This window comes from Ambystoma mexicanum, chromosome 8, assembly GCF_040938575.1.
Source record: "Ambystoma mexicanum isolate Mex_15411 chromosome 8, UKY_AmexF1_1, whole genome shotgun sequence".
NCBI lineage: Eukaryota > Metazoa > Chordata > Amphibia > Caudata > Ambystomatidae > Ambystoma > Ambystoma mexicanum.
In genome coordinates, this window is record NC_090929.1 from 1569018925 (window position 1) to 1569091013 (window position 72089).

The following is a 72089-nucleotide window of genomic DNA, read 5'->3' on the forward strand; positions in this document are numbered from 1 at the left end:
GAAGCGGGCTGAGAGCCTCCTCTCTGGGGGATGCTCTTGAGATTCCATGGCACAACATGAGGACTTATGCTTTCCCGCCTCTGCCTCTAGTTCACCGGACGATTTGCAAATTGAAGAACTCGGTGAACTGTTCTCTTCTACTCATAGCCCCATGGTGGCCGGCCAGGTTTTGGTTCTCAGAACTTCAACACCTGTCGGTGTATCCGCCGATCATGTTACCGGTGACCCCCAATCTTCTTCACCAGGGGGAACAGCAGATGTGACACCCCACCCCACAATCGCTCAGCTTGGCGGCATGGTGCCTGAGTTCAAGTCTTTAGAGTATCTTGGCCTGTCTGCGGATAACATGCGTATTATCCAGGCAGCCAGAAAACCCTCGACTAGGTCCCAGTACAGAAGCAAATGGCTCAGGTTCTGTCATTGGTGTTTGAGCAAGCAGCAGGACCCAAGTGGGGCTACAATTGACACGGTACTGTCCTTTGTATCCTACTTAGCAGAGTTGGGCGTTCACGTTCTGTCATGCAGAACTTATCTTTCGGCGGTTTCCGCTTACCTATCTACGGACCAATGCTCTTACTCTCTTTCTAACCCAGTGGTTAAGAGGAATTTTGCAGGCTTAACTGTCTTTATCCTCCGATTCGTAGTCCACACCCGACGTGGGATCTAAATGTGGTCCTGACGGCGCTGTGCCATAAACCTTTCGAACCAATGGCCACGGTGGACCTCAAGCACCTGTCGTGGAAGGTGTCCTTTTTGGTCGCCGTTACTTCAGCAAGGCGTGTGAGTGAGCTCCAGGCTTTGTCGGTGGAGCATCCCTTCTTTGTCTTTCACAAGGATAAGGTGGGTCCTACGGACAAATCCTACTTTCCTGCCGAAGGTGGTATCTGAGTTCCATCTGAACCAGTCAATCTCCCTGCCGGTCTTTTTTCCGAACCCTGCCTCAGAGGCAGAGAGGGTTCTGCATTGCCTCGATGTTAGAGGGGCTCTTAAGTTCTACCTGGACAGAACATCCGAGCTTAGGAGTTCTTCTCAACTGTTTGTGACCTTTGGTAACCCACAAGGTAAGCAGGCCTCTAAGGCGACTATTTCTCGATGGATCGCTGCCTGCATTACGGAGTCTTACACCGTCCAAGGGCTGAAGCCTCCTAAAGATATTCACGCACACCTGGAGCGGGGCAAGGCAGCCGCGGTTGCCTTTCAGAAATATGTCCCCTGGGAGACCATCGCAAAGGCGGCTAATTGGGCCTCCCCATCTGCTTTTTGTAAGCATTATTGTCTAGACATGAGCTCAAGATCTGATGCTCAGTTTGGTCAGGCTGTGCTGAAGAACCTTTTTCAGTAAGGGGTTTTCCATCCACCCATAGTTCCTGTAAGGAGTGCTTGGGATTCTCCCATAAGTATGGAGGAAAAGGGACGGGACGTAGGAGTATAACCAGGTTATTCACCGTAGTGACCACCTTACTCCTAGTCCATAGTCCCCTTTCCTCCATATGCCTGTCCGCCTTCCCTTCTAATAACGTTCCTCTGTTATTGCTAAGAGGTCTTGGACCTAGCTATAGAAAATGACTGATGGGCGATGCGCGGGGCGGAGCCGAGATGGGCGGGGTTAAGGCTGCATGCAACATTTTTGGATGCTTTTTACAAAGTGCTCCGGTCCCGTCCCACAGGACAGAGGAATGTCACATAAGTATGGAGGAAAGGGGACTATAGACTAGGAGTAAGGTGGTCACTACGGTGAGTAACCTGGTTAGTATTCGTCCTCAATTCCTTGGTTAATGTTTTTGAATCACTAAAGGAAGAGGTCCATACTTACTCCGGCATTGTCATGGAGCTGACTAAAGAGGTCAGCAGTTGTGAGTCCACCCTTGTCGGTCTGAACACTGCAATCCATGCTCAATTTAAAGAAATTACAACGCAACTATCCCAGAATGAGAACAATCACACAGATACTTTAACTGTCCTTAATAATGACCTCAATCAGTTAAAAAACCATAACGACACCACATGGTCGAAAATTAAAACAATATCAGCCTTAAATACAGATGTGGCTTTTATAGGTGTACAGAAGCCAGCTTATACCACAAACTCTTATGGTAAAGATGATACTCTCTTATCAGCATCAACTTTAGAAGAATATTTGAGCTTAGCACAGATTGCAGAAGATCAAGAGTTAAACTGCCCATCTGTGCAAGGTAGTCTAGATCTGAATTGTTCAAGACAGCCTCAAAAAGAAATACCCTCTTCTAATTGCATTGACAATGCTCAGCTAAAGATACAAGTCCAATTCCCAATAACAAACTCGTGGATGTTCAAAATTCGACAAAGTACACACAACGAAAAAGCTCATAGAAAGCCAACTTAAGCAAATCCCTGAGATCACCCCACAGGAAGCTCCCAAAGCAGAAAGCAAAAAAAAGTGGTGTAAAAGGAACTTTTTCAAAGCCTTGGACAATGTCACAAATGCGAATGGAAAAAAGTAGAAAAACCTGAAGGAACCAACAGCTGAAGTACTAATCAAGTAGTAAGTCAATCCTCCAAGTTCTCTACAACCATCAATTGCAGTAGTACCAATCAAAATACTTATTGGATGCCTAACAGAGGATTTACTCAAGAAACAACATACTCCTGTGAAAGTCTTGAAATGAGTACCAATTTTTTGCAAGAAGATTCAAACAAAGTCTTTGGTAACAAACGCAAAGCTCAGTTCAAATAATATGCCATCTTCACAATCTGTTGAGTCTATAGTAATATTTGAAACTGTCATGATGCCCGCTCCCGGGGAGCCGGTTCAAGCCCTGCGTCCCCGAAAGCAGACATCCAGTCCCCAAGGAAGGACCCAGCAACGCCATATAGGGGCCCTTTGGACAGTGTCCTGGTGCCTATGGCGCCAGGCTCATAAAAGACATCTGTCCTGGCGCCATAGGCGCCAGGCTCATTATGGAAGTGCTTGGGTGCACTTACCTAATGCAGACCATGCTCAGGATCCCGGCCTCCTTGAGGCCTAAAAGGAACTACTTTACCTGTGGGACTAATTTACCATCCGGGCGTGGTCGGGGAAGGATACATACCTGATTGGAGGAAGGATACATACCTGGAACTTCTTCCAAGGCTATTTAAACCCCACCCGAACAGCCACACGTGCTTTGCGTTGTTCTGCATCTAGCAGCTGGACGCGCTCACCGTGTCTGCTCCTGCATCCTGACTTCTGCCACGCCTGCCAGCATCCTGGATCACCTGCAAAGGAAGAGAAGAAGAGAACAGAAGAAGGAAAAGTCCTTACCTGCTAAATCCGCATCCCAGAGACATCTCACCGACAATCCTGAAAAGGAAGACTTTTATTTAAAAGCTCATCGCGTCGATCGCTGCAGCGCTGCATTCCACTCACCTTTACTGGGCGCCTCCATGTTCAGCAGCGATCATCCGGATTCGCAGTCACGCCCCAGCGCCTAGGGAGAAAAAGACCAGAACAAAAGGTGAGAGAGAGAAGGGAATAAGGAAAGCTAAATCTCCATGTTAAGACTTACCTGTTGATTCATTCCCTCTTCATTTCGGGTCCGCGCCGCATCCTGGCATTTCCGGACCCCGGCCCCTAAGGGGAAAAAGAGACATCAGCGTTAATGAGCGAATGAAAAGACATTACCAAAAAAACGCTCATTAAAGACTTACCTGATTTCTACAAGGATTTCACCTCTCATCTCGGGTCGGTGCCTGTTCCCCGGCATTCCGCACCCCGGCCCCTATGGGGAAAAAACACTAGCATTAGTACATTAATGCATGGACACAAGGGGAACCTCTTATCAAAAAACTTACCTGGAAGCCGAACAAGTTTGGTTCTCACCAATCCGAAAATTCAGTGAAGTAACTGGATACCAACGCGCCCCTGCATCAGAAGCAGGATGGAGAGCTCGTCCTTCCAGACCCTAAGGTGAGACGCTACGAGGAATCACAGAAGGGTTTCGAGGAGGGTGAGAGGGGAAAGTGGGAGGCTGATTGCATTACCCCGCAGACAGTTAATCCCCTATTTTCGCCTACAGAAGGATACTTCTGCGAGCCAGACAAGCCAGATTTGGGGGCCCGGTCCAGTCCGTCTTCCGAACCCTGCGCATCACCTTAGAAGAGGTCACAGCAGCGCGAACCAGGCCAGCGCCTCCGTGGGAATCAGGTGAGCGGTACAGAACGCGAAGCCTTCCTACAAATTCCCACCCAGGCGCTATGGAAAGTTCTGAGACTGATCAGTTGGCCCAATTACTGGGGGAATTACGGGCCGAAGTACATGCCGCTCGTCAAGAGACTAATGCCCTCAGGAGGGAATTAATAATATCAAATGAAAGAACTGATGACCTGGCCATACAGCTTTTGCAAGGTCAAGCTGGGCAAACTCCTCTACCCGGTTCCGGAGGGAACCCCGCTCCTGTGGTTTCCAGTAACCCTGTGCAGATTAATCTACCTGGAAACATGCAGCTGGCCCCACCCGAACGCTTTGCTGGGGACCCCAAACGATTTGCCGTATTCATGAATCAGTGTCGTTTGCACTTCCTATGCAGACCTGGGGCCTTCCCTACTGATCAGACCAAGGTAGCCTTTGCATTGTCATATCTCAGCGGCTGCGCTGCCGATTGGTCAGTTCCACTGGTTACTCAAGATGACCCGATTCTCTGTGATTTTCAAAGGTTTCAAGCAAGCATGGAAAGGTTATTTGCTCGACACTCTCAGGGGCAGGCTCTGGATGATGAACTTCTATCCCTGCGACAGGGCAATCAGGACCTCCTATCCTATATTGCAACCTTTAATAGACTAATTGTGGAAACGGGATGGCCAGAGGATAAAAGAGTCACGTTGTTTTATCGAGGCCTACGCGGAGAACTTAAAGATGTCTTGGTCCAAGTTGTAAATCCGCCCCAAGAATGCACAGAGTATATAGACTTAGTGGTCCAATTGGATCACAGACTTCAAAACAGAAAAGCAGATCGGTCCAGGTTTGAGACCCGGGTGTTGGTCAAGACCCATGCTAATCCCAATGGAGTTGACGTCTCTGAGCCTATGCAAATTGGAGAGGTTAAAGGACCCTTAACTCAAAAGGAACGTGAAAGGAGGCGGTAGTTAAAATTATGTCTTTATTGTGGGAATTCTGGACACTTTCTACGAGATTGCCCGGCAGAACCTCCCCGAAAGGCGGTAGGAGCCGCTGATAAAAACCATGAAGACTCTGTTTCGGGAAACGACTCCGCCCGACAAGTGTTGGGGTCCGCTTGCCGAGCTTGAAAACTAACTCTCAGACCTTGCATTTCATTGTGCCAATGGTTCTCGTAGATCCAGAACAGCCTAAGCGGTTGCATGCAATAAAGGCATACATCGATAGTGGGGCTATTGGAAACTATGTGGATCGTGAATTGGTCTCTAGGATTAACCTCCCTCTCCGTCCTAAAACCAGCAAAGATGTCATCACCACAGTCGATGGAACTGAAATTGCCTCTGGACCGGTAACACATTCCACTACTGAGGTGACTCTTATTGGTCCTGACGGCCATCGGGAGGGTGTTGTGTTTGATGTAATCAAGGCTCCACAGTTTCAGGTTATTCTTGGAATCCCTTGGTTAGAGACACATAATCCTCGAATTGATTGGCGAGCTAAGAGAATAACCTTCCCGGATTGTACACAAACCTGCTACCCAGAAAACCTGAAGATTAATCTAGCATCTGTAACCTCTGCCTCCATGCAACTACCTCCGGAATACCAACACTTTCAGGACGTCTTCCAAAAGGAACAGGCCAACACGTTACCTCCTCACAGATCGTACGATTGCCAAATCGATCTGGTGCACGGTGCACAACCCCCTTGTAGCAGGATTTATGCCCTTACCGAACCTGAGAATCTGCATTTGAGACAATATTTGGATCAATACCTAGCTAATGGTTTTATTCGCCCGTCAAAGTCCCCGGCATCCTCGGCTTTGTTCTTCGTGCCCAAAAAAGAAGGCGACCTTAGAACTTGTATCGATTACCGCGCATTGAACCAGATAACGGTTAAAAACTGTTATCCTCTGCCTCTGATCCCTGAACTCCTTGACCAGGTGAAGGACGCTTGCATATACACCAAGTTAGATCTCCGGGGGGCTTATCATCTGGTACGAGTTAAAGAAGGCGACGAATGGAAAACTGCCTTCCGTACTAAATACGGATTATTCGAGTACCAGGTGATGCCTTTCGGATTGTGTAACGCGCCGGCTGCCTTCCAATACTTCATGAATGATGTCCTTCGGGAACTCATCGATGTTTGTGTTGTCGTATATATCGATGACATTCTGGTGTACTCCTCTTCGGAATCTGATCACAGAAAACACGTCAGGGCAGTACTTGAAAAACTGCACAAACACAAACTATTTGCTAAATTGGAGAAATGTGTTTTCCATACCACAGAAGTCGAGTTTCTAGGTTTCATCCTGACACCCAAAGGAGTCCGAATGGACTCAAGAAAAGTGGATGCCATCCTCAAATGGCCATCACCTAGCTCTGTAAAAGGGGTTCAAAGCATGCTCGGCTTTGCCAATTTCTATCGCAGGTTTATCCCGGAATTTTCACGCGTGGTACAGCCCATTTCTGCACTCTTGAGGAAAAATAAACGTTTTGAATGGTCTGAAGAAGCCGAGCCGGCCTTTCAGGATTTAAAAGCTAAGTTTACCTCCGCACCTATATTGAAACACCCGCGTCCAGATCTCCCTTATGTCGTCGAGACTGACGCATCCAGCCTAGCCATGGGAGCTGTCCTGTCCCAAAGAGATCCCGAAACCAACCAACTGCATCCCGTAGCATTTTGGTCCAGAAAATTCTCGGCACCCGAGGTTAATTATGCAATCACGGACAAAGAACTGTTAGCCATTAAGTCCGCTTTTAAAGCCTGGCGGCATTATCTGCTTGGCGCTCGACATACCATCACAGTGATCACTGATCACCGGAATTTACAGTATTTGAAAACCGCCAAGGCTCAGTCATCACGGCAGCTCCGATGGGCTTTGTTTTTCGCTGAATTTGATTTCGTGATTACCTATCGACCTGGCTGCAAGAATGGCAAAGCAGACGCCTTATCCCGAATTGGAATGGGAGAGTCTGATACAAACTCAGAACCAGTACCAATAATTCCCGAACAGAGGATTCTAGGCACGACTTCGTTACAGACGCTTGAAGACATTCAAGCCAGAGTGAAACAACTCCTGGACCCTACAACCTTACAGGATTGGATACAAAAGGGATCAGACTTTACCATAGACAATGGTTTACCTTATTTTCAAGGACGCTTATTCCTGCCACATAAGGAATTACATGAACTAGTTATTTCCGGTTATCATGATGCATTAATAGAGGGACACCCCGGTATTGCCAAGACAGAGGAAAAGGTGAAACGACAATTTTGGTGGCCCTCTTGGCGAAAAGATGTTAAATCTTTTGTGATGTCCTGTGGTGTTTGTGCCCAAAATAAAAGTCAAAAGAAAAGACCAGCCGGTCTCCTTCAACCTCTAGACATACCGTCAGCACCCTGACACACCCTATCAATGGATTTTATTACGGACCTGCCTCCTTGTTCGGGGTACAATGCTATTCTGGTAATTGTGGATTTGTTTTCCAAAATGGCCCACTTTATTCCTTTGAAGGTTTACCTTCAGCTTCTGTCGTAGCCAAAGAATTCCTCGAAAATATTGTTCGGCTACATGGATTCCCATCTATACTAATCTCTGACCGGGGAAGCCAATTCATTTCCCACTTCTGGCGCAAATGTTGTCAAATGGCGCAGATCGACGTAAGATTATCGACCAGTCACCACCCTCAGACCGATGGTCAGACCGAGAGGACAAATCAGACCCTTGAGCAATACTTACGGTGTATGTTACAGCAATCTGAAAGCAACTGGAAAGACATTCTTTGGATAGCCGAATACGCATATAATCATTCGGTACACTCTGGAAATGGCCACAGTCCTTTTTATACTTTGTTTGGGCATCACCCTCGAACCTCAAACCTTGACTCACCTCAGAACCTCGGAATGCCTGAAGTAGAACATCTGCATTCTACAATTACCCAAGCCTTCAAAGAGGCACCTACGCATTTACAACAAGCCAAGAGAAAATACAAGGAGAATGCTGAGATCGACATCGGAGTGAAGCACCGCCGTATCAGATTGGGGATCAAGTGTGGTTAGCTACCAGACATTTACCACTCAAAGGGCCTCGAACTTTTAACCAAAAATATCTGGGACCTTATTCTATTACGGCAATAATTAACCCAGTGGCTGTTAAACTTGATTTACCAGCTAGTATGCAAATTCACCCTGTTTTTCATGTGTCACTTCTGAAACCAGTGGTACCCGGAACCCGACTACTCAAACCTCCAGAACCTATTCTAATAGATGGGAGCCCGAATTCGAAGTGAAGAACATTTTAGACTCAAAAATGTTTAGGTCAAAACTGTTCTACCTAATTGATTGGAAGGGGTACGGACCTCAGGAGAGGTCGTGGGAACCCAGCGACCATGTGCATGCACCTCGATTAGTCAGGAAATTCCACCGACTCTTCCCAGACAAATCAAAACCCCCGGAGGGAACAACCTTGGGAGGGGCCTTGGGGGGGAGTGCTGTCATGATGCCCGCTCCCGGGGAGCCGGTTCAAGCCCTGCGTCCCCGAAAGCGGACATCCAGTCCCCAAGGAAGGACCCAGCAACCCCATATAGGGGCCCTTTGGACAGTGTCCTGGCGCCTATGGCGCCAGGCTCATAAAAGACATCAGTCCTGGCGGCATAGGCGCCAGGCTCATTATGGAAGTGCTTGGGTGCACTTACCTAATGCAGACCATGCTGCAGGATCCCGGCCTCCTTGAGGCCTGAAAGGAACTACTTTACCTGTGGGACTAATTTACCATCCGGGCGTGGTCGGGGAAGGATACATACCTGATTGGAGGAAGGATACATACCTGAAACATCTTCCAAGGCTATTTAAACCCCACCCGAACAGCCACACGTGCTTCGCGTTGTTCTGCATCTAGCAGCTGGACGCTCACCGTGTCTGCTCCTGCATCCTAACTTCTGCCACGCCTGCCAGCATCCTGGATCACCTGCAAAGGAAGAGAAGAAGAGAACAGAAGAAGGAAAAGTCCTTACCTGTTAAATCCGCATCCCGGAGACATCTCGCCGACAATCCTGAAAAGGAAGACTTTTATTTAAAAGCTCATCGCGTCGATTTCTGCAGCGCCGCATTCCACTCACCTTTACTGGGCGCCTCCATGTTCAGCAGCGATCATCCGGATTCGCAGTCACGCCCCAGCGCCTAGGGAGAAAAAGACCAGAACAAAAGGTGAGAGAGAGAAGGGAATAAGGAAAGCTAAATCTCTATGTTAAGACTTACCTGTTGATTCATTCCCTCTTCATTTCGGGTCTGCGCCGCATCCTGGCATTTCCGGACCCCGGCCCCTAAGGGGAAAAAGAGACATCAGCGTTAATGAGCGAATGAAAAGACATTACCAAAAAACGCTCATTAAAGACTTACCTGATTTCTACAAGGATTTCACCTCTCATCTCGGGTCGGTGCCTGTTCCCCGGCATTCCGTACCCCGGCCCCTATGGGGAAAAAACACTAGCATTAATACATTAATGCATGGACACAAGGGGAACCTCTTATCAAAAAACGTACCTGGAAGCCAAGCAAGTTTGGTTCTCACCAATCCGAAAATCCAGTGAAGTAACTGGATACCAACGCGCCCCTGCACCAGAAGTAGGATGGAGAGCTCGTCCTTCCAGACCTTAAGGTGAGACGCTACGAGGAATCACAGAAGGTTTTCGAGGAGGGTGAGAGGGGAAAGTGGGAGGCTGATTGCATTACCCCGCAGACAGTTAATCCCCTATTTTCGCCTACAGAAGGATACTTCTGCGAGCCAGACAAGCCAGATTTGGGGGCCCGGTCCAGTCCGTCTTCCGAACCCTGCGCATCACCTTAGAAGAGGTCACAGCAGCGCGAACCAGGCCGGCGCCTCCGTGGGAGTCAGGTGAGCGTTACAGAAACAGACCCACCAATTCCTTCCTCTGCACTTGATTTCGAGATCCTCGCCGATATCAGTCCTGTCAACAATCCCTTTGAGGTACCAAAAATGTGGCTTCAACTGATTAATCAAAGAAAAGGACAACATGCGCTGCACCGAATTATTATTTTGTCTTACTCAAAAAGAATACCGGATCTCTATCTTTTTTGATCTAATGATATAGACCGCCTTTCTTTTCCATATGACAAGATTACACACACTGTTGAATTAATCTTGAAATCAACCGAAGGCGCCCACGTACTCCTTTAATGTGCCACAGACTTTAAGAACATCGGTGTAGAGATCTTTACTCACAAACCACAGTTGTATGAAACTATGCCACAGGGTCCGACTTTCAACCATTCTATTACTACTAAAACAACAACTACATTGGGCCAACACCAAATTGAACTGGAAGCAATCCGAGCCCAAGGAATTAGCGAAGTCCATGCGCATAAAGATAATGCCAAACTACTGACTTTACTCCCACATATCATAACCCAAGGGTTTCTGCGTTTGAACATCACAAACCACAATCTTTAGACTGATGATACTATCAAGGTGGTGAGTTGGAACACATAGGGTCCGCTATCATTTCAATACAAAGAGAAGAGTGACATCATTTTTAGAGAATTTGACGTAGCACTCTTACAGGAAACCTGGCTTACTTCCCCATTTTGCTTGGATGCTTTCACTGTGATTTCGCAAAATGCATTTTGTTTAAATCGAGGACGCCCATCCGGCGGACTTGTCACAGCAGTCCATAATTCGATATTTCGTAATTTACAATGCATAAGTAATGACATCCAAGGAATTCTAGTGACTAGATGCAATATATTATGGGGTGGTACGACAAGAGGCCTACAGTTAATTAATGTATATTGGAATCCAGTCATGCGTGTTCTATCTATGTTTCTTGACGAGCTATCTGTCATTCTTAATGATTGCAATGCACAATTTCAAATGATCTCATATTAATTGGTGGAGATTTTAATGCTACGTGCTCTTTAGAAGCCAAGCTCCTATCTAAATCTATGTCTAGCAATACTAATGGTGAACTGTGGGAACAGTTGTTTACATCCCGGAATCTTAACACCTTGAATGGTAATATAGATACCAACTGCCCTCCGGCTGTGACTTGGTCAAATGGGAAAAGCTAATCTGTTATAGATTATATAATAGTCTTATCTGATCTATTTCAGCAATGTAAGAACTTTGTAGGCACCCCTTTGACTCATAGTGATCATAAGTCGCTACAGGTGTCTTTCTCTTTAGAGAAATATGAAACTGAAAACACATATTATCATAATGTGCAGTTTTTTTTTTTTTTTTTTTTAAACTTTTATTTTTAGTTGCACACGGTCAATACATCACTTTGTTGCAGTATCTATGTGGTCGTATATAACATTTTTGAATTACATTTAAATTTACAATCACAATGCAGTATCAGACTGTTCTTGTTCAATCTTTTCGGTCAAGTATTGCTTGTATCCGTCCCATATGTTCTTTGGACGCGAGGCAGGGAGTACAGTGTCCAGGTATAGTTCCTCCATGTCATTTGCCCAGGCCATGTCTCTGTCCCAGTCTGCTTTGGTTGGGGGATTTGCACTTTTCCACTTGAGTAGGATCGCCCTCTTGGCTAAGAGCAGACCTACATTCAATAGTTTCCGACATGTCGGGTTCATTTTCTCTATTGCTCCCAACAAACACATTAGAGGGGTCCACTCCATTGGGTGATCTACCATCTCGTCCAGAGCCTGACACACTGCATCCCAGTATCCCCTTAATTCGACGCACGCCCATAACATATGGTAGATGTCTGCGTTGTCAGTGTGGCATCTCGGGCATTCCCCAGTCATGGTCGGGTATATGTGCTTGAGTTTCTTAGGGGTATAATGTGTTCTCTGTAGTATTTTATACTGAATTAACCTGTATTTAGAGTTGCAGGAGATCTGTTTTACCAGTGCACAACGTTGGGCCCAGTCCTTATCTTCTATCTCTACCCCCAGATCTTGTTCCCATTTGGTCTTAGCTGTGCGCTGCTCTAACGGGCGTGTTTGGAGTATGGTTTTATATAGTGTGGATGCTGTTATTTTCTGAAATCCCCCCGTGAACATGTACCCCAGGCCCATATTAAGTGGGGGTTCTTTGGGGAAGGTCGGCCATATATTCCGTATGGCAGCTAGCATGCAAGCATATTGTTGTCTAGTCCTTGAAGTGTCTCCCACAACCTCCCTGATACCTTCCCATTGTATGAATTGGCCGTCCACAAACATTTGACCCCATTGTGATATTCCCTTGGAGGACCAATGGCGTGCTATTTCCCCCTCAATGTTGAAAGGAGCTTGAGGCGTACCCCAGAGTGGCATACTAGGGTGGTATATCTTTTCAGTGTCATATATTTCTACTATCCTGGCCCATGCAGTAATCACCACTTTGGAAGGTTTTATGGAGTTGTAATGCTTGCGATTAGACCTCGTGAGTTGATGGAGTGCTAGCATGGCATCTCTTTCAGACTGATTCGGTACAGGGCCCTCCGGGTTAATGAATGTCGTGGCCCATTGGGAAGCATATTGGGCCTGTGCAGCTAGATAATAAAGTTCGAAGTCTGGCGCCATTAAGCCCCCTGTCGAGTAGTCGTTTGTTAGTGTCTTCCAGCTCACCCTGGGGTGCCCGCCCCACACAAATGATGCGCACACCCCCGTCATTTTAGTGAATAGAACCCGCCCCGGCCAGACCGGCACCGTGGTAAACAAATAAAACAGCTTTGGGAGAATTATCATTTTCACTAATGCGATCCTACCCATCATGGAAATAGGGAGGGCACCCCACCTCTTTAATTTCAAACATATTGAGTCCGCCAATATGCTATAATTTAGTGTCCGAGATAGTTGGGCATTCCGGGCTATGCATGCTCCCAGATACTGGATATGTGTTGGGCACCATTGTAGACCGTGGAGGTCCCGTGGTTTACCAGTGGTTTCGGTGATGGGGAACACCTCAGATTTGTTAGGGTTAAGTCTTAGTCCTGAGAATCTACCAAATTCCTTTACTATAGCTAAGACCCTCCCCAATGTCCGGTCTGGTTCTCTCAGATATAGCAAGATATCATCAGCGTATAGGTTTATGATGTGTAGTGCAGCCCCAATTCTTAGCCCATATGCGTTGGCGTGAGCCCTTAATATATCTGCCAATGGTTCTATTATTAGAGCGAACAATAGTGGTGACAGTGGGCAGCCTTGTCTGGTGCCTCCACGGAGTTCTAACATTTCCGTCAGGGCATTGTTAATTCTAATTCTAGCCTTTGGACTTGAATATAGCAATTTTATCCATTTCACAAAATTCGGCCCGAACCCGTAATTTCGCAAAACCCCAAACAGGAAGGGCCATGACACTGTATCGAAAGCTTTGCGCATGTCCAGTGACACCGCTACTGCCTGTCTGCCCGGGGGAGTCGTGGATAGGACCTCATAACATCTCCTTATATTAGTAGCCGTGGACCTGCCGGGGATGAATCCAGCCTGATCCTCATGGACCATATAAGGCATCCAAGGTGTCAACCTTGTTGCTAGTATTTTTGCTAATAATTTTGCATCTGTATTGATTAGTGAGAGAGGTCTGTAGGATCCACAGTCCTCCGGGGGTTTGCCTGTCTTAAGTAGCAGTGTAATCACTGCTTCTCTTGTGTTCTCAGGGAGTTCTCCCTTCTCCAGAGCTTCCATCCACATTGCAAGCAACCGGGGCGCTAGTAGGAGCTTATATTCTTTATAGAATTCTGCGCTTAGGCCATCGATGCCCGGAGCCTTCCCATTCGGGAGAGCCTCGATTGCTCTGATCACTTCCGCTTCGGTTATAGGGGCCTCTAACACCTCTCTTGTACTGTCAGCCAGAAGTGTCGTCGGTATCCGGGAGAGATATTGCTCAATATCAGCTTCCGTGGCATCAGATTGGGGCGAGTACAGGTCTTCATAAAATGCATGAAACGTGTTGCGTATCATGCCCTGATCGGTAGTGACCGTCCCTCCTGGGAGTAGTAGGCATGGGATATCTGTCGAACCTCTCTCCCCCTTTACTGCTCTAGCCAGCAGCCTTCCCGGACGTTCGCTTTCACCGTAGCGGCGTGCTGCCGCTGGTCTGTCAAGGTAGCGGATTTCTTGATCCGCTGCTTCTTTAAATTCGTCTAGTTTATTTCTTATGTCTAATGTGGTTTGTGATGATGGTTGGAGTGCATATTGGGTTTGCATCAATTCTATTTGCTTTTCGAGACGTTGTATCCTATTCCTAATGTCTCTGAGAATGCCGCTTTCTTTAGATATGGATGCGCCTCTAATATATACCTTGAAAGCTTGCCATAATGTCGCAAGAGTGGGTACTGAGTTATCATTAAATTCAAAGTATTCCTGTATGTGCTGACCCATTGCGTCCCTGTATACCTGATCCCTCAGTGCGGCTGATTTGAATCTCCATGGGGGTCTACTCACTGTTTCACCGGGTATTCGTAACTCTAGTAGGATTGGGGAGTGGTCTGAGTATGTCCTAGGGAGCATCTGCGTGTCTATAACCCAGGATAACACCACTTTATCCACTAACCACAGGTCTATCCTAGAGTGCATATCATGTACCGTGGAATAATACGAGTATCCCCGGTCTGTAGGGTGCAGTGTCCTCCAGGCGTCTTTCAGCCCTAGATCAGCCATGTATGCAATGATTGCCTGAGCGGCTTTAGACAGCGATCTCGCTTTTGTTGAGGTACGATCAATGTCTGTGTCCAAGATGGTGTTGAAATCCCCCCCGCATATAAGGTGGGCTGTTGGATAAAATGCCAATTTCCCAAAGATTTCAGCATAAAACTCTGGGTCGTCCATATTGGGGCCATAAACATTGAGTAAAACTACCTCTTTGTCCCGCAGTGTGCCATGAACCAAGACATATCTGCCCCCAGGGTCACAAACCGCCTCCTTACATACAAACCGGAGGGTTCTGTGCACCAATATTGCCGTACCTCTAGCTTTTTTCGAATAGGTTGTAAAGTATTGGTGGGTTCCCCAGTGCGGTATCAGGTGTCCCGCCTGTTGTGGGCCCATATGTGTTTCCTGGAGGAAAAGAATCTGTGGATTATGTCTATTAATGTATGCCATAATTTTCCTCTTCTTGACCCTGGCGCCCAGACCTCGAACATTCCAGCACATGATTTTAATGTTGTCTGTGCCCGTGCCCGCCATCCCCTCCGTGGTGATAACAATGTGTATCTACAACCGTTTGCTTCTCAGTGTTTTCAATTCTGTTAATATGCTTCAACCGTGTGCTTTGAACTTTCTTCCCATATGGAACATAACTGTTTCCCAATTCCCTCATTTCCCCCCCCTCCCCCACCCTCACAGTACCCCAAACTTCTACTGTGCTTATTGGATCCCCATCCCTCCCTCCAACTTGTGGCATATGCACCTGCAATAGGGGGGGCTGCGGTGACACCCAGGGCCTATGCTATTTTTCATTTTCTCTTATTCTAAAACCTCAAGTGTAATCAACAGGATCCGACATTGCTCTCTCGAATGTAAGTGGCAGCGGGAGCTTTGCAGTGCAGCTCATCGTATTCACGATAGTTTCCCGCCTCCGTGCGGAGCTCCCGAAGGGGAGCGTTGGTGGTAATGGGGGAGATAGCCCAGCATTTGAGCTTTCTATTGATCTGCTTCCAGAAATATCACTCCTGATCGTTGATCTCAGCGTTCCCCGCGGGTGCAGGAATATGCCCTTCTACAAAATTGGCGGCTTCCTCAGGAAATGTAAAGAAGTGAACTTTATTTTTGTAAAGGATCTTAAGCCTTGCCGGGTACAGCATGGCATATTGGACTTGTCGGTCTCTCAGTAGCTTCTTGACGCCAATAAATTGTTTCCTCTCCTGCTGTACCGCTAATGTAAAGTCGGGGAAGATCCGTATCACACTTGTCTCCCATCTCAGCTCCTGCTTCTCCCTTGCCGCCCTCAGTATCAGGTCCCTGTCTCTGTAATTCAGCACACGAGCAATTATAGGTCTTGGGTATGCTCCAGGTTTCGGCTTTGGAGCCATGGATCTGTGTGCGCGCTCAATAATGAACATGGGTGACCACCCGGGGTCCCCCAACAGTGTACGGAGGAGGGTCTCGACACCTTTCTCCATGGAGCCCTTCATTGCTTCCTCGGGCACCCCTAAGATGCGGATGTTATTACGTCTTGACCTTGCTTCTAAGTCCTCACATTTGGATTTTACTGTTCCTAATTCAATCGCCATTGTTGAGACCGTACTTTTCAGGGCTTCAAGCGCGTCTTCAGTGCCAGATATTCTAGTCTCCGCCTCTGTTATACGTGTCGTTGTTTTATCTAATTTTGTTTTGATGGAGGCCACATTTGCTGTAATCCCGTCTAATTTCTCATTCAGGGCTGTGAACGCTTGTTGCATTGCCAGAAAGACAGCTTGTGGGTCCATCTGTGTAGGGGGTGGCGTATGCTGATCAGGCGGGGTCGCTGGATCCTCCATCTGTGGTACTGTGACTTTCTGAATAGCCGTGGTATATTTTTCAATGGCCCCCTTGTTCTTCTTGGGCCCAAAATTCTTGGGCATTATTCCCCTCGGCTCCCTCTGTTTAGGCTTGGATATTGTCTCGGGGGGGGGGGGATCAGATTAGTGGGCCGGCCCCCCGTTGCTGCGTGGGGGGTCTGCAGCCCAGTTGTGGCCCCCAACCCCTTCAATCCTCTGTATTGTGCAGGGCCCTAGGGTTGGCCCTGCGTTAAGCGTGGCACAGCCAAAGTTGTGAAGGGGGTGTCCGAATGGCGCCGCAGTGTCTATCGGTTCTGAGGGAGGGACGGCAGGAGTATCCAACGTGGCCCGGGGATCCCAAGCCTCTCGGTCCACAACGTCCACTAGTACTGGTTACGCGTCGCTCCGCAGTTGATTGTCTCTGGGCAGGGGGCCTGTGTTGTTCCTATCCGCTCTCAGCGTGATCGTGATTACACTGGCCTCATGTTTGGGGCTCGCGTATCGCTTCCAGATCCCCCCACAGCCCCACTTATCTGCGTCTTGTCGCCTTCTCCGCCGCCGCGCCGACGGCGCCTCGACAGGTTCGTTCCGCCAGGTGGTGGCCAGGATCCCCCTCTCTGCAGTGTCCGTCGAGGTATGGGGGGGGGTGGGGGGGGGACGGGCGCTCAACGCGGAGCGGAGCACCCTCAACAAGGATCGGTGGCCGTGCCTCCTCCGCGTCTAGGCGCGGCTCGCGCTGGTGTTCCCCAGGCTCCTCCTCCTCAGCTCCGGCCCGTTCCGAGGCCCCGCCAGCGGTCCCTCCGCACGTCACTGTATCTTCGGATCGCAGACACCTTTAGCTTCCAGATTTCACTCCAGTGTGGAGAAAGCACTGTCCTGCAATCCCTGCTGTATTTTTGGCAAAAATCGGATCCTTTATGCGAATATTTCTGCAATTCGGCCCTGGGTCTCTCCGGAGCTTACACAGGAGCGGCCATTTTCTCCTGTGGGCAACAGCGCCCCCCCATCATAATGTGCAGTTTAATTCAAAAGGAAACCGCATTATGTGTTTTCCGAGTAGAGGTCGTATGTTGAATAAAAATGGTTCTGACAATGAATTTGGAAGGCTAAGTACACCTGGCTGTTTCATAGAATTCATCTGGGGTTTAAATCCACCTCAAAGTAAGAGAAATGTGCCTAGAAAGTCTCACATACATACCTTTGATCAAATAAGCCATATTCACAAAAAAAAAGTAAACAAAAGACTTTGTGAATTAAAAAACATGCATGTAGAGCCATGTACTTATATTACTGAGAAATACAAAATACAAAATCAATACAAATTTTGGTCCCGTGGGCATCGACAATTACGTCACATCAAAGACGGGCAAAATATATTAGAGAAACTCTTACCTCCACAAACAAAAACTTTCTGGGGCTTAATAAATAACCAACACGCTTCTCAAACTGTCTGTCAAACATGTATTTTGTCTCCAACAATGTGGCAAGACTACTTCAAAGAACAACAGGTTACACTTGATACATCTGAGTCCCACATAAATACCTCTGTGAAATGGACCCTGCAGGTGGAGGAAGATGATGTTTTGAGTTTGATTCTTCTCTCCTCTAAATCACAAGCTGCAGGCACAAATGGCTTAACCAACAAGATGTTTAGATCTGACCATCCCACTTGGGCAATACTTCTCACTTCTCTATTTAGGAAAATCGTGCAAACCAAAGAAATATCTACGTCCTGCATAAGAGCTATAATAATCCCAATTTATAAAAAAAAGAGATAAATTAGATCCAGCAAATTATTGGCTAATTAGTCTAATGGATTGCGATAGTATGATCTTTACACGACTGGTCCAACAAGACTTAGAAAAATGGGCCGTTAGTCAACAGATCTTGTCCAGATATCAGGTAGGATTTCTAAAAGGTCTGTCAACGATCCTCAATGGATTGACTCTTAGTACTGTGCAAACTCAAAGTCAGAAAAAACATTCCCTTCCTACATTTATAACCTTAAGAGATCTATCCAAGGCTTTTGATTATGTACATAGATCAAAATTATGGAAAAAATTGCATATCATGGAACATCCCTCCCAGTCTTCTACAAATAATTATTGCTCTTCATCATAACACCTCTATACAAGTAAGACTGAACCTACTAGGCGAATTCTCTATAGCCATACCTACTAATAATGGTGTTAAGCAAGGATGTATACTGGCAGCGCTCCTTTTTAATTTATATCTTGCCAACCTGGTTCCTACTCTATTGAAACACACTTTTGTCTCGCCAAAGATTAGAAAATCTAAGATCCACATATTGGGATACGCAGACGATTTAGCCCCCATAGAAAACTCTCCATTAGGGCTAACCCATCTAATTTCATCTTTGGAAGCATATGCAAAGACCAATGATCTGATAATCAATCCCTCAAAATCAAACATCATTATTTACAGGAAACCACTAAACTTAAATCAAAGTGGAGAATAGATAAACAGGAAATACAAACAGTGAAAAAAGTAAAATATTTAGGTTTCACGCTTAGAAAGAAGATGGCAAGTGTGAAACCGACAGAGGGATGCCGAAAGAAAGCTAGGGAAAGGGAAATCCCTGCTTTCTGACGAGTTGAGACGAACTATGGTAAAGATGGCTATGTGAACCCGACAAAGGGATGCCAAAGGGAAAACCAATGAAAGTGAATCCTGCATTGGGATAAAATAAAGTGAACTGTATATAACATAAAGTGAACTGTATATTTGGCAAACGTGAACCCGGTTTGAGGGATGCCTTTGAGTTGGGCTGGAAAGTAATCTACCCGTGAACCCTGTGTAGACAAGAGTGAACCTGGTCGAGGGTTGTCCGCAGTGGGAAGTTGTAAGCTGCATTCGAGAGGCCGTAGTGAACCCGAACAAGGGAGGTCCAAGTTGCAAGAAGGATCCGAGCCCGGGAGAGGGAGATCCAAGGGGCAAGGAGCAATCGCCCGAGGTACAAGATTACAGAAGGAACTCTTGGTTTGTTTGTTGTTTTAATTGATCTGGCCTTCCAAGGCAAGAGATTTTGAATAGAAGAGACTGGTCCCCAGGAGGTTCTGCTATCGTTGAACTGGAATTACGAGCCTCATGCTGGAGAGGCGTAGGAGTGTGCTGTGCTCAGAAGTCCTGCATTATCCCGTGCTAAAAACGTGGGAAGGGAGACCAAGCCATACCATGCTGACTTATCATTTTGTGAACACTTCTTTCTTTTCTGTGAACATTATTTGACACTGTTTTTGTAACTTAGTGGTAAGGATTGGCAATCGTTTTTCTTTTAGTATAGGCCCTTTTTATTTGACAAGACGCCACTAGGACTGCCTTATTATTATTTGATGGTCGTAGCTTGTACCCATCTTAAATTTAGGTTAGATTTGGTGTTTATCTCACCCATTATAAAGTTCAATAAACACCCTTGAACTGTGATCACTTGTGAATGTCTTTACCGTTGCCACCATGAATTCCTTACATGGAGTGTCAGGAGTGGGATATGATTCCACTGATAAAATTTGAAGCCCATGCTAATAATTGTGGTACCGACAGAAGGGCAAAATAAAATAGTTGATCTCCTTGATTCTAACCGCTTATCCACGTTGAAAGAGGTGTAGTTCTCTCAATTACGTGTCCCACCTGGTCAACAGGATCTGTTCTTTAAAACTCAAGTTTTGGTAGATACCCTTCCTCTCTCCCTTTGTAACATACAACTGTGGGACCGGATAATCTGAAAAGTTGAACCTGTCTTTTCCTTTTTTTTTTTTTAATTTGTTTATTTATAAATCCACACACAGGAGAAATTATACAAGAGCAGTACATGTAGCATCTCATGTCATGTAACCCAGAGTCCCCATCTCCCACCCCTTACGTTCCCCGGCAAGCATAGTTCTCAGGCCTTAGTCAGGCTGACTTGGCGGCCCTGGTGGGTCCTCCATAGCGTGAAGGGCCCTTGCGATCAGGCGTGGTTTGTGGGTCAGGGCCGGATAGTTCCGGTCATAGTCTAGCACTGGCTCCCAGATATCCCGAAATCGATGAAGCAGTCCCGTCCTGGCTGCCGTGACTTTCTCGGCTATTAAAATATCCCAAAGTTTGACCCAACAAAGGGCCATCAAGGGCCCGTCCGTGGACTTCCAGGTGCGGGCCACCGTAATCTTAGCCGCTAACGAGAACTGGGATACCAGGGCTGCTCTTCTCCCCGACCGCGGGTATGAGTCTGACAGTAGGATCCCTAAAAGGACCTGTTCGGGCGCGAGCAGAATGGTCGTCTGAGTGATGTCTTTTATGGTAGCTAAACAGAGAGACCAAAACTCTTGCACCCGGGGGCAAGTCCACCACATGTGAAAGTAGGATCCTGGGAGGCCGCAAAGTCGCCAACAGTGAGGGTTTAGTGCTGGTTGGAAGTGATGAAGGCATAGAGGGGGGTAATACTAGTGCAGGAGTAGTTTATGGGCACACTCCTGGTTGGTAATACAGCGGGAGGTCGTCCGCGTTCTTGTCCAAATGTCCACCCATGTATGATCCTCAATGGCGTGTCCGAGGTCCATTTCCCATTGGGACATATAGGAAGGCCTGGACTGGAGGGGGTCCTCCTGCAGCAGCCTATACAGGGCCAATATCTTCCCCCGGGCCGGTAGGTCGCTCACCGTCAGTTCCAGTGAGGTAAGGGGCATTGTGGCCGCCACTCGGTTCTGTGGGTGGGAGCACCAATGTCTGAGCTGAGCGTAGGAGTACCTATCCGTTTCCGCTAACTGAAAAGTCATCTTGCAGTGTTCAAAGGTTAGGGGGGAGTCCCTTTCAAAAAGTTGCCCTAAAGTGGCGAGGCCCCCTGCGACCCAGTTTCTAAAGTTTTGGGGACGGGCCCCGGGGGAGAAAGCTGGGTTGAGGAAGATTGGGTAGAGCGCACTCAGGTCTCCTGGGACGCCCCGGTGTCTGTGAGCCCACTCCCAGGCCTTAATCGTTTGTTTTGTAGCTGTGAGAGTGCCCGGCCAGCTGCGGCGTAAAGCTGTGGGTAAGAACGGCAGGAAGCGAAGGGGGAGGGAAAGGCAGGATTGTTCGATCTCCACCCATTTTGGTCGACCCGTAGCAAGCCCCCATGCCTGGAGGTGGGCCAGATGTGCCGCCATATGGTATTTACGGAGGTCGGGAACTCCCAGGCCTCCCAATCTCGTGCTGGCCATCATTGTTTTCCGCGGGATGCGCGCTTTCTTCCCCTTCCAGATAAAGTCCACCATCTTCCTTTGGAGCCGCTGCAAAGGGGGAAGCGGAATGGTGATCGGGAGGGTGGCACAGGCATAGAGGAAGTCCGGCCTAGGAGGGAGATCTCTTGGGGTTGCCAGCGGGTCAGATCCTTTTCTAGTTCCTCGAAGAGTGACGGGAAGTTAGCTCGGTAAACTTCTGTTGGGTGTGCAGGGATCTGAACCCCCAAATAGGGGCTCGATTTGATGCTCCATTCGAACTGACCTTTCTTCACCAAGGCCTCCCGTTCAGCTGGCGTCATGCCCACTCCCAGCGCCGCCGACTTTTGAAAGTTAATCGCGAATCCCGAGACCGTCTCAAAGTTGTGGATTTCAGTTAAAGCCTCACTCATGGATCTTTCAATGTTTGTGATGGTAAGCAGAACATCATCCGCGTAGAGGGCCACTTCATGTAGCGCAGAGCCGGTGCTCAAGCCACTGATTCAGGGTTTTTTCCGGACTCATTGAGCCAGTGGCTCCATGGCCAGAGCGAAGAGCAGAGGGGATAGAGGACATCCCTGCCGCGTTCCGCACGTGAGGGAGATTGGGTCCGACAAGTGGCCGTTGACTCTCAGCCTCGTCCTGGGGGACTGGTAGTTCGCCAGGATCATCTTCTGAAAGGTCGGACCGTAGCCAAAGGCCCCCAGAGTGAGGCGCAGATAAGACCAGTCCACCTTGTCGAACGCTTTAGTTGTGTCCAGTGCCAATAAAGCTAGCTGTTGGGAATCCCGAGTGGCGATTTCAATGAGGTCCAGGGCCCTGCGGATGTTGTCTTTCGTCGACCTGTGGTTTATGAAGCCTGTTTGATCCGGGTCTATAATATTAGGGAGGATAGGTGCCAGACGGTTGGCCAAGACTTTAGAGTATATGTTGGCGTCCAGATTCAGCAACGCAACGGGTCTATATGAGCTAATATCATGAGGGTCTTTCCCGGGCTTGGGGATAAGGACTGTAATAGATTCTTGCATCGTTGGGGTGAGCGTACCAGTGGCCACGAATGAGTTGAAGAGGCGGGCCAGGGGGGGCCACTAGTTGGGGCCGGAAGATTTTGTAGAAGCGGGTGGAAAATCCATCCGGGCCCGGGGCTCTAGATTTTAAGCTCTTAATGGCCGCCTCCACCTCCTAAAATTGTATGGTCTTCCCTGGCCGCCGGGGTCAGGTGTGGTAGGGCCGCCTCTTGGATGTATGAGTGCTGCTTGATCGGATCCCTTGGGGCCGCCGTCATTATTTCCAGGTGGTGGGCGGTTACCAAGCGTACTTTCTCATGGTCAGCGTAGTGGATCACCCCCTGCGGATCACGGAGGCCTAAAATAGTATTCCTGCTCTTCGCCTTTGCCAGTTTGTTAACCAGGAGCTTGTTGGCCTTATTGTTGTGGGCATAGTACCATTGCTTAGACTTGATTAGCAGGTTCGCCGTAGCCTCAGCGTAGTGGGCTTCTAGCCGTTTCCTGGCCATTTGCAGGATCCTGTAAGATTTAGGGGCCCAGCCCTTCCTTTTATGTGTAGCCTCAGCCTGGCGGACTGCAGCTTCCGAAGCAGCGCGCAACGCCTTCTTTCTTTTGTGAAATGCGGCACCCTGGGCAATCAGCTCGCCTCTGAGGACCGCCTTCATGGCGTCCCAGGTGTTGGCCGGGGAAGTGTCCTCGTCCAGGTTTTCAGCGAAAAAGTTCTTAATGGAGTTGGCGATTGAGTCCCTCACTGCCATGTCTCCTAGGATAGGGTCATAGAGGCACCACCGGCAGCGCGGACGGGGGTCTGGGTCATGAGACCGCAGGGTCAGAGTAACTGGGGCATGGTCAGAAAGGATCCGGGGGCCAATTATCACATCATCAGTGAAGGACAGGATCTGTGGGGAGGTCAAGATCAGGTCAATTCTGGAAAAGGTACGATGCACATATGAATAGAAGGTAAAGTCCCGTTCGCCTGGGGACAGAACCCTCCAAGAGTCCACAATGTTTAGTGTGCGAAACAGGCGGAGCAAGCCGGCGGCCAGCTTCAAGTCTCTAGAAGACGGGGGTGAGATCTGTCCTTGAGCGGGTCCGGAGCCCCGTTAAAGTCTCCTCCCATGACGACATGCCCCTCGATGAATGGGAGGAGAGAGTCCTCCAGGTCCTGGTAGAAGCTCTCCTGATACTCATTTGGGGCATACACCGAGATGAGGGTGTCTAGCTGGCCATGGATGGAGCATTTGACTGCAATAAAGCGACCCTCCTGGCACCGTAGTGAGTCAAGGATCTGAGGCCTCAGGTCTTTTGTGAATAAAATAGCGGTGCCACCCTTCTTAGTGCCGTTAGAGGCGAGGAATTGTAGCAGAAAGAGTCTGCTTCGCAGGCGTGGAAATTCCGCCGGAATCAGGTGCGTCTCTTGCAAAAAAGCGATCGACGACCCGTCGTCTTGTAGCCTCTGTAGGATCGATTTCCGCTTCGGGGGGGGAGTTCAGGCCCCTAACGTTCAAGGAGGTGAACTTGAGTTTCAGGTGAGGGGGTTGCTCCGGGCGATCCTCTTGCTGAGGGGAAGGGGGTCGTGGGGGGGTTAGGTCAGCCATGGACGTGAGAGCATGATTGAATTGCAGTCTCCTGTGGTCGAGGGTTTTTGAACTGGTCTAACTGGTCTCCAACGGGAGAAAGCACATTCAAAAACGACCTCCAACGGGAGGACCAAAGTGCGGCCAGGGGGGTCGATTTAGAACTATCGACATGGCCCCTAGGCGACAGGGCTGTCCTTTGACAGCACAAACATATTTGAAAGTCTCTCCAAGGGTAAAGTGATGACATCCGCCTTGGAGGGGGTTATGGACCACGTCAGATCCGCGGCAAAATGTGAGGCTTAAGGTCGTTCCAGAGTCATGGCTCCAGTGCAGGCGTTAAGGCATGTCATTTAGGTTTGCGATTTCTCTGGACCATGGGGCCCGTTTTGGCTTTGGGGAGGTTGCGTCTGAGGCCAGGCTTGATCGGCCCTGAGCAGAGAGGTCTGAGGTCTCTGGGGAGTCTGGCCAAAGGATCGACGCTGCATCGTCGAGGTGGCTGATGGTACGCTGAGTGCCCTTGTACGAAAACTGTACAGCCGTAGGAAAGAGCCATCGTTAACGGATCTGCTGATCCAGAAGAAAGAGTGACAAAGGCCGGAGCAAGAGTCAGCGGGGAGAGATCTTGGAAGATCTGTATCGGGATTCCCTGAAATGAGAGCTCATCCTTAGAACGGCCAATCGTTGCTATGGCCTCCTTGGTGGAGTAGAAGTGGACCCTAGTAATCACGTCCGGGGGGGGGTCCGTATCAACCTCTCGGCGAGGGCGCAGCCTGTGGGTCCGATCCAGCAGCAGTTGAGTCTCGTCCAAGTCTGGCAGGAGGGACTGGAAGAAGGTGCTAACGTATTCCGGGAGCTCCCGGTCGGAGATTGAGTCGGGCACCCCGCGAAGGCGTAAGCTGTTGCAGCGGGAGCGGTTCTCCAAGTCCTCCTGTTTATGTTCGAGGATTTCGGTTCTTGCCACCAACGCTTGGACGGTGCGTTGAATTTCCGTCAATGAAGTGGAGTGGTCCGTGGTCAGGTCCTCGACCTCGCCAACCCTATGTTTGATGCCGGCGACTCTTTGCTCGGTCTGCTCCAGTTTGGCGGTGAGTACCGACATGCAGGCTGTGAACTCCGATTTGATATTGCTCATGAAGGCTTGAAGATCCTCCTTAGTTGCAAGCGTTCTGCTGCCATCGGACGTTTTCTGGGGGGTGAGCTTGGGGGGGTCCGCTTTCCCACCCTTCCCCGAGGCCTGTAGCATAGTAGAGATGTCGGCTGATTTAGGAGGCTTCAGTGCTTTGGCCATCGCTCCGCAGGGAGGGGATGTCACTCGAGGGTGACTCCCAGTTCACGTTTTGCAAGGGGCTGAAGAGGGCGGCCAAATAGATGTGCGGGGTGGGCAGAGCCCGGGGATCCCAGGAAGTGGAGCGGACAGGTTAAGAATCCAGCTTCGCGCAAAGCAGAACAGTTCCTCAAAGTTGGGCAGTCCAGCAAGAAGACATGGGCAGGGGCGCCCCAGGAAGTCGCAGGGGGGGGATGTTGCGGTAGGCCTCAGGGCAGCCCCGGGGGGCGGGGCAGAGAGCAGGTAGCAGAGGTTTATCCCTTAGCTGAGGGGCCAGAAGACACGGAGTCGTCCCAGGGCGGTATGTGTGGCTCCACGCAAATCAGGGCCACGCTGTAGCTGGAGGGCATCCGGGGTGAAGGCTGGTAGGGCCCCCTCAGGGGTCGGGGGGGGTGCTGGGGCAGGGCCGAGGGGCAGCCCACCTCACCTGTGCGTGGTCGACCCCCGAGCTAGGGCCACGCTGCAACAAGTAGGTCTTCGATGGTAGCCGGAGGAGGCAGGGCCCTACCCCCGAGAGCAGCAGGCCGAAGATGGGCAGGGGCGCCCCAGGAATCGGAGAGCGTGTTGAGGTAGAGCTGAAGGGCTGCCAATCTCAGCCAGGTGACGTGTGTGGCTCTCACTTGAGCCGGGACCACGGGGGGCCTCCGGTGGTGGCTGGGGGAGGCAGCAGGCAGAAAATGGGCAGGGGCGCCCCAGGAATCGGAGGTGGGGGGTCCGCAGAGAGAGCCGGGATCCCAACGAGGCGGCATGCCGGGAGCCGCCGAGTCGGATGATCACGGGGCACCGGTAGCAGGCGTCACACCGTCCAGGACCAGGCACAGGGGGGGGGACGCTCCGGTGCAGGGTGTCGGGCGGGACAAGCCTCATGCGTGGGCCGGCGCGTCTCAGGGGCAGATGATGGCAGCCAGCCGCCAGCCTGGAGCGGGTCGCGAAGATGCGGCGGCCATTTTAGGCCGTGTTACGGGAGCGGACCCTCAAGCTCCCTGTCGCATTTACGCCATCAGCGAAGGCGTTATTCCCACAAAACGCTGCTAGCCATAGCCCAGGACCTCAGCAGCTGACAGCTTCCCATCACGACCAACGAACTCAACTGGACACAGGTAAAATTATCGCTGAACCGCGGATCCGAGCGGAGGCCATTAGAGGAGCTGCCTCATCGCTGGCGCTCCAGCCTGTCTTTTCCTTTATCAGACCCAGTTCTCTGAGGCCCCCCCCTCCTTCCGAACCTTTTTTTTTTTCCCATGGCCCCCAATCATTATCTGTTGTGGGTTCATTAGGCTTACTTTAATTCATTTATTTATGCTTTGTAATCGATATATGTATGGAGAAAAGGGAACATGGCATAGGAGTGAGGAAATGTTACTCACCTAAATGACTCTTACTCCATAGTACCCTTTTCTCCATATGGCTCGCCGTCATCACCTGGAATGGGCATCGTGCATCCTTATGCTACAAAAGGGCTAACAGGAGGTGCACACATCCGCAAGGGGAATCCCTATACATGATGTGGCACATGTGCGCTGGTGCCCTACCCTAAGGGAAAAAACGGCTTATAAATATGTAGGAAAGGGGACTATGGACTAGAAGAACAGTGGTCTTATTTAACATTTATTTTCTGCACCATACTCCTACGTCCCATCCCCTTTCCTCCATCTTGTATGGGCGTTTCTCGATAGGGACGGGAACTGAACCTTTTTGACCCGAGAAAATGGTCTTTCCCTTTAAACATATGTGCGTGTGGGAGCGCAGTCCCAGGAGCATGCGCTCACTTGACCACCGGCGCCACACCCCAGTCCTTTTTTCCACGAGAGCGGACCGACTTCACCAGCGCTGGTGGTTGAGTGCTTACGACACGTAATTCCATGTGTTTTTCCCTATTTTCATAACCTTTTAGTCTTACTAACTCCTAATTCTTACAGGACACTGTCCACAGATGCCCCATCTGTCCCCGGCACATGTTGGCCATAGCGGGCCACAGCAGATGCCCGTCTTGCAACGGTTCATTTCCCACATCAGACCCACATGCCCTCTGACTCTGGTGCCTTGGCAAGGACCATGAATGGGACGGCTGCTCGGCATGTTCCACGGTCCCTGAAGAATCGGTTGGCGCGTTGGAGGGAGCTGTTTGCGAGCTCTCCACCAGACCATATAAAGGAGTATGTGAAAAGGAAAACCAAGAAGGCAAGTATCTTATTTTCTAAAGCACACCGCAAGGGTGACTCCTTCCCAGTGAAGCACACCAGCGGGAGGCGACAATCAGGCTCTGTTGCAGGCAAGAAGGGTACTAAGGCTCATGTAACTACCAGCCTAACAGCTGAGGGATCTAAAGATCCTCCCGGTCCCATTGTCAAGGAGCCAAGCGTCTTAAACACTGGGACACGTCTCGAGGGGCACTGCTCTATTATCAGGCCTAGGCCTGAGGGGGCACCTCTACGCACCGTAGACAGCGGTACCGGCTCTATGGCCGAGGGCCAACAGCCTGCCAGGCATGTGCCTGAGGTACAGGGAGGGGACAAGCCTACGCGTCCAAGCAAACAAGCCGACCCCAGGCCCAGTACAACCACAGAAACACGTGGAGCATGGTCGGACATAATGGCGGTCCACGCGGACAAAATGGTGCCCCGACTAGATGCGCTTATCCACGTCTAAGGTCACATGGTGTACCACCTATCTGACCACAGTGGGGAGATTGCGTTACACAGAGGCTTTTTACACTGCATGGGCACATTACAAGTGCATGACTCCCCTAAGGAGGTGCTGAGGCAGGAACGTGCTAGCCTGTGAGGAGCGCTTCTTCAATACATTCCTGACACTCATGCTGTTCCCACAAATGAGAAGCATTCTTAAAGGTATCATCCGGGACATGATCCCTCCCATGCCCCCTCCCTGCAACCAGCACCAGTACAGCCACGATCTCCAAGCGGAAGCGCATCGTTCCCTCAACTGACTCTCCTGACCACACCGGTTGGCACTGCATTGCCTCCGCCTCCGGTCGCCACTCCTCTGTACATTAGCACACCGCCAGCGGACCACGCAGACCCCGTAGACACTGGGGATCAACAGGACACAGAGGAAGAGGAATTTTCAACATGCCTTCCTCAGCGAGAGCATTTCACGGCAGGATTGCCGGCCCGGCTGAATACCTTGGCATTGCCCAGCCCCATAAGGAGCAGCCAGAAGCAGGGGTCTTGGTGGAGGTCGTCACCATCCACGCAGACGCTAGATCCGGTATACCTCTGCAGAAGGACGTGGAGACCCTGGCTAGAAAGGGATGGCCCAAGCCACACTCCACACGATCAGTCAACAAAAAGCTGGATGCTAAGTATAGGCAAGTGGAGGGCAACTCGCGTGCACCCTCAGCTTCTATCATCAGTCATAGCAGCAGTGTCCATGTATGCCAATCCCAGGCATCGTCGACCAACACATTCACATCGGTGTTGTTGGGCAAGGAGGAGAAGGTCTTCTCCAACTCTGGGCTTCACCTCAGGCAGGCCAATGCCAACACCATTTTGGTCGCAGCAAATCAAAGGTTATAGTGGAAAATCGCTGACTTCCTCCCAGACCTACAATCTCACAAGCAAGCCTCATTTAAGGCTCGCTTGGCAGAGGCCAAGATAGTGGCACAAGACCTCATGGAAGCCAGAGTTGCACACATCGATACGGCAGGTAGAGCCATATGTGTGGCAACGGCATGATTAAGCCCTGATGTCCAGGAAAGAATTCTTGATCTTCCATTTGAAGGGGGTGACTTGTTCCACTCCACCACTGATGAGGAGCTGGACAAAAAGAAAAGCAGCTCTGAGACAGCCAAATTACTGGCCATTCTTACGAAGCCAGCAGCTAAAAGCTTTGGGCAGGTGCAGGCTCGAACAGATAGGGGTCGAATGTTTGGCGGCTTTTGGGGTTTCCAGGCAACCAGACTGATCTTCCAGTCAGCATCGGCGAAAGCAACATAAAGCATCCCATAAAGTGTTCTTCCAGTCCCCCTCCCAAGCCCAAGCCTCTAAGCAAAAGAAACAATGATGGGTTGCGTCATATCCACAGCACACCAGTGGGAGGCAGGTTAGCTCCCCACAGTTAGTCCTGACAGACTCTGTTTGCAGACCTGTGGGTGATATCGGTAGTCTCTCAGGGCTTCCATTTTCCCATTCTGTACCCTCCCTGTTGTCCCCCTCACACCCAGATTGGGACACCATCACTCCTAGCAGAGATATGGTCACTTATCACGAGCAAGGCAGTGGAGGAAGTTCCAATCCCGCAACAAGGGTTGGGATTGTATTCTTGTATCTTCACTGTTCAAAAGAAGAACCAGGAAGGCCTGTGATTGGTCCTAGATCTATCCTTTAGAAACATGTACCTGCCCTTGCAAAAGTTCAAAATAGTTATGCAGGCTCTGATAGCGAAGTCGCTGTGTGGGGGAGACTGGGCGTGCTCCCTGGATCTGAAGGACGCTTACTTACATGCCCCGATTTGGCAGTATCATTGTGAGTTCCTCATATTTTAGATCATGGGACTGCATTTTCAATACAAAGTACTACCGTTCGACCTCTACTCTGCCCCAGGGGTCTTCACGAGGCTCATGAACACGGTGGCCGCACTGCTCCAGACAGACGGCCACCATGCAAATCCATACCTCGACGACTGGCTAATCATAGCGCAGTCGCCAGAGCAGGTCAGGAGCACAACCTGCAAATTAATGAGCACACTATAGGACCTGGGCTTCTCAATCAACTTTCAGAAATCACAACTTCAGCGTACACAAACTCTAGTGCTCTTAGCACTCTTGTGGGACATGCAGAGACAGAGGATATTCCCCACAAGGGAAAAAGTAGCAGCAATCAAGGCCGCAGAGGAATACTTCCTCAGCAGAGCGGTAACCACGGCATGGTTTTCTTTTCAGGGGGATTTCTTTCAGAAATACTTTCTCAGTGTTGTGGTGTGCCACAGGGATCGGCTCTCTCCCCACTTTTGTTTAATATGTATCTCCGTGCCTTGATGAACATCCTGGAAAAATATAATCTCAGGTTTCATTCTTATGCTGATGATACTCAGTTGTACATCAGACTTGATGATGTAGAGGATGCTCTTACTGTGGTTACTAGTTGCCTAGACGAGATAAGCACTTGGATGGAGGAAAATTGGCTGCAATTGAACCCAGAAAAAACGGAGGTGATTTTGTTTGGGCCTGAAACATCTCCTTGTAGGAGGAAAATGTCCCCCTCCTCCTCAGTTTTTGGGAGCTAGCCTTAAATATTCCACCAAGGTCAAGAATCTGGGCTGTATTTGGCAGAATGACCTGGGATGTAATGCCCAGGTCTCAGCCAAGGTACAGTCTGTATTCTATAACATCCGCCCTTTGCGCCAAGCTCTACCCTACGTGCCTAAAGTAGATTGTGCTGTAGTGGTGGGAGAACTGGTCATTTCAAATCTTGATTACTGCAATGGTCTTCTGGCCGTAGCACCAAGCAATCAAATCCATTGTCTCCAGAAAGCACAAAATGCCGGAGTCAGACTGGTCTTTGGTGTACCTAAAAATACTCATACAACCGGTCTTCGCCGATCACTACATTGGCTGACAGTCGAAGATCGGATTAAATTTAAGACCGGTTGTCTGGTTTATCAATGCTTGCATGACATGGCACCAGCATATCTAACAGACAAATTGAAACAATAACAACCCACTCGCACTCTTAGGTCGGAGGACCACCTCCTCCTTGTAATTCCTAGGATGAGGTACAGGTCTAGGGGAGATCAGTGTTTTTCAGTGACCGAGCCCAGATTGTGGAACAGTCTTCCGCTATATCTGAGACAAGCCAACACCCTCATGACCTTTAGAGCAGGTCTCAAAACTTATCTCTTTAAATAAATCTGTGATTTTTATTATTTTTGTCTGTTGTATAGTACTGTCTACCCAGTTGGTCCTCCTGGCCTTCTAAGTCTCATCTCTCTGTTCCATCTGCGCCAGGATACGATTTGGTTCGTTGTGTGCGTGTTTATAAATGCTTCAAAATTCAAAAATTCTAAATTCATGGTGCGACCAGCACCTGTTAGGGATAATGGCCACATTCCTCCTGGCGGTTCCTCACCCCCGGCTCAAAATGAGGAAGCTGCAGCTGCATTTTTCGGCTTGATGGAGCCAAGAAACCGGGGTTTAGTCAGCAGCAGTTACCATATTGTCTCACCTCCACCAGGATCTTGGGTGGCAGAGTCAGGAAACCAACCTCATGGCAGGCAGACTGTTCAGGCAGCCGAAGCTGGAATATATACGATTACCACAGACTCCCCTCTCCAAAGGTGGGGAGCCACTCTGGGCAGCCAGGTGGTACATGGTCTCTTGTCCAAAGAGGAACAGCAGAATCATATCAACTGGTTGGAGATGATGGCCATCTGGTTAGCGCTCAAGGCTTCCCTTCCTATGGTCAAGGGCACTTCAGTTTGTTTTCAGACAGACAACTCCACTTGCATGTACTACCTCAACAAACAGGGGGGCACAAGGTCCCCCACCCCTGTGCAGGCTTGCCATCAACATCTGGGAGTGGGCTATCTCGCAGAACATATAGATCTCAGCAGTCCATCTCCCCGGGGAGTCGAACCTAGAGGCAGACAGACTCAGCAGGCTGGGTTACGACAATAATGAGTGGCAGTTGAGCAGGAAGGTACTTGTGGAAATTTCAAGCAGGTGGGGGTCACCCTCACATAGACCTATTCGCGACGGAGCACAACCCGACATGTTATCGATTTGCGTCTTGAGGGGGCAGTCCAATGCTCAATGGGGGACGCACTGCAGATACAGTGGGAGGGAATGCGGGCTTATGCATTCCCTCCGACCCCCCTCCTTCACAAGGTCATTCGCAAAATCAGAGAAACTCGCCAACTGTGACTCATCCTAATGTCACCTATAGTAGCCAGCCAGGCATGGGTACTTTGACCTCCTGCAAATGTCGGATCAAGCTCCATTTCCCCTACCGGTCAGCACGGAACCACTCCTGATACAGCAGACAGGCACGTGGTTCACCCCTGCCTAGAGAGGTTAGCACTAGCAGCCTGGTCCCTGAGCAGATAATGCCACAGCACCTCAATCTGTCTCAAGACAATGTAGAAGTCACCCAGGGCGCTACAAGCCATTCTACATGCAGGCAATACAGAAGCAAATGGACCAGATTCTGCTTCTGGGCCTGAGAGGCAGGAGTGGATCCCCTCTCATGCACTCTAGATCAAGTGTTATCATTCTCAGCGCACCTAGCTAGATCAGGAGACCAGCTGGATACATGCTGGACCTACCTGGCATCCATCGGCCTACAGAAACTCAGATAGGAATTCTTTCTCTACCTCCAAACCAGTGGTGAAAAGACATCGGGTGGGGCTGATAAGGATGTTCCCACCTGTCAGGCGCCCACACCCAGTCTGAGACCTCAATATAGTCCTCAGCACCCTTGTGCTTAAACCTTTTCAGCCCATGGCGGCCACAAATATCAAAATAGTCACAATGAAAACAGCAACAGAGCCATATACTACATTTCATCAGGACAAGGTAGTGCGTTGCACTCATCCTTCCCTTCTCCCAAAGGTGGTTTTATCATTCCACCTCAACGAGGAAATCGTACTTCCTTCCTTCTTTCCTAAACCCGCAAGAAGCATATAAGGTTCACCGTAAGGAGTTTCCAAGAAACATACACGCGCACGCTGTCAGGACCAAGGCAACAGTGGTCGCTTACCAAAGACATGTACCATGGCAAGCAATTAGCAGGGCAGCCACATGGGCCTCCCCATCACCCTTCTTCAAGCATTAGTGCCTGGATGCCAGTGCATGTGCTGACGCAGCCTTCCTCCCCAGGGCTTCAATCTGTGGTAATCGCCCATACAGGATGGAGGAAAGGGGACGGGACGTAGGAGTAGTTACAAGTTACTCACTGTTAGGCAGAAACCTGTGCAGTTCCCTCTGGGACCACTGCAAAAGATTTAGGACTACAGGTGTTTGGCAGTAAACCCACTTGGTAGCAGTCTGTATCACACAGATTCACTTGGTAGCTTTGGCTGAGCAGTCAGACTTCCCTCAAGAAGAGTTGGGCAGTATACAGAGCATTCACAATAGGTCAAAAGAACACAGTAGAACAAGTAAACACTGACCAGAGCTTGGTGTAAAAGAGATATAATTATTTATTTAAAACCACATCTAGAAAAATACACGCACTAATAGTAAGCAATTCAAAAACACGGTCACTAAAAGATATACACTCCCTTAAAAGAATATTAGACAAGTCTTAAGTAAAGCCCCACTTATTTTCAGACAGCGGTGAGCGCTTAACCTAGATGGCACTCTAATAATTTGTTTCAAAAAGGGAGAGAAAAGCAGAGAATCAATTGAAACAGATCCCAACACTTTTTCACGAACACAACAAGAGAGGAAGGCAAAGTAACACAGTGAATTCAGAGTCAGTAGGCCGGACCCGCTTTAAGAGGATCAAAACGAAATGTGTCCAAGGTCACACGGTTGCAGTGCACAAAAGTCTTGTAACGGTTCAAAAAGGAGTTGGACCAAAGAAAGGGACCAGTTAGAGGGTCAAGGCGGCCAGCCCATTCCAGAAGGTTAAGGGGTTATTATTACCTTGTAGCAATCTTTAGAAAGGGAGGCCTGGCGGACACGGTACCTTAAAGTGGTGAGAATACTCCAGCGGGGGCAGTTGTTCCTGGCAGCGGATGCAAGTCGGTGCTTCGTCCGGGGGAAGAGAGGATCTCGTCGGGGAGGTAGACAGGAGTCTGTTGCGCTGCCAGGGAAGAAACCAGCCGCGGAGTTTCTCAGGTACAAGGAGCGGTCCGTTGGTTCGCGGACCAGTGGTAAGTGGCTATCCGGCTGCCGGGGTGCTTGGCACGGGCAATTCGACCACAGACCGGTCTGGGGTCCGAAGAGAAGAAGGTAAACTGGTTGTGCCCACCATTCAGGGGAAGAAGCCTCTCCAGCCGGGAGATCTTCTCTGTCGTCGGGAAGTGGTGAGTCGGTTCCGCAGGGCTCCACCGGTGGTGTCGTCGTGGTAGGTCGGCTCAGCTTCTCCCTCGTCGGATTCTCAGGTCCTGTGGCGACTTCTGAAGTTCCAGTTCCCAAAGCCCTGCTTTTATGCAGCATACCCCCATTCATTCAGCCTAGCTGTCAATCAAACATGCTAAGTGGTGAGCCGGCCGGCTCACCACTTGGGCCAATCACACAAGAGTGCGACTTGAGTTACCAATGTAACTCAGTCCAGGGTGCCTAAACCCCCTCCCACGCCCCCTGTGGTACCCAGACAGAGTGGCACCACTTTTGGAGGCTTCTGTGGAGAAGCCTGCCAAAAAGTGGAACAAAGGGCTCGACTTGGGTTGGAGTCACAGAAGCGAACACAAACGCCATTTTAGAATTGAGTCCTGGCAAAAAGTACCAACCGGCGAATTAATATTAATTAAATAAACCGGCGGTATGTGTGAGGCTATGATAATTAAATAATTAAAGTTGGTAGCCTCGAACAATGGGAAAATCCCATAGGGAAATATTTGTGGTCGAATATAAAAAGTAGTATCCACTGCCACCAGCCAAAACTCGATCAGGGGGGACGGAGACGTGCCCCCTCGACTAACAGATCTCGGGGCAATCGAATTGCCCCGACCAGTACGTCCACAATATGATGGTTTGTACTGGTTTCTGTTAATAATTTGGGACTAGTAAAGCCAATGGTGACTTTACATGCCCTGGGAGACAGTAGTCAGTTGCAGGGTATGGAGTCTATGGTGGGGGGTCACTATGACACCCCTGTGTTACTGCACGGAGGGTGCTGTGTACCACACATAGTAAAAACACATGAGACCCTATGGAGTAAAGGACCCCATAGCCCATAAAACACATTCACAGTCAAAGGAACACCATAAATCATGTCCAAGAATGGGAGAAAAAGAGTCTCACTCTTGGCAGGAGAAAAAAACAAACTCCAGAAATCCAGCAAAGCTGCTGGGGGACTCACTAGGTTAGGAAATTCAGCCTAAAGAGAGAATTCTCCCTAACACTCGCCCCCCCCAGACTAAGGGACAGGAGGATTTAATCCACTCCTGGATGAATCTCATACCTCTAGTCGATGGCATACATCCTAGAGAGACCATCAGCATTTTGGTGGTGACACCCTGACCTGTGCTCAATGGTGAAATCAAACCCTTGCAGGCAGATTGACCATCTCAATAGTTTTGGGTTTTCCCCTTTCATTTGCATTAACCATCTCAAGGGTTGGTGGTCAGTCTGAATGACAAAAGTAGAACCATACAGGTATGGCCTAAACTTCTTCAGAGCCCACACAATAGCAAAACACTCGCGTTCAATGGTTGCCCACCTTGTTTCAGGATCCTTCAGTTTTCTACTGATGAAGCAAATGGGGTGCTCCTTACCTTTCCCATCCAGTTGACTGAGGACTGCACCTATTCCTATATTTGAAGCATCTGTTTGCACAATGAAAATTTGGTGATAGTCAGGAGCTCTGAGTACTGGGGCTTGGCAAAGAGCCCTTTTCAGGGTTTCAAAGGCCTGACTGCATTCCTCATTCCACATAACCTTTTTAGGCAATTTAGGAGAGGAGATGACATTCAGTGGAGAAGCTATGGACCCATAGTTCTCAATGAAATTCCTGTAGTACCCAGTGAGGCCTAAGAAGGCTCTCACCTGGGTCTGAGTAGTAGGTTTTGTCCAATTTTGCACAACTTCAATCTTACTGGGCAAAGGCCTGATTTCTCCATCTCATACCTCATGTCCAAGGTAGACCACTTTACTCTGTCCAATCTGGCATGTACTTGCCTTTATGGTCAGATTGGCCTTTCCAAGAGCCTGCAAACCATATCTCAGGTGGTCCACATGTTATTCCCAGGAATTGCTGAACACTGCTATGTCATCCAAGTATGCTATGCAGAAGTCCTCCATCCCATTCAGAACCTGGTTTACCATCCTTTGAAAAGTAGCAGGTGCATTTTTCAATCCAAAAGGCATAACCTTAAACTGGTATAAGCCAACTGGGGTAGAAAATGCAGTTTTCTCCTTGGCATGGTCTGTCAGGGCTATTTGCCAATAGCCTGACGTCAAGTCAAATGTGCTGAGGAACTTGGCTGCACCAAGTCTATCCACCAACTCATCTGTCCTTGGCAAAGGGTGGGCATCAGTCTTAGTGACTGCATTAAGAGCTCTGTAATCCACACAGAATCTAAGTTCTTTAGATCCTGCCTAGTAGAGGGCTCTATTACCCCGAGATCAAGCATCTTGTTGACCTCACCTTTGATGTGGGTTCTTACATTTTCTGACATTCGATATCCTCTGCTTTTGACTGGCAGACAGTCACCAGTGAGAATGTCATGCTGTCCCCAAGGGGTCAAGCCTGGTGAAAGTGAGAACAGAGAGGCAAACTGATTTAACATAGACTTGCACTCTTCCTGTTGCTCAGGTGTCAGATTTGAAGAGAGATTTACTCCTTCAATCTTTTCGTCTAAAGGTAAGCCTCTAAGGAGATCAGGAAGAGCTTCACTCTCTTCTTCTTCCTCTGATGATGCTAGAAGCAAAGCTCCTACATCAGGTCTGGAGACATACGCTTTTAGTCTGTTGGTGTGGAAGACTGTTGGAGCCTCCTTGGGATTGCCCAAGTCCACCAGATAGTTGACCTCTCCAGGTTTACCCACAACTTTGAAGGGTCCCATCCATTTGTCTTGCAAGGCCCTCTGCCTTGTGGGAATCATAACGAGAACTAGCTGGTCCTGAGTAAACTCAACCATGTTAGCCTTTTGGTCATGCCAGTGCTTGACCAATACTTGTCCAGCTTTCAAGTTATCACTTGCTTCTGCCATCATTTGTGACATTCTCCTTCGGAGACCTATCACGTAGTCAATCACTCTGACTGCCTTGGGGGAAGGAGCACTCTCCAACCCCTCCTTGATCAGGGCCAAAGGACCTCTGACCAGATGACCATAAAGAAGTTCAAAGGGAGAATAACCTACTCCCTCCTGAGGGACTTCTCTATAAGCAAAGAGAAGGCATGGCAGTAGAAGGTTCCACTTTCTTTTAAGGGGGTCCTCTAAAGCACCTATCATGCTCTTCATGGTTCTGTTGAACCTTTCAACCAGCTCATTTGTCTGAGGGTGGTATGCGGTTGAGAACTTGTAAGTAACTCCGCAGGTTTTCCACATGGCTTTCATGTAGTGGGACATAAAATTCGACCCCCTGTCAGAGATTACTTCCTTAGGAAACCCAACCCTGGTAAAAATACCAAGGAGGGCCTTAGCCACAGCCGGAGCTGTAACAGTCCTCATAGTAATTGCCTCAGGGTACCTAGTAGCATGGTCTACTACAACAAGTATAAACCTGTTGCCTGAGGAAGTTGGAGGATCAAGGGGACCAACAATGTCAATCCCTACTCTCTGAAATGGGACTCCTACTACAGGGAGAGGCACTAAAGGCCACATTCTTGGAGCCAACCTTACCAGAAGTCTGGCAGGTGTGGCAGCTCCTGCAGTATTTATCTACCTCAGCCCCCATCTTTGGCCAATAAAAGTAGAGCGAGAGCCTTTCTTTAGTCTTCTTGAAACTCAAGTGACCAGCCAAAGGAATCTCATTGGCTAACTGCAAGAACTGTGGTCTGTTCTCTTCGGGTACTACAAGTCGTTTGTTGTCCCCAGATGCAGACTCTGTTGGTTCAGTGTAGAAGAGGCCATCTTCCCAGTGCAGCCTATACTTTCCAGGCTCTTGCCCTTCAGCCTGAGCATCTGCATGGTGGCGAAGACCTTCCAGAGTTGGACATTCTATCTGTCCCTTACTGAAGTCTGCCCTGTTGGGTCCACCTTCTGCCAGTAAAGACTGCAGCTCAGGAAGGTCAACAGGATCCAGATCCCCAATGAGTTCCTGGCCTTCCACTAGCTCTATTTCAGAGTCTAGTTCAACCACACAGGGTTGTACCTCCCTCTCAGCCTCAGCTGGAGGGGGAGTTACTGGTGTAACTTTGGACAACCTAGGGGAAGTCCTTGTTGGCTGCACTGGAGTGCTGACTGCTGGTTTCTTGTTAGAAGTCTTAGGTTTCCCCTTTGCTTCTTGTGGCTTAGAGACAGCAGCTGACATCTCCAGTGGAGCAGGAGTGATCTCTTTCTTCATCATCTCCTTGGGAGTACCTCTCATGGTTCTCTCCCTTGCAGGTCTGGTGAGCTCCTGTAACCTTTTACTAGGAGGTCTGGGGGTATGTGGCACTACTCCAAGAGTGTTCAAGTCATTACCCAGCAGAACCCTTCCTGGCACCTCACTTTGTATGCTGACAGGTATCTTCACAGTCATGTCATTACACTGGATGAGAACTGGTTATTGGGGAAGCATCTGCACAGGCCCTCCAGCTAACTTGGTGAGGCGTTTGGGTGCCTTAGCAACATCCTCAGCCTGAAAAAACGATTTGTCCACCACAGTTATGCTGGCCCCAGTGTCCCTAATGGCAGGAGTCTCCTGACCATTCACCTGGACACTGTCCTTATAATACTCTTTAGTATTATCTGGGATAGAATTATAGACATCTAAGTTTTGTTGTTCCCACAAACCCAGAGACACTAAAGAAACACTGGCTGAGACTCCAATGGGTTCATCAGCCAGTAATAGAAAGTTTCCACTTGCCATTTGCACTTCCTCCTCTGGAGCGAAGGCTGAGGAGACAAGCTGGACCCCTGAAGGTTTACCCTTACATCTGGGATCTCCTTTCACATGGTCAGTAGAGCCACAAACAAAGCATTTACCAAATGCTTTCTGGAATGGTGGCTTGTTCTGACCTCCTTCTGGTTTGGCACCAGGGGGTACACTAGCCTGATTTGGTTTCCCTTGTGGCTTACCCTTTTGGTTTGGTTTGGGGCCCTCTTTGGAATCGGAATTATTAGAATTGTCTTTGGAATCCTTTTTTGGCTGTTTTCCCTCATCCTTTTTCTGAGTAGCCCCAGAATCCTTGTGAGTGGCCCTGTTGGCAACCCACAAGTCAGCAGCCTTAGCTAACTTCCTGGAATCTAATTCCCTTGAATCAGCCAAGTGCTGTCTGAGCTCAGGAGAGCAGGCATCATAAATTGATTCCAACATTACAAGATTCTTCATTCCTTCATAAGTGTTAACTCTGTAACCCTTAATCCATCCCTCTAAGTTTTTCAAACGTTCACTCACCCAGGTAGCCCAAGGGGTACCATCATGCTTTTTGAGGGTCCTAAACCTCTTAAGGTACTGGGAAGGGGTCTTCCCAAATCTAGCTATCAAAGCTAGTTTCACACATTCATAATCCTTCTTATCCACCTCCCCCAACTCCATTACCATATCAGTTGCAACAGGGGGAAGCCTAGAGAACAACCAGGGAAGTAACTCATTCCCGTGATGTCCTGGAGCCCATGATTATATTCAAACATTTTCAACCAATCCAAAACATCCAACTTAGGTTCATACATACCCACTTATTCCTTAGGCATCCGGGGTCTTTTGGGACTGGAACTCCTAGAAGAACCAGAGGAGAGAGAAGCATTTTCCACAGACAACTTTTTCATTTCTAGTTCATGATTAAGCTCTATTTCTCTGAGTCTTAACTCAGCTTGCTTCTGCTCAGCCTGGACATTCATTCTTCTGAACTCAAGCTCTTGGTTTCTTTCCGATTGAGCAATAAAACGTTTGTAATCTAATTCAAGCTTCATTTGTTCAAGTTCAAAATAAGCAGGGTTACATGTAGGACCTGGGATAGGCCAGTAGGTATAGTAGGTAAGGCAGACAGAGGCTCAGAGTGGCTAACTTCATTAGGTTCACTTTCTTCTTCTGACTCATTATCAACGCTTTGATTCAGATCAATACCATCACTGTTTTCTACATTTGCTGGGGGGGGGGGGGGGTAGATTCCTCTGTACCACCCAGACTTTGGTTTTCTAACAATCTTTTTATAAGTTCCATTTTCTTGCCCTTCTCAGAGAGATTCTTATGTCTACACAATACTTTCAAGCAATCAGCAGTTTTGGCAGACAATGATTCTAGGGTATAAATCTCCATAGCAGACATAGTTAGAAAATCAGCTTTTTAGTGCTAAGCTCTGTGGTTAGTTGTCCTAAAGTGTTCAAAAAGCACTCTAAAGTGTATACTCAATACAAATCCCACCGCTGTACACCAGTGTTAGGCAGAAACCTGTGCAGTTCCCTCTGGGACCACTGCAAAAGATTTAGGACTACAGGTGTTTGGCAGTAAACCCACTTGGTAGCAGTCTGTATCACACAGATTCACTTGGTAGCTGTGGCTGAGCAGTCAGACTTCCCTCAAGAAGAGTTAGGCAGTATACAGAGCATTAATAGGTCAAAAGAACACAGTAGAACAAGTAAACACTGACCAGAGCTTGGTGTAAAAGAGATATAATTATTTATTTAAAACCACATCTAGAAAAACACACATGCACTAATAGTAAGCAATTCCAAAACACTGTCACTGAAAGATATACACTCCCTTAAAAGAATATTAGACAAGTGTTAAGTAAAGCCCCACTTATTTTCAGACAGCGGTGAGCGATTAACATAGATGGAAAGGTTAGTGGGGTTCGCGGGAACCCCACTCTACTTTAAGATCAAGCGGCACAGGGTAAATAATGAGTGTACACAAAAGGTATTTGAATTTGAAAATTATATTTCAGAAAAAATGCCCTATAAGAGATACGTGTTCGGCGGATACATCGCCTTTTTCAATCAGGGCTAAGATAGTTTACCCAAACAGGTCATAAAACATATTAGTAAGTACAAGACGGTTCGGTGAAATAATAAGCAGTTGAAAAAACAATGTAAATCAGTATTGCAAAAATTAGTGCACAAAGAGACAAGGAAGGGGGAAAAGGGGAGGATTGTTAGGGACGGTAGAGATATCAACAAAAGGGAAAGAAAAGATGAACATCATAATGTTAATTGCAATGTGTGTACAAGTTCAGCTAATTAGAAGCAGATTTTTTGAGGCGAATACAGTTGTCTTATTCATCACACTCGACATTTTACCCGATTTGGTGCAAGCTATAAGTAAAATCATTGGTTGTTTGGAGGTTGTCATGGGATAAATCCCGCCTGTAGGGAAATTTACACATATTACTATGTGGTTTCTTTATGGGTTGCTTATTACAGAGAGTCCATTGGTTGCGGGTGCTGGGTAACATAGGAGTATACAGACTAATAATTGCGTGATTCGGACTGGGAGTGAAAATAGCGCTTTATCTGTGTTACAAAGACCGTCGGGTTACGGGTTGTGGCAAATGGAGCCAATCTCAGGATCGTGAGACATTTGTTTGTTTTATTACAACATATAGTGGTAATTAATTTGCGGTATGCCAGTGTAGGGGAAAGCAGTCTAGTAAGATCTTGAGAATAATGCAAAAAACCGTACATTTGTTGGTTTTAGCTATTACTAATTACATCCTCGTATTGTGATTTACATTCGTGAATGAAGAAAAACATGCGAGTGTGAGCGAGAAATTCGGGAGGCTGTAAGCAAGGTTTACGCGAATTAGGTGCGCTCGTGATTTGCGCGAGTTAGGTGCGTTCGTGGATTAGGGGGTTTAGGGCTTACCTCGCAAGAGGTGGTCTTCGTCACAAGCGTCGGCGTCTGAATGCGAGCACAGACGCCGTGCTTCAAAGTAGTGTTATGTTGCAGTCATCACCATGACGACTGTAGTCCTTTTTCCTTTTCATGGAGTCATGCGAGGGCAGGGCGCCATGTTTGACGTTCTGAGTTGGACATTGGGTCGCTTATATCATTTAAACTTGGCAGTATAAGGTTGCCTTAGTAACAATGTAAGTATTATTCAAAATACTCACATTTTGTTAAAAAACCCGGGGGAGAGAAAGATCAAACTACCGTGTTCGTAACTTGGAGATTGATATGGTATATGTAAACAACAACTATTGGCGAGAATAATTAAGGGGAAGTCTCCTTTGAGTAAGGGCTTGCCTATAGTAAAGGAAAAATATGTGTCATAGTAAATAGATATGCATTGTATGTATATTCACAGATATCCTGAATTCAGACGTCTGATAGATGGGGTGTCACTGGTATCATTATCAAACCTTCATTATTTACGTTCATACATGTCGCTATCCGACAATATTTTGAAAGGTAAAGTAAATATACAAAAGAGAGAGAGCGGGATCTCAATGATTCAGAGGAAAACTCCCATCTCAGTGCCTGTGTTCAAGCCTACTCTTGTGGTTCTGAAGTGACATATAGTACGGGCTTCTTGTTGTCTTAGTGCAAGTTCTTGGTTGCCTCCTCTTCTTCCTGGGATAATTTTTCTAAGACCAATATATTTGATGTCATTTTTATCGTCCATTTGATGGTTCGCTTGCCAGTGTACTGCAAGTGGTAATGAGGAATCTTGGCTTCCTATCGATGAGAGATGCTCTCTTATCCTTATCCTCAGTTCTCGTATAGTACTGCCCACATATATCTTGTGGCAAGTGCAGATGATTGTGTAAACCACAAATTTCGATTTGCAGTTAATGTTATCTTTAATCATGGTCGAGGTACCAAAGTTATCTGTGAATTTCGTAATTGGACAGTCGGCATATTTACACATTGTGCAAATCCCACATTTTCTGAAACCAAAAGACAGTCAGGGTAATTCATAGAATTTCGCAGAAAAGTGTCGCAAGCGGCTGGCGCAGAGTGTCCGCGTGCGATTGTCTGCGCCAGGCACGTGCGCTAAAACCGATTTCCGCGCACAGCGTATTCATGGATTATAGGCTCCCAAACCAGCCGTGGCGCAGAGTATCGCAGCGACCCTGCAGCAGCGCCAGTAACGCCCCCAAGGACGCCCTCGCGCAAGGAAAAGCCATCAAAATCGCTAAATCATCGCAAAGGGCAGCGCTAACCCTGGACCAGTCCACAGGGCTGCCAAACAAGGAACACAAAGCGGGTAACGTGCATATCAGGGGTACGCGTGAAGTTATACACGCGATTAGCCAGGGTACGTGTATTACAGGGGTACGTGGGAATTATCACACGCGATTTGGCTGGGTACGTGTATTACAGGGGTACACGGGAAGTTCTACACGCGATTCGGCTGGGTACGTGTATTACAGGGGTGCGCGGGAATTCTCACATGCGATTTGGCCAGGTACGTGTATTACAGGGGTGCGCGGGAATTATCAGACGCGATTTGGCTGGGTACGTGTATTACAGGGGTACACGGGAAGTTCTACACGCGATTCGGCTGGGTACGTGTATTACAGGGGTGCGCTGGAATTCTCACATGCGATTTGGCCAGGTACGTGTATTACAGGGGTGCGCGGGAATTATCACACGCGATTTGGCTGGGTACGTGTATTACAGGGGTACACGGGAAGTTCTACACGCGATTCGGCTGGGTACGTGTATTACAGGGGTGCGCGGGAATTCTCACATACGATTTGGCCAGGTACGTGTATTACAGGGGTGCGCGGGAATTATCACACGCGATTTGGCTTGGTACGTGTATTACAGGGGTGCGTGGTAATGATCAGACGCGATTTGGCTTGGTACGTGTATTACAGGGGTGCGTGGGAAGTTCTACACGCGATTGGCCAGGGTACGTGTATTACAGGGGTACGTGGGAATTATCACACGCGATTTGGCTGGGTACGTGTATTACAGGGGTACACGGGAAGTTCTACATGCGATTCGGCTGGGTACGTGTATTACAGGGGTGCGCGGGAATTCTCACATGCGATTTGGGCAGGTACGTGTATTACAGGGGTGTGCGGGAATAATCACACGCAATTAGGCTGGGTGGGTCCTCACAGGTGTTCCCTGTACACCCTCCACGGCCCCTGCAGGCAGCCCACAAAACAGGGGACTACCCTGCACACCTGCTCATGTCCCCCTGCACCCCCACCCCCCTGCCACCATGGGCAGCCCCCACCAGGCCCCCACTCATGTCTCCCACCACCCCCACCCCCCAGCAGTGCAGGGTCAACCTCCACCAGGCCCCCACTCATGTCCCCCTGCACCCCCACCGCCCAGCAGTGCAGGGGCACCCTCGACCAGGGACCCACCCATGTCTCCCACCACCCCCACCCCCAGCAGTGCAGGGGCACCCTCCACCAGGCCCCCACTCATGTCTCCCACCACCCCCACCGCCCTGCCACCATGGGAAGCCCCCACCAGGCCCCCACTCATGTCTCCCACCACCCCCACACCCCAGCAGTGCAGGGTCAACCTCCACCAGGCCCCCACTCATGTCCCCCTGCACCCCCACCCCCCAGCAGTGCAGGGGCACCCTCCACCAGGCCCCCACTCATGTCTCCCACCACTCCCACCCCCCTGCCACCATGGGCAGCCCCCACTCATGTCTCCCACCACCCCCACCCCCCAGCAGTGCAGGGGCACCCTCCACCAGGCCCCCACTCATGTCTCCCACCACCCCCACCCCCCAGCAGTGCAGGGGCACCCTCCACCAGGCACCCACCCATGTCTCCCACCACCCCCACCCCCCAGCAGTGCAGGGGCACCCTCCACCAGGCCCCCACTCATGTCTCCCACCACCCCCACCCCCCTGCCACCATGGGCAGCCCCCACCAGGCCCCCACTCATGTCTCCCACCACCCCCACACCCCAGCAGTGCAGGGTCAACCTCCACCAGGCCCCCACTCATGTCCCCCTGCACCCCCACCCCCCAGCAGTGCAGGGGCACCCTCCACCAGGCCCCCACTCATGTCTCCCACCACCCCCACCCCCCAGCAGTGCAGGGTCACCCTCCACCAGGCACCCACCCATGTCTCCCACCACCCCCACCCCCCAGCAGTGCAGGGGCACCCTCCACCAGGCCCCCACTCATGTCTCCCACCACCCCCACCCCCCTGCCACCATGGGCAGCCCCCACCAGGCCCCCACTCATGTCTCCCACCACCCCCACCCCCCAGCAGTGCAGGGGCACCCTCCACCAGGCCCCCACCCATGTCTCCCACCACCCCCACCCCCCAGCAGTGCAGGGGCACCCTCCACCAGGCCCCCACTCATGTCTCCCACCACCCCCACCCCCCTGCCACCATGGGCAGCCCCCACCAGGCCCCCACTCATGTCTCCCACCACCCCCACCCCCCAGCAGTGCAGGGGCACCCTCCACCAGGCCCCCACTCATGTCTCCCACCACCCCCACCCCCCTGCCACCATGGGCAGCCCCCACCAGGCCCCCACTCATGTCTCCCACCACCCCCACCCCCCAGCAGTGCAGGGTCAACCTCCACCAGGCCCCCACTCATGTCCCCCTGCACCCCCACCCCCCAGCAGTGCAGGGTCAACCTCCACCAGGCCCCCACTCATGTCCCCCTGCACCCCCACCCCACAGCAGTGCAGGGGCACCCTCCACCAGGCCCCCACTCATGTCTCCCACCACCCCCACCCCCCAGCAGTGCAGGGTCACCCTCCACCAGGCACCCACCCATGTCTCCCACCACCCCCACCCCCCAGCAGTGCAGGGGCACCCTCCACCAGGCCCCCACTCATGTCTCCCACCACCCCCACCCCCCAGCAGTGCAGGGGCACCCTCCACCAGGCACCCACCCATGTCTCCCACCACCCCCACCCCCCAGCAGTGCAGGGGCACCCTCCACCAGGCCCCCACTCATGTCTCCCACCACCCCCACCCCCCTGCCACCATGGGCAGCCCCCACCAGGCCCCCACTCATGTCTCCCACCACCCCCACCCCCCAGCAGTGCAGGGGCACCCTCCACCAGGCCCCCACTCATGTCTCCCACCACCCCCACCCCCCTGCCACCATGGGCAGCCCCCACCAGGCACCCACCCATGTCTCCCACCACCCCCACCCCCCAGCAGTGCAGGGGCACCCTCCACCAGGCCCCCACTCATGTCTCCCACCACCCCCACCCCCCAGCAGTGCAGGGGCACCCTCCACCAGGCACCCACCCATGTCTCCCACCACCCCCACCCCCCAGCAGTGCAGGGGCACCCTCCACCAGGCCCCCACTCATGTCTCCCACCACCCCCACCCCCCTGCCACCATGGGCAGCCCCCACCAGGCCCCCACTCATGTCTCCCACCACCCCCACCCCCCAGCAGTGCAGGGTCAACCTCCACCAGGCCCCCACTCATGTCCCCCTGCACCCCCACCCCCCAGCAGTGCAGGGGCACCCTCCACCAGGCACCCACCCATGTCTCCCACCACCCCCACCCCCAGCAGTGCAGGGGCACCCTCCACCAGGCCCCCACTCATGTCTCCCACCACCCCCACCCCCCTGCCACCATGGGCAGCCCCCACCAGGCCCCCACTCATGTCTCCCACCACCCCCACCCCCCAGCAGTGCAGGGTCAACCTCCACCAGGCCCCCACTCATGTCCCCCTGCACCCCCACCCCCCAGCAGTGCAGGGGCACCCTCCACCAGGCACCCACCCATGTCTCCCACCACCCCCACCCCCCAGCAGTGCAGGGTCACCCTCCACCAGGCACCCACCCATGTCTCCCACCACCCCCACCCCCCTGCCACCATGGGCAGCCCCCACCAGGCCCCCACTCATGTCTCCCACCACCCCCACACCCCAGCAGTGCAGGGTCAACCTCCACCAGGCCCCCACTCATGTCCCCCTGCACCCCCACCCCCCAGCAGTGCAGGGGCACCCTCCACCAGGCCCCCACTCATGTCTCCCACCACCCCCACCCCCCAGCAGTGCAGGGTCACCCTCCACCAGGCACCCACCCATGTCTCCCACCACCCCCACCCCCCAGCAGTGCAGGGGCACCCTCCACCAGGCCCCCACTCATGTCTCCCACCACCCCCACCCCCCTGCCACCATGGGCAGCCCCCACCAGGCCCCCACTCATGTCTCCCACCACCCCCACCCCCCAGCAGTGCAGGGGCACCCTCCACCAGGCCCCCACCCATGTCTCCCACCACCCCCACCCCCCAGCAGTGCAGGGGCACCCTCCACCAGGCCCCCACTCATGTCTCCCACCACCCCCACCCCCCTGCCACCATGGGCAGCCCCCACCAGGCCCCCACTCATGTCTCCCACCACCCCCACCCCCCAGCAGTGCAGGGGCACCCTCCACCAGGCCCCCACTCATGTCTCCCACCACCCCCACCCCCCTGCCACCATGGGCAGCCCCCACCAGGCCCCCACTCATGTCTCCCACCACCCCCACCCCCCAGCAGTGCAGGGTCAACCTCCACCAGGCCCCCACTCATGTCCCCCTGCACCCCCACCCCCCAGCAGTGCAGGGTCAACCTCCACCAGGCCCCCACTCATGTCCCCCTGCACCTCCACCCCACAGCAGTGCAGGGGCACCCTCCACCAGGCCCCCACTCATGTCTCCCACCACCCCCACCCCCCAGCAGTGCCGGGTCACCCTCCACCAGGCACCCACCCATGTCTCCCACCACCCCCACCCCCCAGCAGTGCAGGGGCACCCTCCACCAGGCCCCCACTCATGTCTCCCACCACCCCCACCCCCCTGCCACCATGGGCAGCCCCCACCAGGCCCCCACTCATGTCTCCCACCACCCCCACCCCCCAGCAGTGCAGGGGCACCCTCCACCAGGCCCCCACTCATGTCTCCCACCACCCCCACCCCCCAGCAGTGCAGGGGCACCCTCCACCAGGCACCCACCCATGTCTCCCACCACCCCCACCCCCCAGCAGTGCAGGGGCACCCTCCACCAGGCCCCCACTCATGTCTCCCACCACCCCCACCCCCCTGCCACCATGGGCAGCCCCCACCAGGCCCCCACTCATGTCTCCCACCACCCCCACCCCCCAGCAGTGCAGGGTCAACCTCCACCAGGCCCCCACTCATGTCCCCCTGCACCCCCACCCCCCAGCAGTGCAGGGGCACCCTCCACCAGGCACCCACCCATGTCTCCCACCACCCCCACCCCCCAGCAGTGCAGGGGCACCCTCCACCAGGCCCCCACTCATGTCTCCCACCACCCCCACCCCCCTGCCACCATGGGCAGCCCCCACCAGGCCCCCACTCATGTCTCCCACCACCCCCACCCCCCAGCAGTGCAGGGTCAACCTCCACCAGGCCCCCACTCATGTCCCCCTGCACCCCCACCCCCCAGCAGTGCAGGGGCACCCTCCACCAGGCACCCACCCATGTCTCCCACCACCCCCACCCCCCAGCAGTGCAGGGTCACCCTCCACCAGGCACCCACCCATGTCTCCCACCACCCCCACCCCCCTGCCACCATGGGCAGCCCCCACCAGGCCCCCACTCATGTCTCCCACCACCCCCACCCCCCAGCAGTGCAGGGGCACCATCCACCAGGCCCCCACTCATGTCTCCCACCACCCCCACCCCCCAGCAGTGCAGGGTCACCCTCCACCAGGCCCCCACTCATGTCTCCCACCACCCCCACCCCCCAACAGTGCAGGGGCACCCTCCACCAGGCCCCCACCCATGTCTCCCACCACCCCCACCCCCCAGCAGTGCAGGGGCACCCTCCACCAGGCCCCCACTCATGTCTCCCACCACCCCCACCCCCCTGCCACCATGTGCAGCCCCCACCAGGTCCTCACAATCCCCAATCATGTGCGTAATGGTCAGCCTCCACAGCCAAAAAGCCCTACCAAGTAACCCATTCACCCACATGGAAATGAAAACACATGTTACACCCCCAATGTTCATGAAGCAAATGAACCCATGTCCGTCACACACATATTTTCAAATTGAATGGGAAAACACACAACATGACATGCATGAAACCAATGAGATGAAACCACACAGTGAACAATGGTAAAAAAAATGTATTGGACAAAAATACGAATGGTAAAGAAAGAAAAATAACTACAATGTAAATGTGAAAAAATAAGCTGCATTTCCGCATAAAAACACAAAAGTAGAAAATCAAATCCAAAAAATTTTGTCCAAAGTGAAATGTAAAAACTCTCCATGCAACAAAGAACTATGTACAAAAATAACAAGGGTCCATCATCACAACTGAACTAAGGAAACCTCCTAAAAAACCTACCTAAATATCAACTATATACAAAAAGTGGAGCAGTGTCCGTCGACTCCAAATCATAAGAAAAAACAAAGGAAACCTAAAACTAAAGAACTATATACAAAGGCGGCGGGCAAGTCCAGCGGCTCACTCCGTGGTGTTCCGGGCCAGGGCATCATCGAACTCCTGTTCGATGTCCCGGAGGCGGTCCAGTTCCATGGCCCCGAGGGTCCGCAGGGACGACGCCGTGTCCTCCTCCAACCCCCTGCGGATTGCCTCGAGGCACTTGGCCCGCCTCAGGGCCCTCCGCATGGAGTTCTCCGCCCTGACCATTGTGAGCCGCGCCTCTTCCGCCCGCCGCCGCTCCGCACCTATGGCGTGGCCCAACTGCTGCCACACGGAAGACACTCTCTGTCCTGGGTCCTCCTGCCCTCCGGCCGATGCCTGCCCCTCCGATGTCGAAGGCCCCGAGCCTTCATGGCTCCCACCATGTTGCTGCTGCTGCTCTGCCTCTGCCCGTGCACTGCCTCCTGCTGCCTGCACATCCTCCGCCGGCTGGGGTGCAGTTGTTGATGTGGCCACCCCTGCTGGACGTCCGACTCCCGACTGTGGCAGGGATGCCTCCTCCACCAGCCTGGCCGCACTGTCAGAGGCAGCTCCACAGGGCACCCAGGTGACTGATGGGTGGGAAGATGGCACAGAGGACGACTGGCGCGTAGAGGGTCCAGTTGAGGAGGGGGTCGGAACAAGCCCCATCAGACAGAGGAATCCGGTCTGGGTGACCTGTCCCAGCAGGCTGACGTGGTCAACGAGCCATTCGAGATGACGTGCAGTCTCTCCATGAAAAGACTGCAGGTCACCTCGCATGGCCCGTTGACGCAACGCCACACCAGCCAGGACAGGCTCAACCCGGACCTGGATAGCCACGTCCGCAGGCAGAGGAAGGCCAGTTGACGTCAGCTCATCCCCTGCCTGGAAACGGGTCTGGACGTAGGCATCCCTGCTGGTGCAAGATGATGCAGGGACAGGATCGGGGACAGGATTGCACACAGGCACCTCCGCGGCGGCCTGTGCTGCCTCCTGTCCCTGGTCCTGGACTGCACCACTAGCACCAGTGGGATCCCCACCTCCAGACCCCGTCTCTGGTGCTTGCACGGCCTCCTCCTCCACCAGACCCCCCACCAACCTGGATGACTCCGTGCCATCTTCCCCTGTTGGGCCCTGTGGGGTCCCAGCTGCCCCTTCTGCTGCCGAGGAGTCCAACTCCAACCTCCGCCTCTTGGACCTCCCCCCGGCAGCTGCGGCCTGGGACGCGGCACCGGACTCCTCACTCCCCGACGAGATGACAACACGGGAGGGGAGCCGGGCCTTGCGTCTCCGGCTGGCGGTCGGATCCCCGCCGCTGTGCTCCACAGCACCTTCTCCGCCCTCTTCATCAGTTGACGCTGCAGACAGGGAGAAACAAAACACAGGCATCAGGGCACTGTACAATGGACACATACACACATGACAGTTTCACATGAGTGGCATTGGCAAACCTCAGACATGTCATCACAATCCCCAACACACATGTCATTGCAACTCGCACACATGAGCCATACCACAGCCATATCGCAACTGCCACCACCATCCATACACATACAACAGCATGAGCAGCCAAAGGTGACCCAGACATCACATGCAACACAGGAAGTGCACCACACATGTACACACACCACCACACTTGCATGCATGTGTACACCTCTGCCAAGTGTCGCACTGTTCAGACGGGCATCCATGTCACATCTGCCAATCAGGCTTACACATACCGCAGTCACATGCATCCATGTTGCATCACTGTTGCACCCTTGTCAAATACACACACATGCACATGTACACAGTGCTCATACATGCAGCCCTAAACAACATACATCACGGACATGTCTACTTACATACACATACATACAAACATGTGTGCACGCACAACTGCATTTGCCATGCAAGCCTACACACACAAGCACCATCCATGTCTCACACATTACAGCCCTCGCATGTGTCAGCCCCACGGCCATGTACACCCCCACCCATACTTGACCCCATACAAACAGATGTGCAACCTGCACAATACCGAATAATCACCACACGCACTGCTCACAATCAGGATGCATGTACACTCACCGCTCGACTCCAGACGGGTCTGCTTCTCCAGGACCTGGACGTGGAGCGCTGGGGATATGCGTTCCAGGACCCCCATCTGTTCTTCCGACAAGTGGCCCCGGCGCCCCTTGGCATCCGCTGCCTTCAAGAGGCGCCGGGCCTTGTTCAGGGTCCTGGACCTGAAGTCCTCCCAGCGCTTCCTGACATGTTGTAAGTCCCGGACTGCCACCCCCTCCGCGTTGATGGCAGTCACGATGTCAGTCCAGATCCGAGTCCGTCCTTCCTTGTCGGCGCGGGAACTTCCGAAGAGGGCATCATACTGCCCCAGGACTTGCTCCACCAGGACACCAACTTCGGTGGCACTGAAGCTGGTGCCCCTCTGCCTCTCTGGCCGGGGGTTGTCAGTGGTCACAGATGGTGTTTGCTCCGACATGACAACCCCAGAGGCAGGAGTGGGTGGGCAACTGGGTCCTGGGGCTGGGCTGTGGAGCGATGGAATTCCAGTCGGGAGTCTTCGGTTCCAGCAGGGGTGGTCACAGCAACAGCACCCCTGGCTGATGTGCAGGCAGCAAATGGCAGTGCACGTGGGCAGCAGGCAGTCAGGCAGCAGCAGATGGTAGGTGGGAGCGTGCTCGGGGCTCTGGGGGGCAGTAGTTCGGCCTTCTGGGCAGGAGCGTGGTCTTCCGTGTGCTTACGCGTGGCCAGCTTGGTACGGAGTGATTTGGCACGTGAAAATCCTGCACGTCAGCGTGAAAATCGAGGAAAGGCCCTTAGCGCGTAAGCGCGTCAGCACGCATACGCGATTCTATTGGACCAAAGGCCCTCAGCGCGTAAGCGCCTCTGTGACGTGACCCGCACGGGTGTTTCCCACACAGCACGTGATGACAGAGCACACGTGGAAAGAGTGCACGTCAGAGTCTCATCGCGTGTGATTGGTGGAAATGGCCCTACACGCAGAAGTGACAAAGCGTGTAATTGGTGGAAATGGCCCTACACGCAGAAGTGACAAAGCGTGAAATTGGAGGAAATGTCCCTACACGCAGAAGTGACAAAGCGTGTAATTGGTGGAAATGGCCCTAGCGCGTACACGCCGCGTAAGTGACGCTGGACGTGTGGGCCTGTATAAAAGGTACGCGTAGAACACCACTTCCTTGTACGTGCTTTTCGTGGAGAGCGAGTGGGTGAATTCTGTACTTCTTGTCGTTTCACACGCGATTTACTTCACGGCGTTTCAAGTTCGTATTCTCTGTTACCTCTGACAGCTTTTTCTCTTCTTTCGCTTTTACTGGTTTACCTGGGCCTGTTCCCTCAAACAGTGTTCCCTTCTACTGTTGTCCTGTCTCCTCAGACAGCGTACAAATCTTCTTTTGGCGGGGGTGTTGCCAACCAAACGTGCTCCTTTTACACGCTCGTTTACCAGGCAGATGGTGAGTCACGCACGTATCTAACATCTGTGCTTGCCCCGTGTGTAGCCTACCCCTTCAGAGGTCATTCTAGGCTGCGTGTGACACGCATACGTTCATTCTTGTGTTACTGGGTGCCACAGCGTAGTGCAGGTTTTTCTTTCTGCACACGTGGTCTAGGAGGGGTTGCGTGCACGTCATCTCCCTTTTTTGGGGCTCCTGTGCGTAGCGTGACCCGTCATCTTTCCCCAGGGGTTACAATCAGCCTTGCAAGAGCACTAGGGTACAATTAACATCTGGTACCCAACCCCTTTGACCCCCTATTGCCCAGGACAATAGTTTCCAGCCACTCCCATACGCACATTTACATCAGTGCCATGGCTGGGAAGCGAGGATTCCGTAAGGGTGGCAAAGGTGGAAGAGCCACAAGTGGTGGCCGTGGTGGATCCGGTAGGGGACGTGGTCGTTACTTGCAGGGTGAGCCTGTCCCCCCATGTGTGGAGGACCAGTCAAGGGCACCCATAATCACCCTCCCCCCTCCTCCCGTTGAGGCTGATGTGGCTGACACCATTCATGCTCAGCCCTTGTTGGACCAGCCCATTGTGGCACCAGATCTGGCTGACTCCATGGCTGACTTCCAGGTCAGCAGGCCTATGACACGTGCGCTGGTGCACGTTGATGTCACCATGCCACGTGCATCTGGGCCAGCAAGGTCATCTGCTGCACCAAGGAGGCAGGGCGGAGAGGCTGCAGGGGCAGCTGCGGCTCCATCCACCCCAGCCCTCACACACCCAGCCAGGACAGTGTCGGTCCTAGTCCATGCTGCTGACATTCCCCCTGACACCATCACACTAGAGCCAATGCCTGCACCAACTCCCATGCTGAGTGTGCAATCCCACACTCCTGATACAGAGTCCACCAGGGCTCCTGCCCCTAGTGTCCAGAGCGGCGCAGGACACTCAGGATCACCACCACCTTCCAAGCGGAAGAGGAAGAGTGCTCGTCCGGCACTGGCTGATGCCCCAGACACGGCTACACAGTCCGGCCCATCCAGGAAGCCCAGCTTCACGGATGACGAACTGAATGCACTTGTCGAGTATGTGTCCGGACATGACAACGAGATGGTCATTGTTGCAGGATCCAAGACCACACCTGCACAACGCCAGGCACACTGGCAGACCGTTGCGGACATCGTAAGTGCCCTTGGAATCGTGAGGCGCACAGCCAATGATTGCTATAAGCGCTGGAATGACCTAAATTGCAGGGCAAAGAGTAAGCTGGCCTCAAGTCATGCCGCAACTCTAGTGACTGGAGGTGGGTCTCCAGTAGTAGACATGGAACTCACTCCACATGAGTCAGTCGCTGGGACCTACGTCACGGAGGAACAGATCCAAGGCGTGGGAGATCTGGCTGATTACGAGGCATTGTCCGGTGAGTGCACATGCATGTGTGTGTCATCCATGTGCATGGTGTGTGTGTGAGGGCTTCTGTTTGTGTGCCAGGTGAGAGTGTGTGCGCCTGAGTAGTATGGGTCAGCCATGTGCTTCATGCAATCCTTCCTGCGCAGCTGCATTTGGCCATAGCAGTATCCCTTCTGCCAACAGTAGACATCAAGCCCAACTGCACGCCAGTTGCCCTTGAAGTGTCACCTTGCCACAACATATTTGCTTATTTTTCACTGTTCATTCAGTCAGTTTGTTTGCATTCCACCACTTTCACTAGGCATGTCGCTGTCCACTAGTCACATGTCTGACATGGGTATGGTAAAGTGGAGTGACTTTGTTACCTGGATATCATTTGTACACACATGTCCCTGTGCAATTGGACCATTTCAGACTGGCAGCTCCAGGTGAATAATCTGACCTGTTAGAATTAGAAAAGCGATTACATGCGGGAACTGGACTGAATGAATAGGTGCTGCCCTCCTCTCCATCTTCACTCAATAGCAATGGTACATGCCATCTGTGTGATGGCATGTGTGTTTCACCTGGCAATCACAGGCCAATGTGTGATGCCACTGCCAGGCAGCATGCAGAAAATGTGTTCATCTTCCATCTTGGTGTCATCAGTGTGTGCCATTTGCCTGCACTTCATACGCAGTGAGGGTGCATGCATGGGAGGGTTTTAGTCATGTGGGACATGTGTCAATCAAGTACTGGTTCTCTTGCTTCTCAGCCCTCATTGTGTGCCATGGTGCTAATGCCTGTTTCCATTTCTTTGTTTTCATGTCTTTGCAGGGGAAGACGCACCTGATACTGCTGGGGTTGTGGAGATGGTGCAGACCCAGGAGGGGTCCGAGGGCCGACCAACCACCAGTGAGGGACGTGGTGTGGTGGTGGGGGAGAACCCACAAGTGCTGCAGGTCGTGCTCTCAAGGGGTGTCTCTGGCTGCACCTCCCCCGAGCTGTACTCAGGTGTTGATTCGGATGAGACCTACGTGCCGTCGCAGGTGAGTGTTCCAGGGAGGGATTCTGTTCTGTCTCACCCACCTGCACCAGGGTCAGAACCCTCCATGTGGATGTCAGTGTTGGCAGCTACGCCTTCGGTGGTTACAGATGCAGGGTCACACTCCGCGACATCTGATCCTGTTCCTGGGCCAGCAGATCAGAGGGGGAATGCAGTCCTGCAGCCTCAGGCAGTGCCGGCACAGCAAGGCGCAGTTCGCCTTGCCCCAGACAGGTGTGGTGCCCGCCGACGTGGTGGCCGTACGCCACCCGGCAATACCGCATGGGAGCAATCCATTTACGGTATGGCAACCCAACAGGCTGCATCATCCGAGATGATGGCTCAGGCCATGGATAGGGTGGCCACTTCCATTGTCCCCCAGAAAGGCTGATGGAGCGACTAGAGCAGGCAACCGACTCCATCTGCCAGTCACACAGGGAGGACATGTTGGGGTCCAACAGGGACAGGCGGGCGGCACTGGCGACTCTGCAGGAGGCCATCTCCATTGAGTCCCAGGGCCACAGGGAAGCCCTGAGGCAGGAGCTCCTTCACCTCAGGACGACTCTTGTTGAGCTTGAGGCTTCAACACACCAAAGGACAGAACAGCAGCTGGAGCGTCTCACCCGTACGCTCTCAGCTGAGATGCAGGCAACGAGGGCGGAGGTCCGGGCATCCCGTGAGTTGTTGCATGGGGACCTCCGCACACTCATCCTCCAGAACCAGACCTACCACACCCGCATGCTTGCAGCCATGGAGGAGCAGACTAGGGCCTTGCGTGGGCTGCCTCCCATAGTGCAACCACCTCCGGATGCAGCTGCACAGGGTGATAATAGCGACAGCAGTGATACTCCCACAATAGGGTAGCCGTGTGGGCCATGAGCCCATGGAGGTGTTTTATCTTCCCAGGATCCACGCAGGTGGGTTCTGGTGTGCATCCTGTCCTCGGACCTCCTGGGTGGCCTCCCCAACCCCCCCGGGCCCATCAATGGCCATTTTTGATTGTTTCTTATTTTTATTTTTATTTTTATTTCTTTTATTCCCAATTTTTTTGGGACGATTTGTTGGCTTCCGTGGTTCCTGTGGGCATACGCTGCATTGTGGCTGGGCACATGCAGGCTTGTTATGTATTTGGTTCAGATGCTTGTGTTTGAGTCACACACACCCCTCCTGCTTCCCGTTTCCATGGGCTTGCAAAGGGTGTGCCCAAGTGACAGTGAATTACACAGTGACGTTGGACTCCCATGAGCTGTGTGGGCAGTCTGTAGTCAATACTGTGTATACATTCCTAGTGCATATTGCTGTTGTGTTGTACACTGCATGTTGCATTGATGTGTAACTCTTCTTCTGTGTCTACCTCCCAATTTGCAGGTCCCTTCCTCATGTCTACACAAGGACCTCTAGTCTGGAGATGGGGTCCATGTTGGCAGCAGTGCACCTACAACTCTACATGGCGCCAACACTGCACAGTTGGTAGTGGTGGGAGACATGAGTGGGGGCCTGGTGGAGGGTGACCCTGGTGGCTGGGGGGTGGGGGTGGTGGGTGACATGAGTGGGGGCCTGGTGGAGGGTGACCCTGGTGGCTGGGGGGTGGGGGTGGTGGGTGACATGAGTGGGGGCCTGGTGGAGGCTGCCCCTGCACTGCTGGTGGGTGGGGGTGGTGGGAGACATGAGTTGGACATGGGTGGGGGCCTGCTGGCAGGTGCCCCACAGTGCTGGGGGGTGGGGGTGGTGGGGGACATGAGTGGGGGCCTGGTGGAGGGTGACCCTGCACTGCTGGGGGGTGGGGGGTGGTGGGAGACATGGGTGGGGGCCTGGTGGAGGGTGACCCTGGTGGCTGGGGGGTGGGGGTGGTGGGTGACATGAGTGGGGGCCTGGTGGAGGCTGCCCCTGCACTGCTGGTGGGTGGGGGTGGTGGGAGACATGAGTTGGACATGGGTGGGGGCCTGCTGGCAGGTGCCCCACAGTGCTGGGGGGTGGGGGTGGTGGGGGACATGAGTGGGGGCCTGGTGGAGGGTGACCCTGCACTGCTGGGGGGTGGGGGGTGGTGGGAGACATGAGTGGGGGCCCGGTGGAGGGTGACCCTGGTGGCTGGGGGGTGGGGGTGGTGGGAGACATGGGTGGGGGCCTGGTGGAGGGTGACCCTGGTGGCTGGGGGGTGGGGGTGGTGGGTGACATGAGTGGGGGCCTGGTGGAGGGTGACCCTGGTGGCTGGGGGGTGGGGGTGGTGGGTGACATGAGTGGGGGCCTGGTGGAGGGTGCCCCTGCACTGCTGGGGGGTGGGGGGTGGTGGGAGACATGAGTGTGGGCCTGGTGGAGGGTGACCCTGGTGGCTGGGGGGTGGGGATGGTGGGAGACATGGGTGGGGGCCTGGTGGAGGGTGACCCTGGTGGCTGGGGGGTGGGGATGGTGGGTGACATGAGTGGGGGCCTGGTGGAGGCTGCCCCTGCACTGCTGGTGGGTGGGGGTGGTGGGAGACATGAGTTGGACATGGGTGGGGGCCTGCTGGCAGGTGCCCCACAGTGCTGGGGGGTGGGGGTGGTGGGGGACATGAGTTGGACATGGGTGGGGGCCTGCTGGCAGGTGCCCCACAGTGCTGGGGGGTGGGGGTGGTGGGAGACATGAGTTGGACATGGGTGGGGGCCTGCTGGCAGGTGCCCCACAGTGCTGGGGGGTGGGGGTGGTGGGGGACATGAGTGGGGGCCTGGTGGAGGGTGACCCTGCACTGCTGGGGGGTGGGGGGTGGTGGGAGACATGGGTGGGGGCCTGGTGGAGGGTGACCCTGGTGGCTGGGGGGTGGGGGTGGTGGGTGACATGAGTGGGGGCCTGGTGGAGGGTGACCCTGGTGGCTGGGGGGTGGGGGTGGTGGGTGACATGAGTGGGGGCCTGGTGGAGGGTGACCCTGGTGGCTGGGGGGTGGGGGTGGTGGGTGACATGAGTGGGGGCCTGGTGGAGGCTGCCCCTGCACTGCTGGTGGGTGGGGGTGGTGGGAGACATGAGTTGGACATGGGTGGGGGCCTGCTGGCAGGTGCCCCACAGTGCTGGGGGGTGGGGGTGGTGGGGGACATGAGTTGGACATGGGTGGGGGCCTGCTGGCAGGTGCCCCACAGTGCTGGGGGGTGGGGGTGGTGGGGGACATGAGTTGGACATGGGTGGGGGCCTGCTGGCAGGTGCCCCACAGTGCTGGGGGGTGGGGGTTCAAGGGGACATGAGTTGGTGTTCATTAGTTCAAGGAGACACATGCCTTTGCTGGGGGGCATGCCCATGTTGGGTGGGCTGCCTGCGGGACATGACCAGGGATGCAGGGTAGTCCCCTGTGGTGTGGGCTGCCTGCAGGGGCCGTGGAGGGTGTACAGGGTACACCTGGGAGGACCCACACTGTCAAATCACATGTGGGACTCCCCGGCACCCCTGAAATACACGTACCGTGCAGAAATCGCGTGTAAAACTTCCCGCGCACCCCTGAAATACATGCGCACAGGCTATTCGCGTGTGGAACTTCCCGCGCACCCCTGATATACACGCGCCCAGGCTATTCGCGTGGAAAACTTCCCGCGCACCTCTGAAATACACGCGCACAGGCTATTCGCGTGTGGAACTTCCCGCGCACCCCTGAAATACACATAGCCCGCTCCCCCAGGCCCGGTCGCGTGTGAAAGTTCACGCGAACCCCTGAAATACACATAGCACGCTCACCCAGGCCCGATCGCATGAGAAACTTCACGCGCACCCCTGAAATACACGTAGCCCGCTCCCCCAGGCCCGATCGCGTGAATGACTTCACGCGCACCCCTGAAATACACGCGCCCAGGCTATTTGCGTGTGGAACTTCCCGCGCACCCCTGAAATACAGGCGCCCAGGCTATTCGCGTGTGGAACTTCCCGCGCACCCCTGAAATACACGCGCCCAGGCTATTCGCGTGTGGAACTTCCCGCGCACCCCTGAAATACACGCGCCCAGGCTATTTGCGTGCGGAACTTCCCGCGCACCCCTGAAATACAGGCGCCCAGGCTATTCGCGTGTGGAACTTCCCGCGCACCCCTGACATACACGCGCCCAGGCTATTCGCGTGTGGAACTTCCCGCGCACCCCTGAAATACACGCGCCCAGGCTATTTGCGTGTGGAACTTCCCGCGCACCCCTCAAATACAGGCGCCCAGGCTATTCGCGTGTGGAACTTCCCGCGCACCCCTGAAATACACGCGCCCAGGGTATTCGCGTGTAAAACTTCCCGCGCACCCCTGAAATGCACGTAGCCCGCTCCCCCAGGCCCGATCGCGTGAGAAACTTCACGCGAACCCCTGAAATACACGTAGCACGCTCACCCAGGCCCGATCGCGTGAGAAACTTCACGCGAACCCCTGAAATACACGTAGCCCGCTCCCCCAGGCCCGATCGCGTGAATGACTTCACGCGAACCCCTGTGATGCACGTACCCTGCTGCAATCGCGTGTGAGACTTCCCGCGCACCCCGGTATACACGCACACGTATTTTTTGTCAGCGGATGTCCGTGTTTGTTGGTACCCCTTTGAACGTCATTTTTCCTGGAGGGCCACAGTATGGGACATTCATCATGGCAGTATATAGGTGCTATTTGTTGGCACACCTTTTGGCGCACATTTCTTACAGCCGCAGAGACGCTACCGCCTGCTTTCTTGTGGCGGTCGTGTTTGTGCCTGTGCGCTGGTTTGAGCGTGCGCTTTTTTGCCCTATTCTATTCCATGAATACGTGTTGTAGGCGAGCGTGTGGGCGTTCCGCGCACTTGTGCCCTGTACTTCCCCCGTGACGCCCACGTTTTGGCAAGTTGTTCCCCATTCCGAGTGTTACGCCCGTGTTCCGCCTACTTTTGTTGCGTGCGCCGCGCTATGTGCGAATTTCGCTGTGGCCTGTGCGATTTTCGCTGTGACCTGGCGCACGCTGTTAGAAGGCCTGTGCGCCAACGTGCGCCGCGCACTTTTTTATCGCACATCCGCTGGTTTTCTTGCGCACGCCCTTCCATGAATCGACGTGCGCTGCTTTTTGTGCCATTTTCGCACTTGCACTGCGATTTTCGCTATTCCACTGCGAATCGCACGTTTTTGCCCACTTGCGCCGCACTAATTATTCCATGAATCGGCCTGAGTGTTTGTAGCCAAGTGTGTTGCTGTGGTTGATCTCCTTCTGGCAGCATTGAAGAGCTGATAGTTGACTTAAGCGTTCTGGCCCTCCGATAGATGATTGTTGGGCGGACGTCAATGTATTTCTGGATATGCTCATAGAATTTAAGGAGATGCCAGTTCTTACGTAATATTGTTCGCAGTGTACCATTATTTGCACAGTAAGTAGTGATGAATTTAACTGTTTCTGGTCTTTTATCTGAGGATCGGTTTGTGGATATAAGAGTCAAGTCCCTTGTTATCAAATGAGCTTTATCAAATGCTGCTTTGATAAATCTGGTTTTGTATCCTCGTGCTTTAAATCTGGTGTGCAAAGTTTGGCATTCTTGTTCAAAGGTTGTCGAATCATTGCAATTGTGACGTGCTTGGATAAATTCTCCTTTGGGAATGTTATTTTTCACAGGATCAAAATGGCAGCTTGTTGCATACAGGGTTAATTCACCTCTGTCTGTTTCCGATATGTTTTAGTTAGCAGGTTATTGTCTTGAACATAGATAGTAAGATCTAGGAAATTAATGTGTGTTCTGCTGTGGGTGCCGGTGAACACTATTCCCAAAGAATTGCAGTTTGCTCTTTTCATGAATTCATTCAGACCATCTGATGTTCCTTTCCATATTAATAGCACGTCATCTATATAGCGTGTCCACATGATCACATTTTCATTGTATGCTATGTCAGTATAGATGTATGTGTCTTTTCACAAAATTACGTTCTTTTGTTGCTTCCAATGCTTGTGTGTTGGTTTCCGCCGCCTTCCTCTTCTCCTGGTGTAAACGTTTTCTTGTTGGATTGGGCTGGTAGTTGAAAACGGACTTGTTTGGTAAGAATTGCATTTCGAGTTCCTTTCTTGTATCTACGGATCTGATTGAGGAAGCCTTGTTGTTTAAAGGGTGTTTGTTCTGTGGCGCTTCCTTCTTGGTCTTTTTCTGGATCAGACTCAACATCTGAGCTACCGGATGATGTGTTGGGAGTACTACTTTTGGAGAGTGGTTTGTTGAACTGATTATATTTGTCTTGAAACGTATAGACACGATCATCACGGTAATCTCTTAGGTATTTTCTAAGTTTGCAAATTTTTATCTCCTCTTGGTAGTCACTTAGGATTTCATACATTTTCACAAAATTACGTTCTTTTGTTACTTCCAAGGCTTGTGTGTTGGCTATTTCTTTTTTCCAGTTCCCAAAGCCCTGCTTTTATGCAGCATACCCCCATTCACTCAGCCTAGCTGTCAATCAAACATGCTAAGTGGTGAGCCGGCCGGATCACCACTTGGGTCAATCACACAAGAGTGCGACTTGAGTTACCAAGGTAACTCAGTCCAGGGTGCCTAAACCCCCTCCCAGACCCCCTGTGGTACCCAGACAGAGTGGCACCACTTTTGGAGGCTTCTGTGGAGAAGCCCGCCAAAAAGTGGAACAAAGGGCTCGACTTGGGTTGGAGTCACAGAAGCGAACACAAACGCCATTTTAGAATCGAGTCCTGGCAAAAGTACCAACCGGCGAATTAATATTAATTAAATAAACCGGCGGTATGTTCGAGGCTATGAGAATTAAATAATTAAAGTTGGTAGCCTCGAATAATGGGAAAATCCCATAGGGAAATATTCGCGGTGGAATATAAAAAGTAGTATCCACTGCCACCAGCCAAAACTCGATCAGGGGGGGCGGAGACGTGCCCCCTCGACTAACAGACCTCGGGGCAATCGAATTGCCCCGACCAGTACGTCCTCAATATGATGGTTTGTACTGGTTTCTGTTAATAATTTGGGACTAGTAAAGCCAATGGTGACTTTACATGCCCTGGGAGACAGTAGTCAGTCCCAGGGTATGGAGTCTATGGTGGGGGGTCACTATGACACCCCTGTGTTACTGCACATAGGGTGCTGTGTAACACACATAGTAAAAACACATGAGACCCTGTGGAGTAAAGGACCCCATAGCCCATAAAACACATTCACAGTCAAAGGAACACCATAAATCATGTCCAAGAGTGGGAGAAAAAGAGTCTCACCCTTGGCAGGAGAAAAAAACAAACTCCAGAAATCCAGCAAAGCTGCTGGGGGACTCACTAGGTTAGGAAATTCAGCCTAAAGAGAGAATTCTCCCTAACACTCACCGGAGTGACTAATGTAGTCCTAGTCCATAGCCCCCTTTCCTCCATACGCCTCACCATCCTTCCCCCTAAAAAATAGCAGCGTCCATAGGCAGTTCAATACAGCCGACGCGCCAAAGGGGACTGAGGTGTGGTGCCGGTGGGCGGGGCCAAGGGAGCGCATGATCCCTGGGCCGTGCCCCCTCACAACTACATTTAAAGGGAAAGACAATTTATTCTGGTGAAAAAGATTCTGTTCCCGTCCCTAGCGAGGGACTCCCATACAGGATGGAGGAAAGGGAACTATGGACTAGGAGTACGTTATTCACTCTGGTGAGTAACTTGTAATTTAGCCACCTGTCATATGCTGCTCGCATCGCTTCTTGAAGGCATGCCACAGAATTACTATAGACAGATGGGTCCTACAGATTTTGGACGAAGGTTACTGTCTTTCTTTTTGCAGAATCCCACCTACAATCTCCTCTGCTTGCCTTTGCTTCATCCAGAATTGCTCTTCCTTCAAGGAAGCACTCATCATTTGCTCAAGGGAGTGGTGGAGCTTGTTCCAGCAGAGGAAGCTGTGAAAAACTGTTATTCCCATTACTTCCTGCCAATGAAGAAGGATGGAGAGCTCAGAGCCATTTTAGCCTAGTGCCTCCTAGACAAGCCTATTCAAGATAATCCTCCTGGTGCAGATCCTTCATGCTTTGGAGTTTCTTAATTTGCTTGTGTCTTTAGATCTGCAGAACGTGAACTTACACATCCCCAGCCACCCCAAACACTGGGGGTACCTTTTTTTTGTGGCAGAAAGTACTCATAACCAGTTTTGAGTGCTTGCATGTGATTATTCACAAAGGGCATGGTGGTGGTGGCATGAATAGAAGCAGCCAGCTTCATTGCATTACCTTCTCCACCTGATCATTGTTCTCTTTCACCTTTGAGACAGGTGGAATTTCTAGTGGCACTCACTTCGATCACAGAGGGCCTTGAACCTAAAGGGCCTTCAACATCTCCCCACGTTTTGCAATTTTCCAAGAAGTAAACCCTTACTTCGAATGGACTGTGTCCTCCCACGTATTCCTCATCTTTGATATATTCAAGTCTGCTTGCAGCTTGCTTCAGACTTTTTTTTTCATAGGGTCAAGCGTAGTGCAGCATCGAGTCTTGGTCCTCGATCGCCTCCACAGCGTCCCTTGTGACGTTGACGTTGGTATATGAAACTCGTGCGCTCACCGTTACCTCAGTTCCATTTTTTACGCATGGCTGCGTGCTTCGGAGCTACTCGCCTCCGTGAAATTTTGATTACGTTTATCTACAAATCTTCATATAATGTCCTCAACACTGAAGACAGGCTACAAGTGGTGTTCAGACTGTGGACGGAAAAAGTCTATCACAAACCCTCACTCGATCAGTCTATGGTGTTTTGGGGTCCGGGCCACAAAGTCGATGACTGTGGCTTGTGTCAATCCATGACTGTAAAGGCCTTGCGAGAAAGGAAGCGGAAACTCGATGCAGGTAAGCCCTCTCCCAAATCCCTGCTCCTTACACCATCTAAAAGAAAATCATCCTCCAAATCGAGAGATGTTTCTCCCGTTAGAAAGCGTCCAAACAAAGAAAAAGTTCGAGGTCTAGTTCACGACACTCGTCGTCCTCTTCTCATAAGAAGAGTCAAAAACAACGCGATAGATCCTCATCGTCATCATCTTCCTCTCCCGAAAATGTTTCTTTTCCAAAAAAGAACTCGACGCCCGCTGAATTAGAAAACCTCTGTTTGACAATGCTCTACGTTTTCCAAAGGCAGGCTCCTCCGGGTGCTCCTCTGAAGGAGTCCGAGAGAAAAAGCCCCCCCATCATCTATTAAGAGGAGTAGGGAGTCTCGTGTGTCTCCTTCAAGCGTGCCTCGAGGCCCAGGAAGAGAGACTCCTCGACATAAGTCGAAGGAGTCTTCTTCGACGCACAAGAAATAGTCTGTGTCTGGCCCACGAGCATTTATCTTCGGTATCGAAGCCTTCACCGAAGGTATCGAAGTCGTTATGTTTATCACCTGAACCTCCGAGGCCTGTAATCCATCTACAGCCATCGAAGCATAATACATTTTCGGTCCATTCACTGACTGCTTCGAGGAATTCAACACCTTCAACTTCGTCAGAGCAGTCAGTGCTCTCGAAGAATGCAAAGCCTATGGCAGATATAAAGTGCTTTAAACCCATTCCTCGACCTGATTTCTTCAGTCAAATGGGATCTATTTATGAGGAAGATGAAGATGATGATCAGCCCTCTTTTCGGTACAAATATGGTACACCAAAATGTCCCAGAGGAATTGATCTCTGAAGAGTCTAAAATGCAACGTCTGGTGCAAACTGTCATGATCCCAACACAGACACCTGCTGACATCATGGTCTGAGCTCAGGCACACACAGTAGGCAGGATTTTGACCCAACATATGGCTGGCTGGCGAAGGGAACAAATGAGCACTGCAGCCCACACCAAAATGGCGCCCAGATCAGGATGCCAGGCTGGACCCAAAATGGCCCCAGATATCCATGCTCCAAGATACATGGTGGTCTAGTGGTGCTGGGTGGTGCTCAGGGCTATTTAAACCCCACCCTGGGCCACACCCAGCGCTTTGCGTTCTCACTGACTGCTAAATAGGAAGCGTAGTGCTTATCTCGGCGGTGGACTCCACGTGCCTTATCAGCACGCGGCAGGAATCCAACAACTCCAGCAACATCTTGCCTTAGGATTCCCTGACACACCGCGTTTGTAGCTTCAGCTGCATCCGACGTACAGAAGCCATCAAGAGCTCCCGCAGGCTCCTCCTCGTCACTGCGTTAGCAGCTCCAGCTGCATCTGGACTCACAGGAAGTCTTCCGAATCGCCTGCAGGCTCCTCCTCTTCACCGCGGCAACCTGTAAAACAAACAGTGAGCATTAACTCCTCATCCACCTGCACATTGCAGCCTCTGCTACCCACGCACCGGAAAGGCTTGCCCCGCTCACCTGGAAAGCTGGCTCTAGGACACACCAGAACGCTGTCCCGACACAAGCGTTCATTCAGCCGCACCAACGCTGCATCAGCATTCCAGCCCGCCGCATCTGTGACCATTCCACCGCGCCTGCAAAGGAACAAAGACAACAGGTTGCAGGAAACATTCAGAAGGAAGGCTTTGCCATTACAACAAGATAAACACAGAAAGATTATGCAAACAGCAGGACTCGCTGTTCAACAAGGACAATAAGGGCACTTACCTCCAGCATCACGCCTCAATACTGCATCCTGTGTGCCGCAGCAGGTCTGGGCCACGGCCAGTGACGAAACTGAACCCGGATGCCGCCTCATGCCTTACTCAACTGCAAGACCCACTCCTAGAACGTCGCCCAGCTGGACCACCTCCACATTGAGGCTCTTACCAAACACTCCCAACCATACTGCACGCTGGGCAACTGCCTTTCAGCGGCGCAGAGGGGAGAGAGTGTTTTGGGTCCAGTGTCCACCTCAGAAGGTACGTATCCAACTCCTGGGAACCCGCTTCTGACGATCTGGGTAAGGCACTCCTGCAGGGCACCAGAGGTAAGCGTTACAGATACTTTAAAAGAGACCAGTAGCTGGGAAACATCACCATTAACAGAGTTTGGTAACCCAGAGATGGCTGGTCATGCTGACCCTTCATACAGGGCTGTAATCTATAAAGTGTCTGAGTATCTGGCGTGGTCCAAACCCGCAGCTACTATGGAGACTAAGGAACTCATTGATATTTTGGACAGTGGTCCGGTTAGGGAGGCTGTGTTACCATTCCATGCAGCCTTAAGAGTAAGCGTTTTGGAAAACTCGCAAAAACCAGATTCCATCCCACCGGTTAACAAATTGTTATCAATGAAATATAGAACTGCTTCTGTGGGCCCTCCTTTTTTTGAACAGGCACCCTACACCTGAAAGCCTGGTGGTTCAAGCAACAATAGCTTCAACAAAAGCTGCAGCTTACCTTTCCGCTCCAGCAGATAAGGAAGATAGATCTTTCCCAGATCCTTCAGGCCCTTCGACTGCAGGATTGGTTGGTGTCATTGGACCATCAGGATGCTTACTTTCATGTGCCGATATATCAGAAGCACAGAAAGTACCTGCGGTTCGCAGTTGGCAGTTCTCATTATCAGTTTCGGGTTCTGCCATTTGGGCTCACCTCAGCCCTGAGGGTCTTCATCAAACCTATGGCAGTGATGGCAGCAAGTCTGAGGGAAGGGATACACATCTACCCTTCTTGCCTGCCTTGAATTTCTGTGTCTTGCGCCTCCCTTTCTCGCAACGTCAAGATTGTCTCATCCTGTGACACAGCATGCAAGTTAAAGAGGGAAAAAAATAAGAACTGAGGTAACGGTCAGCGCGCGTGCTTCATATACCAGCGTCAACGTCACAAGGCACACTACAGAGGCCATCGAGGACCAAGACTTGATGACGCTCGACTCTATGAAAAAGAACCTCTGAAGCAAGCTGCAAGCAGGCCTGAATATAAGATGAGGAATATGTGGGAGGAACATCCAGTCGAAAGAACATTACCACAGGAAAGTAACTTCTTCTTCTATACCCAAGGTATTGTCAGAAATCCACTTGTAGTAGAATATTAAGAAGCATAAGTGTGTTCCCCTCCTCTTGCATCTAAGTTGGAGAAGAGACTTTGTCGTTTGAACCCTAAAAGGGCTCTCAAGTGTTATCTCTCCAGAAGTAATAATTACTGATTATATGATCAACTATTTCCAGTTTTGACTGAGTCTTAGGAAGCAAGTGCAATCACCAATCATACCAAGAAGGATTATCCTTTGTAGCTAACTCGAGGAATCTGGGAGGATTGCATCTTTCAGAATTATAAATACTTACTTTTGGTTATGGTCTTTCTGATGGATAGATTCCTCATTGGCATCCTTTCCACCCCTCTAAATTTAGTCCTGTAAGGGGTATATTTGCAATTATCTTCAGAAGGTATTTGAAGAGTGACATTTCTGCCATACTTGGGGTCAAAAGGCAGAATTGAGCAAAATTGGGGCAGCAGCTTCAAATATATGAAGGATTGATCTTGCTTCCAGTGTGGGACTGCTCCAAGGACCCACAATGAAGTCAAACTCCGAGCCAAATGATGCTAGCTGGTGACTGAGAAAACCTCCCAGAGCAGAGTTCATCTGAGGTGTATGTCAGCAGATGAAAAATATGTGGCATGAATCATCGCATTCAACAGAATGAACATTACCAAAGGTGAGTAATTTGTTCATTGATACTGGAGTGCAATGCATGCACTCACCAGCAGAACATTAAGATCTCTTACCTTCAGATGGCAAACCTTCCACACATCAACCAATCGCTGGGATTCCTTCATAGAACTCAAAGCTTTACTTACACAAGTTCTCATCAGAGCGGTTAATGTTGACCTATACAGTTTTGCACCCATCAAAGAATTATAGTCGCATTATAGTCTTCACCAAGAATAATCTTTTCCACTTTTAGCTTAGTTGCAATTCTTATTACATTCTTGTTATTTACATTACATTAAAAACATCATTAAAATACATCTTCTAATACATCTTATCTATTTACAGCACCGTTCTTGTTCTATTCCTGTTACATATATTAATGTTAAAAACCTCATAAAAACATGAAACTTCCACTGACAAGCATTTCAGTCATTTCAAAGCCTTCCAACCTAATAATAGAGACTTTTCACATGCATTCAAGCAAAGACAGTGTGATGTATGTGGATATTATCATTGATACACTAATGTAACTCAACTCTTAATGCAAAGATATTAGACATCAATTTTCAATCAATACTTCCCACTTCATATATCAATCTCATTATGCCCAATTTTATCTCGGTTTACAGTATATTATGATTCGAGGCTTACAACTCCAAATTTTAACAGAAATCGTGTAGACGCTATGTTCAATGATATTTGATTAGCATTGAATATTTTCAGCCACCCTATTAAGTGAGTGCTCAGATACAAATGCATAATCTAAGATTGCCATGGAAAATTCTCTAGCCCAAGTGGGATTGGGGGGCGGGGGGGACTCTTTGCGATGTGCCTTTTAACTTTAGAACATTCCTTTCTTTCATTAAGTTTAGCCATTCTCGAACACAAGTTGATAATTTGTTCTTTTTAATGCCAATGCGTTTTATAGTGAGATAACTACAATAATGGTTGTACTGATGTCAACGTTCATAGCAATAAGATCTAACATTTTGCTTACCAAACGTAGAAAGTGTGTCTCATTTATCATTGCCGGATTCCAATATAAATTGAGTATGTCCATTTGAGTGCCCAGCACATTGCCTTCTGACCATGATGTTATTTTTTTTTAATCAATTGAATGCATGGGTGGGAAGATTTCCATGCTGTTAAGGTGCTATTTAGGGCCAACTTTACTGCAATCAGCAGCCCAGCAGATGGTCGGCCCCTACTGCGAGATATGGCAGGAATCCATGCTATTTCATACCCTGACCAAGTTGGTTCTGATAAAATCCATGTTTCTTGGAGGGTTATGATCTCATAGTTCAATAAGGGGTTTTCTAGCTTTGAGTTTGTTAGGTGCTTAAATCCCCTTGTATTACAACTCGCCATTCTCACTGGCCTTGCTGATGCGGGTTCCTGGCATTAATTCCTTTTTGGTCTATTTGTTTCATTAATGGCTTTTGCTAGCCATGGCCAAGTTAATGCTCTGCACGGTTTCTTGGGGGATTCAAAATAGACTCTGCAGTAAAGTTGCCCTGCGTCTGCTTGGCAATCAATGTGTAATGGGTCGTAGCTAATATGGCAACATTGCTTCTGGTCTTTTTTTGTGTTATTTGATTTAGGTATATTCTATTCTTTAGGTATATTCTTTTTTAGGTCTATTTTGAAGCCTTCCTGATGTAGGCTTCGTTTCGCATTCCAAATTATTTCCTTGATAATAAGCGAAGGAACCATTAGAACGACCATGTCAATGTTTTTATCATTCGTAAACTGAATGCATTCGATATCACACAACCGAATCAGCTTTAGTTTGGGTATAGTTTTAAACACTGTGATAATGGTTGTTCTATTCGGAAACTGATATTTTTTGTTTTGATTGATCATAGGAGTAAAGTGTCTGATTGCTTTGGGTGCGTCTCCACACTTTCCCTCTCTTTGACATTGTCTGAGGCTTCTCCATGATCTCGGTTGGAATTTGTCTGATCTGGTTTAGCTTGTGTGATGTACTTACTTACAATCTTTCTTTTTTTAACGTCATGAAGTTACCCTCATTTATGTCCTCCATATTTCCTAACATGTCGTCTCTATGCACCTGTTTAATTCTTTTTGGAGATCCTATGTCTCCAGTCACTTCTACCATGCGATTCAGCGGGGTATTACCCAAATTGTTCAAGTACAATTGCTCGAATGACACAATTGACCGTTTTGCAGTGGTCCAAATTGACCTTCTGCACAATTGACCGTATGGTCATTTATACATATATAATGGGTTGGGATGGGGTAATAAATATATATAGGGATTGGGTGCGGGGTTTTGGGGGGGTATCTTGGGTGCAGGGTTGCGGGGGGGGTTTCCCCCCGCATATATATCCTAATTGACCGGTTATATTCGGTCAATTGTGCAGAAAGTCAATTGTCATTCGGACAATTGTAATACGAACAATTCGTATACAACCATTCAGCGGCGGTAGGGATGAAATAGAATATGTAGATAGATTCATGAGTATTTCCTCTTGGTTCATGGAGTTAGTGTCAGACACTATAGTCACGACTTCATTGTTATCTATAAGCTTGGGCTCTATTGCACAGTTAGCAGTGATCTTTTTTAGCTTTTTGTTTTCTTTTTTTTATTTGATTTCACATTTTTAGTAACTTGTGCATTTTTCATTTTTTTCTTCGAGTTTCCATACGGTTTCATTTTTTTCTTCCCTTTCCGGGATTGAAAAACTTCATATACTGGTTCTTGGGACTCTATTACTTCACACTCATTCATCTCAATTGAAGATATCAGCACTGGGGCATTAGTGCTCGTGTCCAAGGGGTCCACAGTTTCACATGCCTCCAGTGTCTACAAGCCCACCTCTTTCAATATCCTGGGTTGATTCTCTGGGTCCCGATTTTTGTTTGGCAAGTTTACTGGGTTAATCATAGATCGAACTTGACTTGTTTCATTAGCTAACCAGTTTTCTTTGGCTCAAAATTAATTTGGAGACAATTTCCTGAGTCTCATTTTTTTCTTCCAATGTTTCAAATAGTTTGGTTAGAACAAAGATGCCATTATTTATGGCATTTAAAGTTACTTCATGTGATAACATTGTTGGTTGTCTCAACCCAAAAGATGGACGAGGGGTGGGCTTGCCATATGACATAGGTGAAGATGCAGAGGTATTAATTGATGGGTTCCTTGAATGTGGATACAATATTGGTGAATGAGACAATTGTATAGATTGGGCTGATGCAGGATATGTCTCTTATAAATGATTGCAGATTCATTACACATGTTTACATCTCTTTGCATTTCCTCACTTATTTTTAGATCATCTGCGCATTGATGTACTCTGGGGAATAGTAGCGTATCACAGTTATCTCCCCCTTTATTTGTTGATTTCACCACCTGTGAATATAACAGCCGTTGCGTGTCGTCCGCCGAATGGAGCATTGCCACAGTTGTATTTGGCTCACACTCCATTGCATCAGACACTGAATCGCCGCCTTTATCTGGTGCAGCCAATTGTTTGGGCACGTGTGGATAAGGTGTGATCAAAATTGGTGGTTTGCTTTCAACGTTTGTTGGAATTCGCATGCTTACGGTCAGAATGTCGTTGTCCGTGATCTGTGCTTTCATCTGAGGCACACTTTCAATATGTCTGAAGCACGCTGCCCACTGGATAGGATGTTAGTGGAGCCAACATTCACTAGGGGTGCATTCCCATTCCACGACAATTCAAAGAAGGTAGCAGGTGCTCCTCTCCAGAACGAACATGGCATGATAACCTGTTCTGAGATGAGAGTTGAGAGTTTGCAGCACATGGTTTTTTGCGGGACAAAGACTGATATGCAAATAGATATTTCCCATCTGTGAAAAGTACAGTGAGCAAAAAGATGGGAAATATCCATTTGCATATCAGTCTTTGTCCCGCCCACATGGGCAGTCCAGCACCAAAATGCTATGGCAATTCCCTTCTGAACAAGAATACCAACAGCAACCCCATACACGTTTCATTTGTTTGTTCCAGTGAGGTGGAGC